General features: G+C 42.1%; 2 protein-coding genes across 2 annotated transcripts; both read left to right on the top strand.

Annotated features, from left to right (window-relative positions):
* Nucleotides 1–7,955: 7,955 nt before the first annotated feature.
* Nucleotides 7,956–11,469, top strand: LOC136559717 (homeobox protein vent1-like). Its single transcript, XM_066555077.1, has 3 exons — nucleotides 7,956–10,404; nucleotides 10,582–10,793; nucleotides 10,909–11,469. Exons 1-3 carry the CDS (start codon nucleotides 10,179–10,181, stop codon nucleotides 11,218–11,220), a joined length of 750 nt encoding a protein of 249 aa, XP_066411174.1. The 5' UTR covers nucleotides 7,956–10,178; the 3' UTR covers nucleotides 11,221–11,469.
* Nucleotides 11,470–19,628: 8,159 nt separating this feature from the next.
* On the top strand, nucleotides 19,629–21,246 carry LOC136559711 (homeobox protein vent1-like). Its single transcript, XM_066555069.1, has 3 exons — nucleotides 19,629–19,968; nucleotides 20,139–20,377; nucleotides 20,887–21,246. Exons 1-3 carry the CDS (start codon nucleotides 19,629–19,631, stop codon nucleotides 21,244–21,246), a joined length of 939 nt encoding a protein of 312 aa, XP_066411166.1.
* The last annotated feature ends 29,610 nt before the right edge of the window (nucleotides 21,247–50,856 follow it).

The following is a 50,856-nucleotide window of genomic DNA, read 5'->3' as shown; positions in this document are numbered from 1 at the left end:
ACAACAACAACAGCAGCACAAATATTAATAGCTAATGAAAAGATTTCACATTTTGAATTCCTACTTTAAAATTCCTGCAGCAAGCAAGTTTAAAGAAACATTTAATGTGGCTGTTTTTAATCCATCAGTGAATGACAACAACTCTGCAAATTGATGCTTATTTGCTGTCATATGTGATAAAATTCATAAACAGTAACAGTAGTCAATTATTCACCTAAGTAGCAAAACTACAGGATAATCAGCTGCACAGTCATAGACTAGGATTGTTGGGTTTTCTGGGGAAAAGGGAAGAAGTTTGGGTTTTCTGGGAAAGAAGTGTCTTGATATCCCTTCAAGATATCTCCTAGTTCTCATTTTCTTGATGCAAGGAAGTGAAAGGGCAAGGGACTAGAAAATAAAAGGTGGAAAAGAGCAGATGATTCCTGAGATGAGAGTACAGATCCAGACATGAGCAGAGTAACTTTTCTCCGTGCAGGTGAACTACAGGTCAAAGGCTGGATAATTCTGTTAAAGACCATTGTTGGGAATAAAAAATCCCCCAAAATTAGTTCATTTAAATAAAAGATAATGGACTGAAACCTAGAGAAAGATGTGAAGAACACACTAGAGTGCCAAACAATTGTGTTGTGATGTTTAATCAACTAAGCTGATGAAATACTGAATATCCTAGGCTGCATCTGAAAAGTGTGAGGATGATCTCTTTGGAAATGTCACATCAAGACTCTCATTTATTGTTTCTCCAGACAAGGGGATGTGTTGAAGTACACTGTCCTCACATCCCTGCCCACACCACCTTCTTATCCCTCTGATGACAGCCTGGATATGACTTGCTCTGAGCCCAGCATGAGCACACTTCAGATATAGCTTTGTGTATACAAGCAAGTGCTGGAACCATAGGGAAGAATGTTATTGTTTAAGATTTTACAGTGTTTAATAGATAAACTGTTGAAAATCTGCATGTGGAAAGCAATCAAGATGAAAGTAACCATGGAACAACAGAGTACATGATTCAAAGGACAGAAAGAGATTAAAGAAGCAGAATAATAACACTGGACTTCAAAAAAGCAAAGTTCAACAAATTCAAGGAATTGAATTGAGATCCTGGGGAAGGAGTTAAAACACAAAGAAAAGTTCAAGAGAGCTGAGAGTTTCTAAGAAGAGTTTCTAAGGCTGTATTTAAGTATAACAACAGTCTATCCACATGCAAAGGAAAGAAAACTCAGAGAGCACTGTGGCTGCATTAGGGGCTCATCAATTACATGAAAAAAAAATCAAAAAAGAATACTGGGAAAAAACCAGAAACAAGACAGCTACATTATCAAGAGCAAATATAAAAGAACAGCACGGCAGGTTAGGAACAAAACTGGACAGACAAAAAATTTTTATCGGCAAGTGAAAAGCAAAACAGTAAAAATGGATTTTTAAATATCTTTCTATTATACAATAAGAGCTCTCTGCTTACCAGAAGAGGTAAGTATCAGATGGTACAAAAGCCTGGAGTGCTTGCTGTTCCACTGCCTCCCCTCTAAATAATGCCTGTCATAATCAAAGTTAACCAGGAATGCAGGTCAGAGGCTATCAAGCTAATTAGATGTATCATTGCATTAACTTCTGATTAAAGCTGTTTTATAATAATAAGAAGGAAAATTGAAATAATCTTGGAATTACAGTATTTTTGATTGAGGAAGAACAAGTGAGTTTGCAGAGAACCAGAAAATAATACTACTTTTTAAAAATGGACAAGACCACAGGAATGACTGGAAAGGCAAGGTAAAGAGAATGACAGAGAATCAGCCAGAAAGATTTTGGCACTAGAAGAGTTACTGAAAAAGCTGTCTGAAAATCTGCAAGCATAGAGACTAATTGAAAAGGCTGGCATGTTTTTGTCCATGAAGTAACTTTTAAATGACTTAATGGTCAAGGTAACTGTCCCAAGAGATAAAAACAGCATGTTGTACGTTGAAGTCAATGAATGCTTTGACAACAGCTCTTCCTGGCCTGATTATATATTTGGTTGCTCAGATTCAGATGATGGGCCTCTAAGGTGAATACACAAATGGTTAATACATAATTTCAAGGGGTAATTAACATGCTTGTTGAATTGTGAAGTGAATTGAGTGGGGTCAGGACTATGCAGATGTTATGAGTGAAAAGCAGGTGCAGATCCCTTGGGGACAAGACACAAAATAAGTGAGAGCTTTGGCTTTATCAAAAGTGTAGCGTTCCCACAGTGGGAATCCTGGAGCAGCAATCCAAAGAGGACCCAAGGCACTGGAGCCCTGCTCAGGAGTGAAGCTCCAGGGAAACTGCTGTGGGGGTGAGTAAAGAAATCTGTGCTAATTAACATTTCATACATATGCAATGTCCTGTTTTGCTCATTAGCTGCCCCGTGTAATGCAGGTGCTGCTGTTTGAATTCCAAGATCTGCAGATGGGCTTCACCTTGGCACCCCTGCAGATGGGGGGAAGCAAACTATTCTGCCTTACAGTAATGAGGTAAAACATGCTCGGTGCACAACACACCCAGGTGGTGAGAAGGGAACTGTCCCAGTCATAGTAACAAGAGAAGACCTGCTTGGGACTCTGCATACTCTGATGAGGGAGGCAAACTATCCAGGATTACCATAAGGCAGTCTTCTCCCAGCCTACACTGTATGGAACGTGTAGGAATGTCTGTGAATTTTACTGCTGACATAAAAGGTGGGATGGAAAGCAGACTTACACAACATACAAGCTTAGAACTCACAAGAACTCTCAATTGTTATCACGTGATAACAGCTTAAATTTCAGCTTCAGTTCTTATAGTTTTGAAGGGTAAATATTAAATGAAAAATAATTACAGAGCTTCAGTAAAAATCTCTGGGGACCATAACAAATCACAAGCTGAATATGAATCCATGTGTACAGTCTGTAAAAAGAAAAGAAGAAGGTGGGGGGAGTAGACCTGAGGTGTACAAGACAGAAGGTAAACATTTTGCTCTGTTTGGCAATAGAGAAGCATCAGCAGGAATACTTTGCCATTTGGGCACTGCAGCTAGGGCACATACAGCCAAAATGAGAGAGAGTAGAGGACCACAGTAAGTATATGTTTAGAATCATAGACTGAGAAAGACCAAAAGAATTGGACTTACATAGACAAGATTGGATTGAGCAAACCTATGAATGTGAAATGTTGCTGTAAAAAATTTTAGTAGCTGCAGGGGTTTTTGAGGGGTTTTTTTTGTGTGTGTTTTGTGAAACTTAAGCACTTGATTTTGAAACACGGCTGATTTTTTTTCAGTTTTTACATTGGAAAGCTTCCTGTGAAGCACTGGAATAGGTTACTCATCTCTAACACACCTCTGAGATCTGCTTTCCTGTGAATTTTTAAGAACAAGTGAGATAAAACTCTGTCATAAGTGCCCAGGCCTCCTTGTTCCTGTGAAGGAAGGGACTCAGTAGAGATCTTCAGTAAAGTAAATTGGGCATTAATTCAAATACTTACCTGCAATCAGGGAATTATATTAATTTTATTATTAATTTAATTGTATTCCAGTCAGTTCAATTTTCAGGGGTTTATTTGCATTCTTCCACTGATACATACAAAAAGTAGGTGATGCTGTGGGATGAGTTGCTGGAACTGATGTCAGAGATGTTCTAGAGGGATGCTGAATTTCCTTTCTATACCTATACTAATGCAGTGGAGAAGTGACTTGATGCTAAAAGCAGCAGCAGGGGCAGTAGAGGCCGAGCCTGCCATGCACTATCCGTGTGCTGGGTGAGTCCTCTCAGCTGCCAGGACCTGAGTGACCATCCCGGGAGTGTTCCTGGGTACATGTAGCACTCAGGGACATGCTTCAGTGGTGAGCTTGGATTAAGGGCTGGACTCGATGGTCTTAGAGGTTTTCTCCAACCTGAAAGATTCCCTGATTCTATCACTGCCTCAGCTGAACTTCTAGCACTTCCCTTTCCTTTCTGTAGCAGTTTTCTGGCTGTGAGGTCTCTCCATGACCAGGAGATGGCACACGAGGCCCTCTGCAGTGTTTTAGATGTTGCTGCTGCACCGGGAGCAAAGGGAGACCGAAAACCGATCGGCTGTTCAGATGTCTGCCTATTAGAAACATGCAAACACGAAATTGCAGGGTTTTTTTAAATATTCTATTTGTAAAATGAACATGTATTTATAGTCAGCGTTCAGCTGTTCCGTTCAGTCTTTTAGAAACATGCACACACATCGTCATAGTCTTAAATGCTGTTTACCTTCTATCCATGTGTAATACATTCATTTCTGTAAAACCTGGCACAAGAATTACACTGCACTGTCTGAAGGAAACGTAGACATCGAATTGCAGGTTACAGGGCAGTGTTAAGCATCTTAACCCAACTATATCTCTGTCCTCACCCACTGAGCCCAGCTTTTCCCTTATCAGTAAACCAAGGGAATGTCAGGTATAAGTGAAGGCAGACATACAATGTCATTTATGCTCTGTTGCTACAGTTACATATCATGCCAAAATTCTTCTCTTCTTCAGGCAATAGTAACATTTGCAGGATACCTGATGGAAGTGACTGGAATAAGGGAAATAGGAAGAAATGGTGTATAGTGGGGAATACAGATGAAGAGGAGAAATAACAAAAAATGTGAAATGGAGAAGAGCCTTGAAGTCAGTAAAAAAAAAAAAAAGATAAAAGTTATTTCCATTTAATTTGAATAGACTGGTTTTGGAGCAATACATGGGCTTGATTTATTTTAGGTGTAAGTTAGAGGGGAAGGAAGAGACAGTAAAACATTTACACTGCTGAGACCAACACATTTCAAAGCAGCATTGTATGGCACAGACCAGGATGGGCACAGAGCTGATAGATGTCCCAGGGCTGCCAGCTGTGGTAGATCATTCCCCTGCTGGCTGACTCATCATACTCAAATGCTAACTCTGGAACCAAGGGAGAAAATTATTCATTCTTTAATAGCTGAAATTGAAAAGTTACTTTCAAGAATAACAGATGCTTTGGTCAGTATAATTTCTTTCATTTCTTTCTGAATTTCTTTAGAAAGTATTTGTGGGAAATACGAATACAATTGAAAATTTCTGATTTAATGCACTCTTTTATGTTGCTAAATGTAACTTTAGAAGTAAACATCGTGAGAAAAGAAATATCTTTCAGCAAAGACTGACAAAGAAAAAGGCCCTGATGTAAAATGTGAAGTTAGCCTCTCTGTTAGTTTTGAAAAGATTGCAAGGTGTCTAAGTGTGTCTAATTGTTTTTAAAGTCTAATTTCTAAACTAAAGTGAATTAAACCAACTTCAGATTTCTGAGCAGTTTCATTTGAGCAGTGTCCATAGAGATCTCCCTCTGGCAATATGATAGCAATGAGTGCTGAAGTAGGATTTACATTGCTGAAATTTGGATGGTTTTCCAGCTAGAATGGTTTTTCTAATAATAAATAAACAAAAGACCTTACTTCTGTAACAAGAGCAGTACATGTTCTAAATGTGGTCCTGCTTCATACTGAATTTGACTTGTTTTTAATAAGCTTAAATTTGGGTAAGGAGCCACTAAAACAAGTGTTTTCTCTATTAATATTTGCAGCATGTCTCTGCAGAATATATGTATATTTTTAAAACATTTCACTGATTCTTTTTAGCTGCTGGTGGCAGCCTTGTGTTAAGGAGCCATGGGAGCTCTTGGCATTTTAAGTGCTGTGTTGATTTAGATCAATTCCAAACATGACGAGACATTAAATTTTCATCTGTGCATTGTCAGTATATTTATACCAGGCCCTCATGGTATTTATGCACATATGGTCTTTAAATGCCTCGTGGAAAAGTAGCTCTTATTTTGTCAAAGAGGAAAGATAATTATAATAATTGATAATTAAGTGATTAGTTGGAAGCCATTTGTAATGCTTTTAAGTCCTAAATAGTGATTACTCAGAAATGGAATGTTTGGATAACATCATGCATAGCAGATGCCAGCAGCCCTCGTTTCCTTGGATGGTCTTCATTGGAAATCTGCATGTCCTCAGGTGAACACACAGCCCGGTGTGGCATGAACAGCCTGGCTTTTACTCTTTGACTTGCATCACCTCCTAGCTACTCCTAAGAACCACAAATTCCCTCTGCTCTGGTCTCACAGGACCCTCCCATGGGAAAGGGTCCCCTGCTGGTACAAAATGACAGTCCCTTCCTGAGCCCTTGTGTACCCACGGCAGCAAGGCCAAGCGCTGGCAGCTCTCCCTGGTCCCGGAGGGGAACTGAGGTCCTCACACCCTCAGCTGCTCCCTTCAGTTCCTCCAAGCTCCAATGGCGAGGGCACATCTCAGCACAATCCTGGCCCCTCCATAGTTCCAGTAGTGAGGGCACATCTCAGCACAATCCTGCCCCCCTGCAGGGCTCTGAGCTGGCTTACTGGGGCACAGCTGAGCTTTGAGCTGCAAGATGTGGAGCCACAATTAATTCTCAAAGGCTGAGATGTAATCCCAAAGTATTTCTAATTATTATCAATTATCCAATATTTCTAAATATTATCAACTGTCTCAAGGCAGCCAAGTAGGAAGTTCTGCAGAACCTCCTCAACATGAGACCAGTGTTGTGTGTGAAGATTTTTGCAAAGCTGAAGGGGAAGATACTGCCTCCCCAGAGAAGGCAGCTGTGTATTCTGCAAACATCTGCATAGAGTATTGCCATTATCAATGGTAATGGATCTCCAGACTCCTGCTAGTGGCAATCGTGTTGGTATGTCTGAGCTCTTTGTCTCTGCCCCCCTGTAGCAGCAGAGTAAAAGCTGCTGTCTGTCCCTGTCCCTGCCCTACTCTGACAAATTTCATTAGCACGAGCAGGTTTGCATCCCATTGGTAATATCACTTGATTTCAAACATGGTATTTCTGAATAACAGTTTAGCAGGAGATTTTCAAACAAGCATTTAATGAATAATGAATAGAGAAAGAAGGCAGCTTAAGAATATTAGATAAAATTAAACTAGCAGGTGTTAAATATTGTAGCAGTCATTACATTCAGCAGTCATCTGCTACCTGTCCAGGAGACTTACACACTCTATGTGTAATGGAAATGAGATTTGGTTTAATCTTGTCACACCATGATCAATTTGTGTCTCTGGGAGCTCAGCATTTGACACCATCTTTCTGCAGTGCCATTTGCTTCAATGCAATGCAATTAATAAACCAGCAGTGTATAAAGATGTAATTTGCAGCTCAGATGGTAAAAAGTCTTCAAATCAGTAAAGGCAGATGTATCAGTGGATGATAAAACTCAATATTTTCTATTTTTAGACCTCCATCATAGGTCATATATTCTTTTTGTCCTATATGACAGCTTGCCAAGGTCTATTTGTTGACATAAAGCTGGAAAAAGTAATGTCATAGAAATAGACTATTTCATATTTTTTAAAGTATTTGTATAGAGATATATCCGTTATATAGAAGAAAATAAGTAGCATACATTATACATAATATTCTGTAAGAACTAAGACTGGAAATAATTCTGAGCACATGGGATGTTTTTTTCTCATTGGGATGGGATTGTGCCCCATCTGTGGTGCAGAATGCTGTTACAGTGATCAGAAATACTTAAACTGAGAAGGAAGCTCACAGAAAAGTTACACTTTCTTTTTCTGATGTTCATGAGAATTAGTCCTTGAGAATGGCATTTTGCCTGGCTGCAGGGGAGGCTTGGCAAGACTCTGCAAGCTGCCAGTGGCACTGATATTCCCAGTTCTGACTGGAGAGCTTGCTGCCAGGCCACGTGTTAAATGCAGCTGAGTCAAGAGCCTTGTCCTTCAGCAATTCAGGGAACAGAGCACATTCCTGTCTGTCTCCTCTCCATCTCCTGCCTGCTTGGTCTGCTCTGTGAGATAGGTTGCCAACAGGACTGTCTAATGCTCAGAAGTTCTGTGATTTTAAAATTTATCCTCAGGTCTGTGGTGGAGGAAGTCTTCACATTTACCTAAAGAAAAGAATAATTAAGAACCTGAAATATTCAAGGGGGGGTAGGGGGATTGGTGGGGGTGTGTGTTATAAAACAGGAAATTTAAAAACAATTTTGTACTCTCTGCTCAAACAAACTTCTAAACTTTCCACTGTTAATTGGAAAATGCTTGGGAATGATAAATGGATGAGGATTCAAATAATTAGATATCAAACAATTAAAATTGTTTGGTAAAAAAAAACCAAATATATATATATATGTGTGTGTGTGTGTGTGTGTCTTTGTCTGTGTGAGTGAGTCTGACAGGCTTTGTCCATGCTAGAAATGTTTTGTGGACCTCTTCAGGTAGATATATGGGAGGCATTAATTCTTGAATGTTTATTTACACATTTTTACCATTTTTCCTCCAGGAAGCTTGTTTAGTGGCTCAAGCTGCAATGTCAGTCCCTACCTACACAGGCCAGAAACAAAGGGCTTCAGGAGGGCTCTGATCATGTATGGTTGTGGTTCTAGATCAGTTATTACACACCTTTAAATAAAGGTGACAATCGTGTTTCTATTTTTGTTCGGTTAGAGACAAACTCTTGAACAGTGTCATCACTGGTAGAGCAAAGTAGGACTCACACTATGCCATGAAAATAAACAATCAATGACAGACAGAGACTAGAAGTGGTTCACAAGTCATACTTGAATATTGTTCAGTGAAACAATTTTCTGGTGAACAAAAAACTGTAGGATTTCTTGATTAATGGACATAGCAACTGTATTTGGAGTGGAGGGGATGAAATATTTGGTTTAGGAAAAGATTGACAAATAGGATTTTAATGAAATTTCTACTGAAAGAAAAATATAGAAGAAAAATATGTATTTGTATAATATTAAAATTGAATACACTGGAAGATTTAGACATAAACTAAGTAGGAGGGTTTTCAGTCTTCCAACCTCTGCCTCACCAACAGTCTAAGAAAGAGTTGGAACTGTGGTTACAGTAATTGTTATCACAGAGAAAGTGAAGGCTGAGAAATGCAGCCAGAGTGGCAGGATAGCAGGTTGGCCAAGTCACAGGGCAGACAGACAGCAGAGCACTGGGTTTGTGTGCAGGTGGTGGGTGAGTGTAGAGCAGCAGGCAAGAACAAGGACAGATAAATGAGATGTGCAGTCATGATCTCTGGAGGCAGACTGATACCAAGCAGGGCTGTGATAGGAATTATCAACGCAGTGCAAGTCCCACTCTGTTCTTGCACAGGACAGGAGGGTGAAAAGGGGAGGGAATTCATGGCTACCCTGCGGTGAAAAACTGCCCATAAAGCACCAAGAGCCTTTTATCAATGTACAACAGAGGCTTTACTGCAGCAGCCAAGTGTTCCTGTGGCACACAAAACCCAAAGATGAACGGGAACGTTTCTGAAAGACACACGTAAGGTAGTAAAAAGAAAAAAGGTAAGATAGCAGAAAAATCTGGATGACCTGCATAGCTGCAAGAGATCTGGGAGGGAAGATATGACATGAATTCTGTAATTTCAAAACTCTCAGCAGAATGTGAATTCTAAGGCAATAATTGTCATTTTCTGACTCGTTAGTCCAGAAACCATACTTTTATATAAACGATCAGAAGCCTATTGATTCGTAGAATCCAATGACCTTGGCATTTACCCTTTTCTGTTTCACAACCTTCTCCTCCAAACTCCTCAGCCTGTGCCTGGTGAATATAACGTGATGCTGCAATCCCGGAGAACCCAGTGAGTGAGTTTCTCCACTTGCCTGGCTGAGGCTGTCTCGGGAACGCAATGCTGAGCCCCGAGAGGAGCAGGCTTGAGAAGAACAGTGGGCCTGGTGCTTGAAAAGGAATGGAAGAGCAACTCCGGGGAAGGGAGATCGGAAGTAGCAGCGTCCCTTCTCCCTGTAGCTGCCGGGGATGCTGTGCTCCCCCGGGGGTACATTCCCCAGCGCCGTTTGAGGCTGCTCAGCTCCATAAATGCCATTTGCATGGGGATAGGATGTAACAAGAGCTGTAAATCACTGACGGCGGAGTGAACTCCTCAGGGGCAGACACGGCGGAGCCGAGCCTCCGCGAGCTGGGCCAATGTGTGAACGACATCTTTTGTTGGGGGGCAGGTCTGATAGCAATTAGATGATACTTATCTGGCCCTTTGATGTGTATTTACACAAACAGCGTTTTCCTCCGGGAGTTGCGCTATAAAGGAGAGGTCCGTGCTCCGTGCCTCCTTTCCGGCATCTCCGAAACGAGGCACGATGACTAAGGCCCCTTTCTCCGTGGAATGGTTGTCCCAGAGCAGCCAAACTCTCAAGAGCCCCACCGAGGGCTCCCCACACCGGGCATCGTCCGCGGGCCACGGGCCCGGCTCCGGCTCCAGCCTCGGCCAGAGCGAGCGAAGCCCGGAGCAGCCGACGGGCCCGCGGGACGGGGACGGCACAGGCGGCCGGAGCAGGGACAGCGGGGCGGCCACTCCCGCCGCAGGTACCGCGGGACAGCCGGGGCTCCCGGGCGGGGCGCGGCGGGTCTGGGACACTCCCGGGCCTTCCCGGGAAGGCACCGCTGCGCGGCGGCTGCTCGGAGGCGGAGGGGGCGGCTGTTCCCCGCGCGGTGCCCGGGCCTGGCTGACCCTTTGCTCCTCCTCTCTGTCCCTGTGCCCAGGAGCAGGCGGGAGGCCGTCGGGAGCGGTGCCGGAAGAGGGTCCCGAGTGCGCGGGCCCCGAGGAGCCGTGCGGGCGCGGCGGGCGGCGGCTGCGCACGGCGTTCAGCGCGGAGCAGATCAGCACCCTGGAGAGCTCCTTCCAGCGGCAGCAGTACCTGGGCGCCGCCGAGCGCCGGCAGCTGGCGGGCAGGATGCGCCTCTCCGAGGTGCAGGTGAGCGGGGGCGCTGCGGCGGCGCGGGCCCGGGGAATGGCCCCGGCACGGCTCCAAACAACGAGATAATCAAGCCTCGGTGGCGTTGTAACCTCGTCTTTTCTCCTTCCCCCAGATCAAGACCTGGTTTCAGAACCGCCGGATGAAGCTCAAGCGGCAGCTGCAGGAGCTGAGGACGGAGCCCTTCTGCAGCCCCGCTCTCCCCTACGGACCTCAGGGCGCCGTGCTGCCCCTGCCGCTCTCATACGTGGCCCGGCCACCGCCTCTGACCCGGCAAGGAGCCGCCTCTGAGGGCTTCCCTTTGGCGGCCCTGCCCGCACCCGCCCTGGACCTCGGCAGGGCCTGCAGAGCACAGCCAGTCGGCTTTTGGGCAGCACCCTGCTTCGTGGGGTACCGGGACCCCAGGGCCTTCCTGCTGGGTGTCTGACCCTCTGATACCAACTAGGACTAAAGAGGATTTGCACTACTGACGGATATCTGGGCTGCTCTCGTCCATAACTGCTTGGTGGAGTTATGATGCAGCACCGGCCTAAATATTTACAAAGACATGCTGGACAATCTGAATCATGGACTTCAGGCCCTTGCATTTATAGGCAAATGTAAAATGTAAAATATAAACGGGGTGGGACAAACAATAATATAAATTGAATATTTTAATAAACCTAATTTTTTTCCAGCTTTCATGTGAGTTCCTTTGTCAAGAATTGTAGAGGTATTCATCCTGCCCCCAAAAAAAGCTCCTCTTCACTTAAAGAAACATAGACTCCTTCTTATCTAGATTTGTTCTGCCCCACCTGCAATTTATTCTGCCGCTGAATGCAAAAAAGTGTGAATTTCTCTCTGTCTTCTAAAGCCGGTATCCAGCCCTGTCATGGAACTGTGCTTTTAGCCAAATATGTGGATACACCTGTTACTTAATTCTGGGCTTGCTATAGTAACAGAACAGATGCTTTTAAAAAATTACTTTCTAAATAAGTACGATATTATATCTTCACGATTTTATGACCTGCCTCAGCAGATTAGTAACAACCTCTTACCTAAAACAGATCCTGGAAAGGATCTTTAAATTTCTTATCTACAAAACAGTATCTAGTCATCTTACATGCAGTTATCAGGGTACAATGGTGATGATCAAAAGAATTTTAACATTCCAAAGCTTGTTTTCCATAAGTGGTAGTAAAATTCCTTACCACTGTGCTATGCACTTTTAAAATTTGGATAATAATTTGGATAACATGGTCAAAATGGCCTGATTTCAGGCCAGAAAAGGGGCTCCGAGAAATGATCTTTGACTGTAAGTTGACATAAATCTTTCAAAGTCAATTGTCAACTAACATGAAAAGAGCAATAAAAATTTCCATGACTTTAGAGGTGATCTGGGGGGTTACCAGGATATTTCCGGCTCACTGGTAATTTCGACTCCTGTAATGAATGGTCTGAGGGTTCTTTGTCAGCCTCCTTGAATATCTTTTGTATACAGAGGCCAATCTCCCACCCGAGTGCCCTTGCCTGGTGAAAAGCAACATGATGTGCTGCTGTGGGCAGTGGGCTTTGCAGTAATCTCTGCAAGTCTTGATTTTTTTGTAATCTATGCTGTATTTTTCTAGTCTTTTGAGATAATAGTATTTGTTTGCAATTGCACAGATTGTGTGTCTCTAATGCAAGAGTTTCAGCTAAATTAAAAAGGGCTCAGGTGCTATCAATCTTGCTGAGATCTCAGGAACATTATGCAGTTATGGATTAAGGAAGTTTGTTGACATGTAAGTAAAATTCCCATTCGATGAAGGCTTATTGCTCAAAGTCAGGTATTACTAAACGGTAATATTGATTTGAAGAAATCTCTCTGACTCTTTCAAACATCATTAAGGAACTGGGGTGTCTCCCAGCTGTAATCATGAGTATTTTCCTCTGCTCTAAAGCAGTCATGTTTAAGATAACAAAACTGTCAAGGCCAATAAATGTACAACTTATTGTAAAAAGCATTAGACTTCATGTGGCTATTCTGTTTTCAAGGGACTAATGGTTGAAGGGTTAGGAGTTCCCCTTACAATCTTGTATGGCCACAGAGGAGAACCCCACCACTCCTCCAAATGCTCTGCTCAGCTCGTATGAAAGGAATAATGGTAATAACCCTTCCTGCTCTCAGAGGCCAGAGCGGCGGCATGGAACGCTCCCCGGGGGCACCGGGACTGCCCGCAGCGTTCCGGGAGCGCCCACCCCGGACCAAATGGGGGAGGTGAAAGGGAAGTGGGCACGGGCAGCGCCGCAGCTGGGCCCGGGGAAAGTGAGAGACAGATGGAAAGGCTCGGGTGGAGACAGGGAGAACAAAGCGCTCCCGCCTGCGGAGGGGAGCTGCTCCCTGGGAGGGGAACTGCGGGGATGGAGTTTCTGCAGGGGAGGAGGGTGTCATCGCCCCACCCACCCCAATGCTAAAAAGGGAGAGGCAGGAGCACTCCCTTATCGCGTCCCCATGTCCCCGGGGAGAAGTGATCTGGGGTGGCTCTGCCCAAGCCCCCATCCCCTGGGTCTGCCCTCCCTGCTCCCGGGCTCGTAACGCGGCCCCAGCCTGCCCTGCCCGCACCCGAGCTCGGCCCGGGCGGTGTCCGGAGCGGGGCAGCAGCTTCCCCTCCGTGCAGAGGTTTAGAGCCAGGCAGAGGCAGCCGGTGCTGCCGGGGACAGCACGCAGCGCTGCCGTCCTTGCCGTGATTTAAACCCGCGGGGTCTGTGGGGACCGCGCTGGGACAAGCAGGGCTGCGAGGCCGAGCGGCGCCAGCCCCGGGGCGGTCTCGGGGATGGAGCTCAGCGTGCCCGGGGGGGTGTGTGCGGCTCCCCATGCTCTGGCTGAGGCTGGCGGGTTTCGTGCTTGGGGTGAGCGCTGGTTAGCGGGACGAACGGGGCATCCCAGCTCCGGGCGCACGAGCTGCAGAGCGGCTGGCGAGACAGAAGCCGATCTCTGTTCGACAGGGTGCTAATGGTCACTTAACATAATGACTCCTTGGCCACAGGTATGTTCAGCAAGCACATGAAATACCTTGCCAGTGTTTTGGCAGGGCTAGCTTGCAAATAGTGTTCTGTTTCCCGGTAATTGCTGAAATGAACGCGAGAGGTGATGCTCCCTTGGCTGAGTCCCTAATAGCATCAGGTTCCTTTGAATGTCTACATGATCATTTCTCTCCCACCTGCAAAAATCAGCTTTCTCTGGAAGGCAACTACTACTTTCCAGTTGTCTAGAAAGCTTTATGTGAAGTAATTTCATTTTTGCTAAAGCCGTCCAACTCTGGCATTAAAATGTGATTGTACTTTTTCCCTTTGATCTGAGAGGAAGAAACTCGGACTTCATGCTTTATTCCTGCTTGTTTGAATTTCTCCTTCACTGTATTTTAGCCCTGTCAGCAGTAAACTAGCGTCAGTGACACCTGCACGGTACCAGCCGCTCGCAGGAGATGGCAGCGCCCCGGCCCCGCAGCCGAGCCCCGGGCAGCGCGGCGGGGAGCACCCGCCTTTGTGCCTTCAATCGCACCGCAAGGACCCAGCCCCGGAACGCTCTCCGGCAGCACAAAGCGCTGTGGGCAAGCGAGCTACAAATGGGAAGGGGGAAAAGAAAAAAAAAAAAGGCCAGTCGATTAGCTGGGGAGGAGTAATTTAATGCTCGTGGGGTGAAATTGTCGGAACCCCCCGGCCCGGCGGCTCTCGAGGAAGAGGCTGTATAATCTGGAAACTGGGCTCCCCGGGGAGGGAAAGGGGATGGGAGGGGAAAATTGCCAGAGCGCTAACTTCAAAGGCCTTCTCCCCTGCCGTGCGTGCGCGGAGGGGGAGAAACCTGATTGAATTAACACCGCGGGGCGGGGGAGCCGCCAGCAACCGCGCGCGGAACCGCCCGCCCCAATTTGGCTAAAGCAGCCATCAGGGGACTGGGAATAGGATCGGGGTGTATCACCCCCTGCAGCTCCTAGACATGGTGGAGCCACCCCAGGGACCTCTTTACAAACTAGGTGAAGTTATTCGGCGTTGTGTGCTAATCGAGAGAGATCTCGCACTGTTAGGCCATTACATCTAATTGCTGCCCATTATCTCTTTCTTTGATACTCAATTAGATGACAATTAACTGGATAAATCCCACCGAAATGGGAGGGGGGAGGAAAGAAAGAGGAGAGACTTGGTCTCGACATGTTCCTTGTGTAGATTTTACTACTTTTCTTTTATACTTGTGTCTTAAACTCTTAGACTTCGACCTAGTGTTATCCTCCAATAGTACCTGTTAGGGAGCTAATCCCAGCGTCTCTTCGGTATTCAGGTAGGCAAAGTGCTTTAATTCTTATTTCAGCCTCTAGTTATTCCGCCTGGGCAATTCTGAACAACTGTGAAGGTGTCACAAGTCCTGAGTCACTGGGGCAATGGCGGGCATAGAAATTCAAGTGTTAGTTTTGTTTGGAGCCAACTTGTACTTATCTCGGTGCTTTGTCCATTAGTTCTGCAAAGCACTCAGAAATATTTCCGATAAATCGTTTTTAATGCAAAGTTGCGTGTTTGCTCCCACAGCGGCTGAATGGGGATATCTGGGCTTGCAGCGTGAGTCGGCAGGGAAGAGGTGAAGCGCTGCGGGCTGAGTCAGTAGCATTTGTCATTTATTGTGTGTTAGCCTGCATTGTTCCCGTGGGCAAAGGAGCGGCGGGGTGATGGCACTGTTAGTGTTCACGGGTACTTCAAACAGAAAAGCATCTATTCCCAAACAATCGATCTCGTTGATGCCTAATTGACTATCTAATAGCACCTATCAGGACATCAAAGGAGACGCTGAATAACCAAGTTAGCATTTCCAAAGGGGAGCAGTGGAGGGTACAAACAGCCATCAGCTGTCCCACCGGCCGGGAGCCCAGCCCGGGCCCTGCGGGCCTGCCATTCCTGGGGCCCCTTCTGAAGGAGAGCACACTGTCCTGCCTCGCCTGCACTTCTAGCCGTGTTAAAACCCCCTTCCTTAAAACGAGTTTACTTGCCTCTGAAGGGCTGCTACATTTCCCCAGGCTCTCTCCTCCTGCCCATTTGTGCAGCTAACCATGGGGTTTTTTGTGGTGTTCCAATGTTAGAGTCTTTTTGGCTTGGGTTTGTTGGGGTTTTCGCTTTCTCATAGTGGAGTGGTTGGCATTGCACCCCCCATCATCTCCACTCCTCCAGTGTTGTCAATAATATATTGGAAAATCGGTGCTTTACATAAATATAATTAGAATCTGGCTATGATGGAGCCACTATCCCAGATCTGGTGGCCTAGTATATCAACTCTCAGTCTATGATAAATGCTATGATATTTTGGTTTGTATATTATTTTGGGGTTTTAGTTTGGGTTTGTTTTTTTGGGTTTTTTTCCCCATGGTCTACTTACAGATGTGGCTAGCAGGTAGAAAGATTGCCCAACTATGCAAGCAATTATTCCCCTTGAGAAGGACTATTTCTCTGTTGGCAAAATACGTCCACTTTTTCTTCATGTTTTCATGCAAAACCAACGTGATGGTCTGCTGAAGGTGGCCTTGGCTCACCAACAGCATTCCTGGGCAACAAAAGTGCTTCAGTATCTGGCAAAGCATGGGCAACTAGTGTCTTGCAGCCTGAACGATGGGCTGGACCTTCCTCAGGCAATACCTTCATGCTGTAGAGCTGCTGCAGTCCTGCCTGTTCCCATGGGTTTACATGCCACGTGTGCACAAAGCCCCAGATGAAATATTCCCAGGCATACCAGTGAGAGAAATCTACCATTTGTCGTTAGAAGCCTTGTCGAGCTGACATGGGAAGAGCACTCTGTCCTGACAGCCATATCTGTAATTATCACATCCTGGCACGACTCTCTGCATTGACATTCGGGGTATCATACCGAGTTACAAGAGTGCATAAGCTTTCAGTTCATTTCTTGAAGCAGCAAGTGTGTTTCTTATGGTTGTAAGGCTTACATACAAAGGCAGAGGAATAAATATTTTGAATTGTCATTTGGAGAAATGGGTCTACCATGTTCTTAATATAACACGTGTAAGAAAAATCCACCCATTTTTCAATATTATGCAATATCTGAACTTCTGAGTATACAGAATTCTCTGGGAAAATACATCATTTTGCCTAAGAATTTAGATTTTTTTTTCACCATGATCATATATAAGACCAGTTGAATGCTGTAAAAATTTCACATGACAGGAAAGAATTGAATGGAAGTAAATTTGTGTCTCACACTACTGCAAGGTGAGGGGAAGATTTAACTGCAGATGCAGCACTTCTGTCCACCCAGGGTCGTTAAAGTTTTCAAGTTTCTCAAGCTGCCACCTCTTTCTAATGGGAACTACAATAGCCACATAACACCTTCCACACTTTCCCCATCTGTTCCAGGGTTTTGTGGTCCACAGATGCAGCTACTTTCATCTGGAGTTGGGGGATCCTGGTGTTTGGTTTAAATATCCCGCTAAATAGGCAATTCAGATTGGCGTCTAATAAAAAGAAAATCAGTTTTCTTTGACTTTCAGCAAACTGTGTGACAGGTCAGCTGCTTCCCTGCATTCCCAGCTAAAGGAGAGGGAGGAAATGGCAGCAGCTCTTCAGGGTTAATAACAGTTTCCTTCTATAAGACACACATAATGTACCAGTGCAAATGTTGTTGTCTTTGGGCACAGCATCGTGTGGTCCTCGTGTGTCTGGTTCAATTTTGGCAGCTGGGGATGGTGTCTCTCCTACAGGGCAGTCCCTGGGTGTTTCTGTGTGCTCGGGTGAGGGGCCTGCAGGGCATGGGGGACCCAAGGCTGCCTGGCTTGGCACAGATTTCTTCTGCTGGAGAAACGGTGGGGGAGGCTGCCCTGCTGGAAGCAGAGTGCGTGCTGCTTGCTGGGTAGTGTGTGCTCTGCTTGGGAGCTCCTGAATACCAGTGGTTTTGGGTATTATGTCTAAACTTCTTTCTGGTGAGGTAGTCAGGCTCTGCAGATAGCACTCACTGCTTTACCAAGGACAATTTGCTGTGCCTGAGTTTCTATGTGGCAGAACATGAGTTTTTCTGCTTGGATTTGTCCACATAAGAGAATTCAGAAATTATTCAGAAATGGCTGTTCTGAAATAAGATCAGAGATAAGAAAGGGATGTGTTTGCTTCAGAAAAAGAGGGACCAAACACGAGTGGCATAGTTATTAAATCCTGAAGTTATTAAAATTAATGTGCAGGCTCTTTGCTCATTTGGGGAACAAAACCTATCCCTGCTTGACCGAAATGTGTCTAGGATTTAAAGGTTCGTGTTACAGTGGTTTTGGGTCAGTGGCACTCACAGGTGTGCGGTTCTGATCCAGGGTGGGATCCAGCTGTGTTCCACTGCTTGGTCATTTGCATTGGCTTGTGCATATCAGCCAAAATGACAGTCTAGTGCCAGCAGTAAGTGAAACTACTTTAATGGCTGTGCCCAGCACCCCTCAAAGAGCAGGGCGATCTCTCTGTCGGGGCTGTGCCCAGGCAACAACAGCCTTCCCCATCCCTGCCCGGAGGGGATGGTGTTGCAAGCAAAGCTTCAGGAGGCATCCAGCGCTTGGCCTCTGTGGGCTTGGTAAAGTGTTTGCATTGCTCGGGTGCCTGGGCTTTATCCCTCCCCCGGGGCGAGTGTGAGGGAGGGACAAGCCGACTTTGTGGGATCGGGAGGGGTTGATAACCCTCTACACATTCCCGCGACCACGAGTTACGGGAACACCTGAGACAATGAAAATTAATAGCACGAATATAAGGGTTTTTTTTCAAATGATTTTCATAATAAACTGGGGAGATGGTTTAGTTGGGGTTTGGTTGACTTCTCTTTTCCTTTCACGTTGCCCGTGTGTGTGGGAACATAGGTTATTGCTGTGTTTTAGAAAGAAACAAACTACTTCCCTGTTAGACCCGGGTTTATGGGCTCCACTTCTTCCGGTGATGCATCTGAACAGGAACTCTGAGGATTTTGGAATCGTCATTGAAGTTGAGGTCCTATCAGTGCATTTACCCAGTCAGTGAGATTGGCGCTTGCTTCCATTCTCCTTTAAGCGAGGGTTAGGATGTGAGTTATTGAAGTGTCGCTACTGCAGGCGAGCTCCTGATCGGTGTGGTATTTTTTACTGGCGTGACCAAAACCCCGGTGAAGCTGAACAAAAGAAGAACCTGGAGACGGGCTGAGATGCCCCTTTCCCCCAGCCAAGCGGTGCTGGGAGGTGTCTTGGTATCCTCCCTGCATTACAAGGGCACCGTCCTTCTCGGGAAGGGGCATACGGATTGCGGTAATATGAAGCTGATGAGGTGCGAACTCCGCTGCTCACTCAGCGCTTTGATCGCTAAACGATTGGGGCGATGGGCTGCGTTTTCTGGCTAGACAGACGGCGCCAAGTTCAAGCTGAGAGGGCCCGAGGCTCTGCTCACCCCCAGCCTGGCTCTGGCCGGGGGAGAAGGTGAGCCCCGTGGATAGGGACTTCTCGACACTGGCCCCCCGTGGCTTTTCCCAGGGAGGGAAAAGAACCGCGGAACTGGCAGGTTCTACCCAAAGTTCCTTATCCCTCATCCCTGTCCCGGCCCCGTGGGTGGGGGTCTCGGGGCTGGTTTCGGGCACCCCGTGGGGGACCCCGCGACTGAGAAGGGAGCGGTGGACCCGCGCTGGCACCGGCAGCCACGGTGGCTTTGGAGGCGCGTTTGCGGAGCTGGGGCTGCCCGTGCCCTGCCCTCCGGGGAGAGGGGCAGCTTTGCACTTCAAGGGGGTCTCCCCGGCCCTGCAGACACGCTGGAGCCAAGCGCTGTAGACATTTGCCAGACGTGTGAACTTTCCTCCTCTCTGGTAGCTGTTATCTCTGCCCGATTCCCACTTTGATGTGTGTTCGCACTTACAAACGACCCCTCCCGGCACGGAGCGCCCATATAAGAGCGGGGCCGCGGCCGAGGGTCGCCCAGCCCCTCTCAGCCATGGATCAGGTGAATCAGGTCCAGGTCCCTTCGGCAGAGACCAAGCCCGATGGGGTCAGGCCTCACATCTGCTGTGCGCCCCCTCCCCGCGCCCCCAGCTCGCTGGGCAGCTCCACGCTCCTGGTCAGAGCCAAGCCCCGCCGGAGCAGCCCCCGGCCGGGCCAGCCCGGCCACAGCGAGCCCTGCGCGGCCGAGCCGAGACGAGACCATCCCCGGGATGCCACCGAGCCCTGCCCGTCGGACACAGGTGCGTGAGGAGGCCGAGTGGGTGGGAGGCCGAGAGATGAGGGGAGCGGGCTGAGAACACGCCGGGATCCAAGCTCCCGCCGGTGCCACGGCCCGGCAGCGCTGAGGGGCGGCGGAGGCACTGTCCAAGCGGGGCAGAGGCCTCACCGCCGCTCCTCCTCCTCCCTGCAGCCCCCGACGGCGGCTGGCTCAGCGCCGACGACTCCTCGGGCTACGAGAGCGAGAGCGCGGGCGCGGAGCGCGGCGGGGCCGCGGCGGCGGGCGGGGGCCGCGGGCGGCAGCGGCGGGCGCGCACCGCCTTCACCTCGGAGCAGGTCTGCCGCCTGGAGAAAACCTTCCAGAGACAGAAGTACCTGGGCGCCACGGAGCGGAGGAAGCTGGCGGCTGCCTTGCAGCTCTCGGAGATCCAGGTTAGTCCTGCAGGAAGCGGATCCTTCCCGGCCCCGTTTGGCAGGAGCAGCCAGGGTCGGCGGTTCCACACCGGTCTTTCCTAAAATGAACAGACTCTTGAGTTTGGTAGGGGCTGTGGGATCCCTCGGGGAATAACGAGTTAGCACTCCTGGAAATTTGCGGCACTTTCTATCGGGAAGCCATCAGGGTCTTTCTTTTTTTTTTTCTCAGTGGGATAAACTGTCCTGAATATACGGCGATCTGCGTTTAGACCATGCAGAGCCCAAAACTGGTCTTAAAGACTCTAACTGATTATTGTAAAATCCCTGAACTCAGCCACTCTCTCCTCTACTTCCCGCAGATGTTCTGCCTTTTGCTAAGTAGGGCAAAAACATCAGTCCCGCTGTGTCAATTCCATCTGAAGCAAAAGGGCAAAAGTAGTTGAGATAGGCTGCTCATAGTTTGCACATTACTCTTAGGCAAAGTCCCTGATTGTCTCCTGCATCCCCCCCTTCTTTTTGTTACCTAGATTAAGACCTGGTTTCAGAACCGGAGGATGAAACTGAAGCGACAGATACAGGACCACCAGCACAGCCTCGTGTCCCCTTTTCCCTTCCACAGCTACGCCCCGGGGACCTCCCCAGCTCTGTTTCAGGATGGTCTCCACTACCCCTTTGCTGCCCAGCACCAGAGACTCCTGCCTTTCACCCCGATGCCTGCTGTGCAGTTCAGCTTCTCCTTTCCCAGATATGACGCATCGCAAAGCACCTACCACTTAATGGCAAATGAACTACCCTACTACCATCAACACCTTCTTCCTCATCCTTCTTTCCATCCGGTTATTCAGAACAAAATGGACAGGCAATGCCACCCAGTGTATGCATTATAGTGGTAAAGAAGTGTTTTATACTGTAATGTATTTCATGCTCAGAATCTCTTGCCTGACTTGAAAAAATGTCTTTATTAAATTAAATATGAACGTTAATAATTTTATATTTGATAATATTAAAATATTAATAATGCAGTCTAAAATGTTATGTAGATGGTTTTCATTGTACCCCCCATTTTTTTCATAAATGTGTTTTTATATATTAATAAAACTTGAACAGGGTTAAATGTGTCAACTCTATAAAAGATTGCACTTGTGCAGTGCAAACTGCAGTGGTCACTTGTCCTCCTGTGTAAAGGTTATGGATTTAATGGTTAAATACATTTTGTCTGACTTTCCTACTGTCCCACCGAGATTGTCTGTCTGTTGATGAGTGTTGGGTAGCCTGGACAGAGGCAACTGCACCAGTTGCCCTGCACCGTGCTTTGAGCTAAGTACATAATCCAGAGGAAGGATAAGTTGTCAGTGAATTTCTCCTCTGGATATAAATAAAATATTACAAGTCCAGTCCCATCTTCCATGTGAAGGCAGCAGAGGTAATAATATTTATTCAGTCAGCATGCCTTTAAAAAGGAATTAACAGATCAGGCCTGCATTATGGATTTTTAAAGTTTTACAATTGTTAAAGCATATGCTAGGCAAAAAAAATTGGGCATAATTGTGTCTGGTTCAAAGCCATATCATCTGATTGCGACTGTAACCTGAAAATTTGGCCCTTGTCTCACCACTAGAAAACAATTATAATTGCCTACTTGCCAATTTGCACTTCTTTAGACAATTTGATCTATTTCCTCTAAACATAAAGTTTTGCTTTAGTAATCCTGAAAGGTGTTGGGTTTTTTTAGTTCCTCCTGGGAGTGGTGTTCACTTCTAAAAGCGCTTTCTTAACACTTCTTAGTCTAGATTTTAATGAAGTTTCGTTAATTCACCTGTAAGGCCTTTTAATACATTAAATTTCCACCCTCCGCCCTCTAATTCAGTGAGTCATGAGTTTCGATGTATTAGCCTAGGGGGTTCTCACCTGTGAAAAAAATACTTGGAAGAGGTAAAGGGAATTTTCTGTGAAGTGCGTTCGAAGTGACCTAGAAATGCACAGGTCGTCCCTTCAGCTGCCTGGCTGTGTCACGGATCGGTGCTGCCCTGGTGGGGCACAGAGAAGGGGTGTGGTGGGGGAAATTCCTTCGAGTGTCTCCCAGCTTCCCTCCCTCCCTTTTGCCTACCAAACGCGATGGAGGGAGGTGCTGGGGGGGAGGGTACACGGACATGGATGGTGGAGGGAGAAGAAGGGAGAGGGAACGTGTGTCACAAAGCCTGCCGTGAATGCATGGCACAAAGCTGTGGCAGGCCCCTTTTTTCTGCCTTGTGTGCAGAGGGAGGGAGGGTTTGAGTTTCTTTCGTGGTGGTGGTGTTTGTTGTTTTTTTTTTTTAATTTTGTTTTGTGTTAATTCTTTCTCTCTTTACACCTTCAGAGTAGTCTAACCATCACCTAGCAAGCAAGTTAGATTGGTCTTGACTGGGGAAGAAGATGTAGTCACATCTCCTGCAGCTGCTTTATGCTGATGTAAGGTCTCTGGTTTCTCATTGTCTAAAGGCTTGGCTTTGCTACTTTCCATAAAACTTGCTTTGTGACTTTTAGGAACAGCCCTAAGTGTTCCCAAGATCAAGCCTTAACTTATTCTGCAGTTTAAAAATTAGGGAGGCTATCAAGTTACAGCTGCAACTTTTGGGAATAAAAAGTGAAATATTTTCTTTTTCAGTGTCCCAAGAGACCTGAATTGGTGAACAATTCGTTTTCATAATCAGATTTAAATTGCAAGTATGCTTGACATTGGCATCAACATGCATGCTTGCCTCTTAATTCCTTAGCTTTATCTCTCTTTTAATGCATAAATGCAACATGTCCATCACAAAACAGGTGAGACCACTTGAAGAATGGTGCAGAATATACACATAAAGGAGAATATTGGGGAAGTAGTTCAATTTTGTTCATAGCGTTTTTACCTTTGGTAACATTTTAATTTAAATGCACTTGGCTGTAGCTCACAAATGTTTCCTTAAAAACCCCCACTCAGGTAGAATGGACAATGTTTTTAACACCATTGCCTTTTAAATGACATAGTTACTACATTAATTTCAGTGTATACAGTACTCCACTTTTTTAGTGGATACTAAATCCCTACATGATTAGAGATTATTTTCTGAAAACTTTTAGGTAAGAAAATTTATATAGAAATTTCTATACAGCATGGTGACAACTGTAGAAATAAGATTTCATGTCCTTCACTTCCACTCTCAGTAAACCTTCTCTAATATGAATAAATTATTTTCTCCTCTAATCGAACTTTATGTAAAGAAAATAATTCAAGGAATCTTTATCTAATATAACAAAATAAATAGTTACTCTTAGAGATATTTTGCACTTTTTTGAGATTACAGATAATCGTTTACATTCTTAACAGGAGGGAAGATCTGGTTGGAATATCAGTCTTTTATGTTCAGTGGTTAGAGTCACTGCTGGAAGCACAGAAGAGTAACAAGATAATCCTGGCCCGGGAGGCAACAGTAAAGCTGGACTTGGCAAAACTGGCTGAAGAGACTGAGCTGGAACAGAAGGTAACAACAAAGCAGGGTTTGGCACAGCTGGGTGAAGGGAAGCAGCAGAGGTAGCAGAGACATTGACATCCACCCCATGAGGATAACTGGATGTAGCCGTGTCTGGGTAACAATGATAGGGCAAAAACAAGCCCGAGAAAAGAGCTTCAATCCTGGCATCTTGAGTCTGGCGTTTGAACTTCATACGACGATTCTGAAACCAGGTTTTTATCTGAGGATAGGAAAAAAGAGTCAAGAACCAAACCCCTTATCCCTTTTCCATATAGGCCCTTTTTCATGTAGCAATATGGAAAGGCAGACTTATTGTCAAAGTGACGGAATCCATTAACAGTGAAGGTGTAGGGCTAATAACGTTGGCCTATATTTAATGCAGAGGAATTGTCTTGGCATGATTCTGAATTGAACCGTGAACACTCCATGGTGCACGACAAGCCAATACCCAGATATGGACCAGGGCTGTAACACAAGACTCGTGCAGTGGGGATAAAAGGCCTGGGTAGGGATGGTTTGGTTAAAAAATCCTGCAATGCCCCAGTCCAATAGATACACAACCATACGAAAGAATTAGCCGGTAAACTGGGGTTCTGGAGATCACAAACGTACTTTTACCTCCAGTGAAGTTTCAGCTTTAGAACTTGCAGTCACCATTTTCCATTTGCCCCTCGTCCCTGGAGCACTCGGAGTTGAGCCGGGCGAGGCAGGGCTCTCAGTTTGCTCCAGCCCCGTTTGCTGCCAGCGGGGCGAGGCTGACGGGCGGCCCGGGCCGCCGCACCTGCAGGAGCTGTCACTGTCGCTGTCACCGCCGCGTCCCCCGGTGACCGCGAGGTGCCTCCCACCCCCATGTCCCGCTCGGGTGGAGGGCGAGGCGGCGCTCACCTGGCTCTGGGAGAGGTTCAGCGCGGCGGCCAAGCGCCGCTTCTCGCCGGCGCCGATGTAGCGCTGCTCGCGGAAGCTGCGCTCCAGCTCCCGCAGCTGCGCGGCCGAGAACTTGGTGCGGGGCCGCCCGGGCGCGGCTTCCACCGCCCCCGCTCCGTGCCCGGGGCGCTCCGCGGCCTCCCGCTCCCGGGGCGACTCTGCGGGGACAGATGGGGGCGTCAGAAGGGGGGACCCTTCGGGGGATCCTTCCCTCGGCGGGCCCCGGGCCCCGCGGGCGGTGACCGAAAGCGCCGCGCCCGCCGCTGCGCGGGGGGACCCGGTGGGCGCGGCCGGGACTCACCGGGCAGGTCCCGGGCTCCGCCGCGGCTGCTCTGGGCCAGCCACTCCACCGAGAAGGGCCCCTTGTCCATGTCCCCAGCCCTGCCGGCCCTTGCTGGAGCCTCCCCGGACGCCGGGGCAAACATTTAAAGAGCCGTCCCCGGCGTGGTTTGAAAAGGCCCAAAGCATCAAATGAGGGGGGGACAAAGGACCTCATTGAGAGGCGCTTTAATCTCCCCTTTCAGGTGATTGTTACATCCGCCTAATCTCCGAGCCCAGCAGTTTGCAGAACTCAAGGCTGCCTGACCTGGCGCCAAGTTCAGCGCGGAGTCGTCTCACCACGTAGGTGCTGGGAATTGCATCACGGCCTGCGCTTCTTCACGCTGCCCGAGCTGCCCTCGGCCCCCGTGATTTCCAGTCTCTATCTTCTGCTATGAAGGACGAGGATTCAGAAGGGACTGATAACAAAGAAGGACAAGGAGAAGCCTCTTTTATGAGTCTTATACCCAAATTTTGCCACTCTCTTGCCTGTTTGATGCAAGGCTCAAAAGAATCCCCTTGCATATCATCAGCAAAGGAAGTAGGGACGTGAGGTAGGAGCAAGTAGTCCTCGTCAGATAGAAATCTTGAAGAAATCTAGAAGAAACAGTGATACAATATCTTATCAATATGCCTGTGAGCAACTCAGTGCTCTATGCTAAGTCTCGGTGGGTAGAGGTTGTTTGAGTTTGGAGTTACTTGGAAAGTGTAGGGTTAACTATTTTTTGGTGCTGTCCATGAGGCAGAGTGCTGCAGTCAGGACTCTCATCTACCTCTGAAGTCTGAGATTTGTTGACTCCAGTTTATGTGGAATCAGAGATTTTAAGAAGTCTTCAGGGAGAGAATGGTTGAAACTAGAGGACAGACATCTGCATAGCAATTTGTTAGGTCATTTTAAGAAAACAGGGTGGGAAGTTTTGAATAATTTGAGTTCAAGCTTATGAATTTATTTAAGAATAAGATTAAGCAATGAGCAGTTATGTGTCAGGACAGGAAACACTGAGAAAAATACTAGTTCGCTTGAATTTATCTGTTCATGTCTTAAAACACCGTCTCCTTTCCCTGCATCCCAAGAAAGAAATGTGTGCATTTCAAAGTAAACAGTTCTGATGTTCTTATGAAGCAGATCAAAGAAGAGGAGTGTAAACTCTGTTCAGAGGCAGTCTGTTCAAGGATGATTCAGATAAGGGTGAGAAAAGAACCACTTTTACGGTCTGAAGTGGGCCTGGGATGGCACAGTCCTTATCCTCAGCAAACACGGGCTAACACATTTACAGGTTGTTTCAGTAAACAGTCACCGCTGCTTGAGTTTATACAGTCAGAGATAATGAAGCAGCTTCCACGCGGAGCGAACATGTTTGAGACAACGTGCTAATTCTTAAACTTCAAAGAAATTCATGTCACCTTTTACGAAGGGTGATGCGTTTATAGTGAGATGGCATAAGTAAGATAATGCTACACTCGCAGCTCTCTCTCTTCTTGGGTTTTCTATATATCTCAGGCAAGATTATTATTTCCTCCCACAAAACGTAATTTTGTTAGCTATGCTGAAGTATGACACACGTAAGAATTTTTTAAACTCTGATTTTGAATATTCTTCATATATACATTCATCTGCTTTTATAAAGACTTTTGCTCTTGTAGTAAAAAGAAAAAAACACCCACCATCTTGAATATCTACCTGAACAGTCTTGCTTTGTTTGCTTTGTTTTCTTTTGCTTGGTTTGGTTTTGTTGGGTTTTTTGTTTTGTTTTGTTTTTTAAATAAACATGACACTTTCAGTAGGTGACTACATATGCTTCCAGGTAAAGCAACGATTTGGCTGAGCTGTCACTTATGTTTTAAAGAAAAGCTCTTCTGACTAAGCTAACACAGACAACGGTTGCATTGTCTTCATGTGCTTCTGATTCTGCCCGCAGTAATTTACTGCTCTTAAAAGCAATTAAGATGCAAGCTGAAAGTTACAGCTTTTCGTTTTAGTAAAAAACAGTCCAAACCCACCAGCACCACCGCCCCACCCTCCTCTTAGTTTCTATAAAGTTATAGTAAAAATTATTGGGAAATGATTCAGTGTTCAGGACGATTTGTCTGAAAAGGACCATTCCAAATAATGGACCGTTATTTTTTAATTAACCTGTTTCCTAGTCCTATAACCCTGCAATTAATCCTGGAGAAAGTAAAGTTTGGTCTGGAAAAATGAGTAAGTACTAGACAGTCTCTGAAGTGAATCATTGTAATTTTAGTGTTACAGGTAAAATCTAACCAGAAGGATTAGCAAGATATGGTTCCTTTGTTATATTAATGTTTCTAGTTGTTGATTATTATTGTGCTTATTTTAATAGATGAACAAATGTCTTGAAACAATAAAGTTTTTACCACTATGATGGCAGTTTTTAAATTTGTGGTTTAGTGTTAATGAAACCTGTCGATTTGTGGGTATTTTGGTTTTTTATCCTGCAATCATTGATCATGTTATTATCTGACTTTATTGTAATAATCGATTGCACGATTTCAGGAGAAAAGCCCTAATTTCAAGAGACTCAGGAAGCTAATACAATATTTTATTTACCTCTAAGGAGAGCAGTCTTTCAGACAATGGTTCAGGTTGTGAGGCTTCCTTCCTACTTGTTTCATGAAGAAAACCATGTACAGGCATACAATGAAAGTGACTCTGGCTGCTGTTTTAGACACTGTCTCTTTTATTGTAAACAGAAGTAGATGACATAATGACTAAACTGTCCTGTGCTGGCATGTGACTGCACTAAAGATTATAGTGTTCTATTATGTTAGAAAACCAATATGCATTTTATTTTGTTTTTAAGGGGGTTTGATCTTGTTAGTGTGGTTATTTTCCCCTCTAAGATCTTTCTATTATGTTTCCTTTGGTTGATGCTTAAAATTTAGAGACTTGGGTTGTTGTGGTGTGTGACTGATTGATTTTGGGGAGGCAGTATCCTAATTAACGACAAGTTTTATTTTTGCCAATTGTCATTTGACCTGCAATGTTAGAACTAAACAGGAAGTTCAGCAAAACTAGAAGTATCAGTGGCTGTGAAGTGATAAACACTAGCAAAAATATGCTTGAAATACATTATTTTAAATTATGCTACTGTTCATGCCCGGAGTGTTATTGTGATGATTTACATAAGATACAGATCGCGGCTTGAGGCAAAGCTCCCGTTAAAAGGACTTTGATGGAGTGATTGGATGTCATAAGCGACCATCACCTGAGAGCAATTACAAGTCAAAAGGTAATTGTCGTGTGTTTCTGGTTAGCAATTAACATTCGTCAGAACCTGTGATGAAACATTTATCCCATTTTCCATTGATTATCAGCACTTTTTATGAACACGTGGGCTACAAAATCCATGATGACTCAAACTGTGAGTATAAATGGTAAGTTGTAAGTAAGTGTAGTGGAGGTGCCACTGATCCACAATTTAATGCTGAGATTTAATGACAGTTTTTCTTGACAGAGCCTTCAGTGAGAACATCTGGTGACACCTACAGCTGTGCTTTCTGTTGTATATTTAAGTGTCTTCTTGAAATAACTTTATGATGTGTCTCATAGTTGTTAATGTTTTAATCATTGTATCAATTGTTAAGATAATTTCCGGCGAAGCAACAATTAATCTTCTGGTGTTGGTTTTAGCACAGAAAATATTACTGCATAGATGTAGTAGGATTTGTCAGTATGTTAGCAATGAAAAACTCTGGAAACAGGTTGTTCAGTTATTTTGATAAATATTAAAGACATTAATCAGATAAAAACGTTACAAACGACATTAATTTCTATCTCATACAATGGACATGCCTATCTAAATGAAACACGTTGAATAGAACTGCCAGCTTTGCTGTTGGGAGGAATTGATTTACTCCTCTTGCTTCTGTCTTGCTGGCCATGCTTTTCCCCATGTGCTCTGAGTTTAGGTTATCCTCTGATCTGTCAGGGGGTCCATTTGGGTTTCTAAGCCAGCAGGAAACAGGGGAGAAAGAAAAAAAGAAAAAATAATGGCTTTTTTTAACAGTTTGGAGATACACCCATTTACTGAAAAGCTGGATGAGCTCTTTAACTTGCCCAGAGCAATGCTTGAAGCAGGAGGGGGAAGAAGAAGAACCAGGATGATTCACTCAGTAGTGAGTAGATTTGTTTCTTTATATGAGCAAATCCAGGTGTCTCTCCAGTCAGTGAGTCAGTATAATTCCTCACTTTCTCCAGATGGAGAGACTAAGGTAGAACAAGGTCAGAACTGGATTGATGTGCAGATGGAGATGTAACTCACTAGTAAATAAATACTGATTCTTGAATACAACTTCTACTTCCAGGGCTCCCTTTTTGCCGCCTTTTCTAGCAGTTTTCCCTGTGCTCCGGCGTGGCTCCCATGGTGTCCCAGCGCTGCTCCAGCCGGGGCTCGCTCCGTGGCCGCCCCGCTCCCGCTGCCCCGCCCGAGGCGCCGGGCAGGGCTCGGTCTCCGCTCGGGCAGCGCCGCCCGCCGGGGCGAGCCGCGGGTCCCCGGGCCGGGAAGGGCTTTCCTTCCTTGAATCAGCTATAGATAATGGACGTCATCTTCTCCCCTCGCTCCCTTTAATGCAAAACAATGCTTATTTTTTAGAATTAACATTCGAATACTGCTTAATCTTAATTTAACCCCCTCGACATATTATGCAGCATGGGAAAAAAAAGGCAGGGAGATTTTGTTAAAAACCTTGACCCATCTCCGTTTGCTGTGTCACTAGGCTTTATTCACTGTAATTTTTTTTCTTTTTTTCCTTGCTTCACTTGATCTCCAGCTTCTCTTACCTATAGCTGTGAGGCTTTGGTCCTGCAGAGTGGAGAAGGAGTATGGGGAAAAAAAGTAATAGTTTACTGGACTGAAAATTCAGTCCACATTGTAAGGCATTTTCTATAAACTAGATTTAAGTTTGAGTAATGCTAGTATGTTTTTACTTTTAAGCCCGTTCTAGTTTGTGTAAAACTACAAAGATTTCTTTTAAAAATAAATAAATAAATCCACAGCGTGGATGCATATCAAAGCTGACTATCAATAATGGTAAAAGCTACATTTTATTGACAGGAATAAACATTGTAACCCCAAGTTCTGAAAAGGGTTGTACTATTAAAATTAATAGCTTGCAGATAGGGAAGAGCTCAGGGAAAAAAAATCCCTAAAGGCCCCAAATTCTTCAATCCTGGCAATAGATGTTGTATTCCAATACACTCCATCCAGCCCTCCCGTTCCTCCACCTCTGCAGTCCCTGTGTGCCCGGCTTGGCCGCTCCGTGCCCGGGCGGTGTCAGCAGGGGGAGCGCGGGGGAAAGGATCGGGGCGATGCCTTCGGAACCTCAGCGCGTCCTCTCGGGGGCTGGGTGAAATCTGTCTGTCTGTCCGGGTACTGAGAGATGGAGAATTAGAGCTCATTAATTAAATTGATGTAACATTCATTTACTAGAGCAAGGAACCCCTGGGTTAGTCCCACATTGAGGTATTTGAAGCCAGATATTGAGTCGGGTTCTTTGTGTTTTCCTTTCTCTCTTTATGCTCATGTGCATGGTGTGTAAATTATCATTAAATTGCAGTTCTTTAGTGAAAAAACCCATGAAGTTAGCAAGGACTAATATCCAAAGTTGTTTTGGGGAATTTTTTTCCTGTTCACTGGTTCTGGTTTGCTTTTTGTTTTACCCCAAAGGCAAGAATTTTTCTTTTTCCTCTTTCTGTCTTTGGTAAGAATTAATTGAGGCTCAGAAAATTAGCCTGAATTGGTCCAAGGTAATCAGAAGGAGGAGAAAGGTATGACAGACTGCTCCTTCTCAGCATCAGTGAGCTGTTTAATCTGCTCAGGTTTTCAATTAGAACTGCATCTCTCTTGTTCACATGGAGTAGTGAAGCTGACCTATTGGCATCTAAAATAAAATAAAATAAAATTTCATGTGTATGCTGGAATAGTATTTGAAGATTTAGCTTCAATTTTAGTAACCAATGAATGTAGGTGTACATTGCTCCTCTTTGTGTTGGTTTTGTAGCAAAACCCCTCTATCTGGATGTACAGACCATGATTCCTTATTGCTTTTCCACTGTCACTTCTGGCAGTGCTGACAGGTGGTGCTTAGAGATGAATTACGTTTACAAGTGTCTTGTGAGTCTTTGAAATAGGCAGAGATGAAGATTTTTCTCTAGGACAAATCTCTCATGAGTATTTTGTGTTAGGCAAACTGGGTGCAGGGGAAGGGTAAAAATTTTTTTCTCACACTGCAGTTCCAAAGAGGTTCCTAACTGTCCTGCCAGCAGAAGCAACTTTTGCTTCTCTTCTTTTATTTCTTTTGTTATACTGATGCATCTGTGCCTGTTTGTGCAGGTACAAAAGGAATTAGATCAGGGTTGGTTCTCTGATCTAATTTAAAGACCAGATACAGTGAAGCAAAAGTAGGAATAGGGAGTCATGGGCACTGCAGGATGAGTCATGCATGCCCAATGTTTCCAAATATGAGGGCATGATTTCCAAAAAAAGACATCTTGTGTTCAATTTTTCCTGTTTCCCAGCAGTTACATGAGCAGTGATAAACAGAATGAGCAGCAGAAGTTTATTTGTGCAAAGGAACTTGGTTAAAGCTTTCACTGCCTGTTTAACTCAGTGTACAAACTGTGGTGCATTTGCTGAACAGTGCAACCCTTAATACTGATTTCCTTTGTATTGTAATGTTTTTTGCATTTTTCCAGCCCTTCATTTTACACCATTGAATATTTACTATTCAATAATGTGACACGGACCTCATTATGTTGTTTTCATCACATTGCTTTGTAGGTTCATCGTATCCTGATGCTTTCAGGAGGTGAAAAAGATATTTATAGCTAAAATTCTGTCTTTCTATTTAAACACTACAGAATAGGATCATCCTGTCCTTACATCCTAGGTTTATTATTCCCACTTAAATATAAGTTCCCACATAATTATTTTTTTATGATGATTAGAGTGTATCTTGCACTATGCCAAAGAACAAAGGGGGAAGCTCTCTCCACCCACACTTTAACCACGTCTTTTACTCTCCTTTCAGCCTTGTTCATGAAGGTGTTAAAGCATAGGATTGTGGTTTGTGTTTGAAAGATTAAGCACGAGCTGGATAGAGGTAAAAAACCCCGTAAATTATCTGTGCTTCACTGTCCCATCACTGTCCCACCTCTCCTCCAGATTTGGTAGCTCAGGTCCCAGTACCTGTTTGGAGTTTTATCATCTATATGTCCTGTTGTTTCATCACTTCATGGACAATTACAGATGTTTGGAGTTTAAGAACCATTAGAGGCTATGTTATGGCCTGCCAAATTTTCACTTTAGGCATGTGGAATCAGTAACCAGTGGTGTTAGGAAGGAGACCTAGATTTGCTCTCCTTAAATTATTTTAAAAGCATTATGAAAATTCCAAAAAGCCCAATAACCCCAAATAATAAAAAAAACCAAAATCATATAAAAGAGGTGTTTGTTTATCAGTTCATGTTGTTCAGTTCAATCTTGCTACTTGCTCCACTGCTACTGTGATTGTTATGTTTGATATTTGGCCTGCTGTTGTTATAGATTTCACTCCTAATTCAAACACTTTATTTCCTGTTTTTGGTAATGGCTGAGATGACATTATTATTCCTATTAGCTTTGAATTTAAGCTCTGCATTCTGTGCCATGAGAAAAAAAAAATCAGTTGCAGTCCTGTTACATATGAATCTCAGATTTGTTATAGGCTAAGTTTTAAAAGAGATGTATTAAAGGTAAAATATATGCTTTTCTGGTGCAATTGCTTTTAAAATTTTATATTAATGTGAAATTTCTGTGAAATATGAGAAACTAAGTTATATGGGGGTTTGTCTCTTGTTTAGTTATATTTTTGTTTGTTTTGTATGTCTTTATCCACCGCTTGTGCAGCAATTCTGGCAGTTCCTTTTGACTTTAGTGACTATTAATAGGTTTTTTGGGTTTTTTTTATATTCAAAAAAACCCTTACAAGCTCTCTTTACCACAAGCTTTGATATGAAACTGGTGAATAAAGATGTGGTTGTGGATGTAAGTTTTATAATTGCTTTTGAATTTAATAAAACAGTGATATATAAATAGAATAGTCCTTTGACACTATTATATTAGATGAAAAGTAGCTTCTAAAACATTCATGTAATATTGAATAGTGTAGCATGACAATAACCACTGGGTAAAATGACTTGTAATCTAATGTTTTTAGCTCTTTCTGAGTTCACAGCTTTATAACACTTGTTAGAAACTGTGATGCAGTATAATACAAACTTTTGATCTGTGACTGAACCATTAGACATTTATTTGACATACATTATGTACAGTTACATTGTTTCATAACAGCAGAATTTTCCCCCCAGAGTTGATGTGACACATTGCTATTAGAGTAAATGAAAGTAATTTGACAGAAACATTAAAATTTTGTTTTTCTACCAAATGAAATGAGCAAAGAGAGCTTCTACTTCCACCTCCAAGACACCTGTGGGTAAAAGAAAGAAAAAAAATTAGTATGTTTTTAATCTGATTTACTATAAACTGAGTTTTACAAGAGAAGACTTCACAATTCCGCACATGCATGCATCATGTAAAAGGTACTTAGGATCTTAAAGGATAAAATGCTAAGAATAATTGATATCTTACAGACAACCCACTTAGGCAGCATTTGCATGGCTGGGCTTTACACCTGAGAGTCAGCATTACCTGGATTCGGTGACCGTGATCCCAGCACCTGTGTGACAGGGACAAAGACTGGCATTTTTGGCAGTTTGTGTGACTGCATTTTCATTATTTTCAGTTGGACTTATGGCAATAGGGACTATAGGGGTAGCTCCTTAGCAATGCATGTGCTTTACATTAGACCAATTGACATATTAAATAATGTAGTTGGAGAAATGCTTAAAATATTACTCTTGTAATAAATCAGGTTTTAAGAGGAAACAAAGATTTAGACGTTAGATCAGAGTAAATAGTGGCAGTATCTTTTTACACATGTTTTGAGGATAAATTGGGAGTTTCATAAATTTACCTTTCATTTCTTGGCCCATCTGTTTCCTCTGAACATTTCTGCTGCTGCCTTGGCGATGCTGCCTGAGATGAGGGGTGAAGTACCTCATTGCCCCATTTTCCCATGCCCTATACCTCTTTAGAAGCAACTCTCAAAGAAGTATATGCATAGGAAAAAGGAACAACGAGCCAGATCATGATCCACTCCACTTGCGGCAAGAGTACACCTGGAATATAAAAGTAGATGTTAGGGAGAATAAAAATAGTTTCTATTCCTTACACAGTACCATTTCTTTTGAACTATAAGGCTGCTAAGAAGTACTGCAGACTAAAAGAGAGGTTGAAATATGAGATAACCAACGTTAATGCATAGGATTCAACAGTATTTAGTATGTTTAAAATTCATCGGTGCATATTTCTCAAATACGTACAAGAAAGTGCAGGGTTCTCAGAAATAATGAAGTGTAGCTCTGCAGACTTGACCTGAAAATTAATTACAAGTTAGTAACAATATCCCCTTTTCAGTATATTGCACAAAACTTGATGCTTTTATATTTAAGACCTGAGAAATTACTTATTTGAATTACTGAACAAATGCAGGAGAGAAAGAAAGAAAAGTCTGTAAATTACAAAATATGGTAAGATCAGCCCTACAAGCAGCAATGAGACTTACCTGGTTCGCTGTCTGATGCCTGAAGTGCAATGACTTGGTTTTCATGAGAATTTATGCTTTGCTGAAGACCTTGAAGAAGAATGAACTATACAGTGTTACTGTTTTCTTAAGTGATAATCGCTTTGCCCCTTGCCAAGGTATTTGCTGCACCTGCATATTGGGTACACAAAAAGTGCTGCTGAAAACATGGGAAGTGTTGCTCCTAAGTTGGGGGAGTGCAATAGACAACAGAAGTGATAGGAATAATTAAAGTGATGTCTTGAATTGTGCGCTGAGAATGAGAATTTATCGTCTGTGTTTTCTTTCACATACATCAATGGTGTTTGGAAAGCGTAAATCTGCGAGAGGACCTTTTGTTCTCAAAGCCTGTGCTGTGTTTTCAGTCTAACTCACCCCCCTTTTCCCCAGCACACTATTTTGAGAATCTCTATCAATGTCCTTCAGCTGCAAATGCAACTTTACTGAGGAGATAGCAAGGTCTGTGTACAAGGCTTTCCTCTGCTTATCCAGGCACCAGTGAGGCTCCGTGCTGGATGCCAAGGCTGGGAAACATCTTTCACCATATTTATCCTATTTGCTAACAAATTAATTAACCATTTGCTTTCAAGTTGCTGTCTTTCTTTTAGGTCGTTTATTACACTATAAAACTGCATTTCATCTCCTATGAAATCTGGTTTATATATTAGAAGCCTGAAGTTACAGCTAAAATTGTTCCAAGTGGTTCAAATTAATTCAGAGACCAGCAGTGTCACAAGCAGTCACAATACTAATTGTTACATGCTGTTGTTTGTTCATAAGTTTGGACACTCCTGAAATGCACTGTGTGTTCTTTCAGTGTCAGAAAGTTTCAAAGTTTCTTCAATTCCCTAGTTTTCCTTTTCTAATCTCAGGTTCAGTTTGTTCTTTTCTGTCATAAGAAACAGTATTGCATTCTGATTTGTGTACAGTACCTTCAATTTTAAAAAAATCTGGATTTCAGTTTAGGATGAATGTTTCCCTAGCTTGATTCTTTAAGCTTTTCTTCAGGTTCTGTTCTTGTGAAACCATCCCAGATGTGATCTGAAGCAGGTACTTAGTTTTGTGATTTTCAATTCTGCTGGGCTTTCTCCTTCAGTCAGACAGCCATATCACCTAGAAAGAGAAAAATTGTATGGCACAAAACCAGAAAGTGTTCAAAACCAGCAAGTGTTCAGAGCTATGAACACTTTCTGTGAACACATTTCAACAGCTTTTGACATAATAGCTGTGCGAGGGGAATTGTCAGTTTTGGTTTTGCTGTGTGGTGTTCTAAGGGAGAGAGAAAAGGTTGTTTGGTTTTTGTTTGTGTTCCTGGGGGGTTGAACACTAAATTTCTGGATTGGCAGCTGGAATATAGATGCTCTTTAAGCTCTGGTCCTGGGTTCTAAGTAGGCCATCTAATGCCTTTAGATGGTGGGTGAAGCTCAGGTTAGGGGCTCTATCCACAGAAAACCACAATGAAATCTGGTGTGGGGTCTGAGGGCTCTGATCAGGATCCTCACTGAGAGTAATAAGATGGTTCACTTGTGTATGAAGGAGCAATCTCTTGCTTTTTGTGCTTTATATTTGCTATTATTTATTTGTGGATTTGGAAAGTACCTTGTACAGCTGATTTGTAATGTATCAGTCTTTCTTTAAAAGAAAAGTTTTGATTTGGATTTTGATTTGGATTGCAGAATTAAACCTTTATTAAACTGTGTTATATTCAGAAATAGAGCAGGCAACTTTGAAATTTTAGAAAAAAATATTAAAATAACACACCAGTCAATCTTTTGCCTTTGCTGTTGAATACAAAGTAGTTCCCTAATCCTTTTTAACCTCAAAGTGTTTTTTCTGAAATTTACTCCATTCAGGCACTCCTCTGAAAGCCACATAAAGTTGGTAGCTAGTGTAAAATAAATAGCTTGAAGCATTCAAGAACGGATGTTTCCAATATTTTGTGTCTTGTATGTGTAATTTGTTATCATAAATATTTAACAACCACTTCCTCTAAAAAGACTCGTGCAAGCTTCATGAGACTGATTTTGAACCATGACCAGAGAGGATAAAACAAAGTTTTCTTAAAAAGAAACACAAAACCAACAACTCAGGCCACCCCCCCCAACCCTCACCATCCCAGTGCACTTGTTATTAATTTACTGATTCCTGCCCTGGTGGGGAGAGAGAGTTTGGCATTTTTAAACTGATATTTAAAATCTTGTGGTCTAAGTAAAGAGCAGTCTTAATTGCATGTAGCTGCCAACTTTTGAGCACTCTGTTTGAACAGCCCCTTTTGAATGTTAAAAGCTATTTTAAACTGTTCCTCTAAAATATTTGTAACCTGTCCTTTCATGAAGGATTGTTGCAGAGCAGATGCAGCCAGATGGGAAAACTGGGCTGTAACACAGAGATGTGAGTGAAAGCTCTAGATTTATCTTCCATCAACGGCATGATTTGTAATATTTGAATTGTAGCTTTGAAAGAGAATAGGTTGGAATGCAGTTCATCTGAACTGTGTGACAGCTATATATATTTATATATAATGCTTTGGAAGTTTGATATAATAATGTTCTGCCCAAGTTCAGTTTATTTTGTGGATATAAAGTACTTCACTGTTTGGTGCATAAAGTCTTTGACGTTTAGCTTAAAAGTATGACCACTGCAAATTAATTTCAGGAAAATGTAGTGAATGCATAAAACCATCAGTGAGCCATCCTTGCAAAAAATGCCCATTTGCACAAAATCCATTTATAGAACATTATGTAAGCAGAAGAGAATGAGCATTCTTGTTTGCAAATGCCAAGATATGATTTTGTAACAAGATGCATTATTATATTTTATTTAATTTATGTTTTTTTAAATTAAATTGCTTTAAAGTGAAGATGCATTAAATGTGAGCAGATAGTTGAGGCATAAATTACAGAAACGATGCAACTGTCGGGAATGGTAACGTTCAAGCAGTTGGAAAGAAAGCTTGCATATTTTGTCTGAAAGAATGAAGCTGGCAAATATCTTAACTGCCAAAGGAACACAAGATACGGTAGCTGGCCTTCAAAAGTGTTTTTTCTAGGCTAAGTCATGTGAACACAGTTGTTTTTTGAAAACTGCAGGAAGCAGCTTATGAAAATCAACTGGAAAAAATTCATATTCAGAGACCTGATTCAGTGTCTGCTGAAGTCAGCAATAGAGTCCCAGCAAAAGCACTGGAACCTCAAAATCTTTGGGGTGTTTTTTCTCCTTTTGTTCTGAGGGGTATATGAAGTGCCACTATTTTAACACATCAAAGCTGAAACCCTGCTTAACTGTACAGAGGCACCAGAATTCCAACACAACTAGTAGAATTATTTGTTTTTTAAATTAAGATATTTGATTGAAGATATTTGGTTGATAATATTTAAGTTCCATTTGACCAACACAAACCTGTCTTGAAACTACCCTAAAAAGATTTTCCTATCCTTCAATTGTCTCTTGCTGTTCTTTTAAAGGAGGAAAAGCTCCTATTCTTTCCAATATTTGATTTGGGATCAATTTTTTCTTCCCTGTGAGTGTGGTTTTTACTCTTTTTTCTTCCTTCAAAGTACTGTTTAGCTATGTGCTTGTAGGGTGATCTCCTGGTAGATCTCAACCATGCAGAGTTACACTTCTCACTGATGCGATACCGAGTTGTCTTAAACTACAAATCACTCTAGGCTACCAAAAATAATTGGTTTCAGTTTTGCACACTAGGGCAGGCTAAATTTGAACCATTTCTGGTGTGCAGATGCTGTCCACTCTCTCCCTTCCAAGCAGTGTTTCTGAACTGTGATGCTCCATGATGCATCTGTGAAGTGATCCATCTCGGTGTGGGATAAAGGCTGCCAGATGCTTTTGCGCAGAGGTGTCTTCCCCAGGGTACCTGTGAGGAAACAGGCTGAACAGCTGAGTAGCTGGCAATTCCCTCCTGTCCTCAGCAGGACAAACAACTTGTTTCACAGCTCCCTGGAAAGGATTCTTGAGCTGATACCAATGTTATGGCTGGGGGGGATAAGCTGCCCCAAGCCTTTTAATCTCTGCCAGATACGTAGAGTATAATGAATGCTCCACAAAATGGCTTTGCATGTCTGGCTTCTGATATCCAAACTGTATATTCCTGTATGACCTGAGTGGATCACTCTAATTAATTCAGCAGTGCAGCATACTCTAAAATAATGTGTATTTTAAGTCCCTGCAGACAGAGTGACTTTAAGGAAAAAAAGTTGTGTTTAAAGTTGAGCATTGATGGAAGTATTTGAACCACTGTCACTTTGTTTTTCACTAGAAAAGAGCATGTAGAGAGCAGCTTTTAAAATTTTTCTCAGTGCTTGCAGGTGACCTTGCTGTCTTCATTCATTGTGCTTCATTAGTACACTAATTGAAGCACTGATGCATTCAGTATAATTCTGGGAATCCAGCATGTTCAAAGATAAACCTCTTGCTCATCTTTGTGGAAATATAGAGGAAGATATAGATAGAAGGTAGGGTAATGAAAGTAAATCCTTAATTGAGTTCTGAATCTTTCTAAAGGTTCTGTTTCTTGACATCGGCAGAGAAAAATCTTAATAGAGCACTGCTGCCTCTTTGCTTTTCCACTGAGTCTCAGCCACATGCCTCTGTTGCTAATTCTGTGCTGATTCTGGCTTTTGGTGTTCCTCTTCATAAGCTAGTTCAAGTCACTAGTTAGTTTTCAGTAGAGGATTAATTTAAAAAAAGGGTGGAAATAGATTCTTCGTTTTCATAAAAGCAAGAAAGTGAGATTTGCTGGCCTGTCTGCAGCACCACACATTCAAAATATAAAAAGCCAGAATTGCAGGAATTTTTCTGTGCCTTGTCTCAGAACGGTGTTACTGCTGTGTGCCATTTCCACACACCAGCTTTTGTCTTAAATTTAAAATTGATAAGGTTTTGTAAAAACAATGCATTTCAGATGTGGAAAAATACCTACCTGTTAATAAAATGTGAGGGTTTTTTTTCACCTGTAAATACATGTACTGGATCATAAGATTTCAAGTGCTTCAAGTATTTTCCTGGCTGATTAGCAAATGGAAGCAGCACTTCTGAACAATCTGTTAGCCTCAAGTGCAAAGTACCTCCTGCATCTCCTGTAGACTGATCCCCAGCTGATGTGAATGAGTAAAGATTTGTGGGGTGAAATTGTGTTGATTCACAGCAGCAGGCCTAAAAGTTTTTGTGCTGTTCATTGAACAAAAGTTCCTATTTTAGTTTTTAAGGACTTGCTCTTTAGTTTAAATCTGAATCTATTGGTTTTGTAAACAACTAAACTGACTGTAGCCAAAAGTTTCACAGGCCCTAAATTAAACAACTTTACCTGCTTACACTAAGGATAGTCTTATTTCAGTAGAATTACTAATGTGAGCAATACAAGGAATGGAACACTTTTTGAAGGATATGATCTGAAAAATAAAACTTTAACATTAATACAATTAATTTATATCTTAATGCTTGACATTGTGACCAAGAGATTTATACTTTTCCCCCATCTGTTATACAGCCACAGGAAGAAATACTTTTGATCAGGTTTAAGCAAATCCTCTTCAATTTTAATTACTCTGAAATAGAAATGGAGACAATAGAGCAGCTTTCCCTACAATGTTGTCACTGAAGGTATACAACATCCTCAGCAATCTCACTAACAAGAAACAGACAATGCTTTTTCGACATCCTTTGAAGTATCAATATTACTGTTAGAAATATAACAGACAAATTCAAACAGTGGCCTTGGCAAAATATGAAAACTTCATTTAGCATGGGTACAAGTTACTGATATCAAAGAAGTTGGGAAAAAAGTTAGTGAGGAGACAGAATTATCTGCTTACCCTGCCAGAGGGAGTAACAGCAAAATTAACCTTGAAAACTGTTTGGAGAGCATTCTTGTGAAAACAGTATGACACAATGTTGGATTTATGGATATGAAGAGGTCAACAGTTCTTAACTGACTGTGGGCAGTTACATTTTATTTACTGTGGTTTTGAAGTAATGTTACAGCAGACCCGCTTGTTCTAAAATTTCTGAGTACACCGTTTATTCATATTTACTGTAGTCTGATAGATTTGTTCAACTATTATATTGTTCACCTCTAAAAGCAAAGTTCCATTCAGGTATTTAATTTGAACATGACAAAAATACAGCATCCCAATCTTAGGCAATTCTTGCTTCAGGCTCAGTTTTGGATAATCAGTGAAATAAAATAACTAAGTGGAGTATAATAAAATTCATACCTATTCCATATATTTGAAGACCTTTTTTCCTGTGTGTAGCTGAAACCTGCTCCAAACCTATCAAACACATTCTGTTTATGGTGATTAGAATTTATATTTCAGGATGTGAGATTTTGTTAATATTATGTTCAGGTCATTAGGGAATACTGACTTGGACATATTTGCTGTAGACTCCTTGGTGGTTGTGACAAACAGTCTTCTACCCTGCTTTTTAAGAACGTTTTTTTTTAATGCCTGTTCTTTCAGAAAAAGCATGTTCTAGGACATAATTTTGGTGCAATCATGATATGTTTTCAGATCTTAGTTTAAATGTGGTTATGCAGTAATTTATGCATGCAGTCTCATGGAATAATGGTTATACTGCATCCAAAGCAGTGTGGGCAGCAGGGCCAGGGAGGGGATCCTGCCCCTCTGAGGGAATTCTGCTCTGCTCTGGTGAAACCCCAGCTGCAGTGCTGCATCAGCTCTGGGGTCCCAGCAAAGGAAGGACAGGGATCTGTCCAGAGGAGGCCACAAAGATGATGAGAGGAACATCTCTTCTAAGAGGAAAGACTGAGAAAGTTGGAATTGTTCAGCCTGGAGAAGAGAAGACTCCAGGGAAATCTTACAGTCTTTCAGTACTTGGAAGTGGCACCTACAAGAAAGATAAGGACAAACTTCTCAGCAGGACCTGTTGTGATAGAACAAGGGGTGATGGTTTTAAACTGAAGGGGTGTCATTTTAGACCAGACACAAGAAATGAGCATTTAACAATGAAGGTGTTAAGCCACTGTCCCAGGTTGCTTGGGGAGGTGGCAGATGGCCCATCCCTGGTGACATTCCAAGTCAGGTAGGATGGGGCTCTGAGCAACCTGCCCTGATTGAAGGTGCCTGCTCATGGCAGGGGATGTGGACAGGATGGCTTCACAAGGTCCCTTCCAGCTCAAACTGCTCTGTGGTTCTATGACTTAAAAAGCCTTTACTAGGAAAGAATCATAGTGAAGAGTGTGCAAGTAGAAAGAGAAAAAAAGGAAACAGAAAGCAAAGTGAAAATGTCTGGATTTTATATTTAACCAGGGGAGTATTAGATTAAATAGAAGGTACTTTATATTGTCATGAAGGGGACTGAAGATGTGAAATTAAAGGGAAATTTTTATTAATAACTGCATGTGAGTAAATGCATTTTATAAGGATTTTAATTTTCCTGATGCTTTGAGACATATACTCTGTCCCTTTGTATCAGCACAACCCCTACAGTGGCATGAGGTTAAAAATTTATTTTATTTAGGCTTTCAAGATTTGGTCTTGGTTTGCTGAAAATTTATAGAAAATTATATTCCAATTTAAAGATTTTCCTCACTTAATGAGAAAGTTGTGACAACTTCCCCTTTTGACAAGACAGGAAGCTGGCTTTGTACATGTGTAAATTTGATTACTTTACACAGGACATGTGAAAGAAAGTTATGTACTAAGGACAGATGGAAATGGATGGACATCAGGAAAAGGTTGTGGCTCTCTTGAAGGAAAACATATTTCTGGTGGATCTAATGAGGCCAAGACTTTGCCACAGGCATCCAAATAGATCTGTTCAGCTCTGATTTTACTGTCTTTCCTGTACTGGAACCTAAGCTTCTCCTGATACTTCTCTAGCTATACACACAGACAATTTTTAATTTTGCTTTGAGTGACTCCTCTAAGTACTGCTGGGTAATGGCTCATTTGTCCCAAAAGGTTCATCCAGTGCAGGATTGCACAATGGTCTATTCTTCTATCAATAAATGAATTGTAACAGACTTCTATACCTTTGTAGCAGAACTGTGAGCTCCTAAAACAAAGAAAGAAAACAAGAAAACTATTTCAGATTGTGAACAAACGTAATCCCTGTCTAGCAGTATCTCTAGCTGAGATTGTGCCCAAGCAGCCTCTCTACCATCTGCAACAACTTTGTTTTGAGAGAGACTGATAAATAGCAAAATGAAAAATATTTTCCTTTTGTGCAGTAAGCATTCATTCGTTAAAAGTGGTTTCAAATGATAGGTATTAATGCCAAGTTCTGAAGTACGTCAGGTGATGCAAGTGTGTCATGAACATATCAGAAAAACATCGAACATTATTTTGGCTACTGAAAGTAAGACAGAGTAACTATTGAAAAAAATATTCAAATGGTTTCCTGAATATAGGATTTTTTTCAGTCTATGCAGGGTTTAAAGATCTTTCAATATTTTATATCTTCGTTTTAAAAAATTTTTGTGTATGTTTTCATCAAATTTACTTTGAAAATGGTTTATTCACAGAAAATGACATTAATTTTTTAGTATGTGTGTGTGTGTCTTAAAAAATACACTAATAGAAACAAGAATTTGAAGCTTGTATATAAACTAGAACTTTGATAACTGATTTTTTCTTTATGGTGAAAAGTTTTCATTTTTTTTCAGAAAGGACTTATTACATGGAAAGTATTCACATAAAGAATATAAAAAGCTATTTACTTTATGCTCTTCCTTCCTGGCAATTGCAAAACACTTTTCAAATCAGGCTCTGAAATCAGGTGAAATCCAGGACCAAAAAATGACCAGAATTACTGTCTAAGAATTTCTCATTTAAATTGGACTATTAACATTTTTGTTTCCAAATCTAAAGCCAGAAAATTCATCTTGCCAGAAAATTCTAGTGACCAGAAAGTATAAGGAATACATTTGTATCTTCTTGTTAGAATGAATTTTCTGTGCAGATCCCTCAGTCTTTAGGGAAAAACTCCCTTGGGATTAGTCTGCTTTTTTCCCCTCATTTAAGATTTGGCTTAACACAGTTAAGTTCCTCACCCCTGTTATGACTACATTACAAAGTGTTCTGAAACTTATAAAGTATGATTTTTGCTTTGAAACAAAACACTGTAAATGAGAAGGAATTAATGGAACTGGAGGCAACAAGAAGCTTTAGAAGGTTTAATAGGAGGTGATCACTTAACAGGTTCTTACATTTTACCTCGTTACCTCTGCTGTTGATCCTACTAATTTTGTTTTACTGTAGTCTGCCTTTCAAAAGATTACCTCATTTTGACTGAAATGTCAAAAGATGGGACCCTTATTCTCCTTGCTAATCCCTCGTCCCTCTCCTCCAGCATGATAAATCACCTTACATTTCTTTTCCCACTTCTCACTGCTGGTTCTTGTTAGGCTATTCCTTAGGAATGAGATAATTCTCTATTATCTGGTGTTTTCTCCCCAGAAAGATACTTTGTATTTCTCTGTGAGACAGAAGCCCAAACAGCTGAGTTACAGCAAAAACAGGAGAAACCCTGTTTGTCTCTGGTAGCTGCAAAGCTGAATTGCAAACCACTATCAATATTTACTTTCAAACTTTTCAGCATAAAACTTGTTTTTTTTCTTTTCACAGTAGATTGCTTTTCATTGTAAACATGAAGATTTCAGTATTTTATCCTACTTCAGTAGTCAGAAGTTCAAATGTCTATTTCTGACATTGTCTTATGTGATGTATTTTTCCAGAAATGAATAGAAATGAAATTATGAATTCAGCAATGATTAAGGTATTAATTTTGAATACTCATTTCTTTTAACTACTGACAAGGAAGGAAAAATGGACACTTAAGGAAGGTGATAATGTATAGCTCTTTTTAAACAGTTATTTAGATAATAACTTATTTAAATATAGATAGAATATTCTCTGAGTGCTTTGGTCTTGATTTTCATTTGGTCCTTAACCTGGTTTCCAGTGTTGAGAAGGAGAGTTTGTGTGTGGTTAATTACAAAGGTAGTGATTTCATTATTCGGGTGAGTAATCTTCTGAGATTTTGATCCAGCCAGTTCATTTTCTATTTTTTCAGATGCAGTTTGCCAGGTGACCTTGCTCAGTGAAATAATTATTACCTGCTGCTTTCAGCCTTGTTTCATTTTGGTGTACAGCCATCTGAATTTTAAGAGAAAACTGCCTTTATGGATGTTAGCTGAATTAGCAGCTGTCCAGAAATTCTCAATGTCTTAGTTCACCTCAAAAAGAAACAGTAGATCAGAGGAAAAAAAAAAAGTAAACAAGAAAAACCTCCTGCTTTTGATTTTGCTCTTAGGAATATAGGCAGAGAAGTGATCAGTATTTCAAGGTGTGCTTCTCTTGTTGGAGCCCTTATGGCCACTGCAAGAGAGGAGGAGGCTGCTCTGCTGAACATACATTAATTGTTTAATTTTTTTTCACTTTTGCTTTTGCTGGAAATCATTTTTGGTGTAAAGTCTTCTTTACACCAAAATTCCTCACTTTAGTGGTTTGTGCTGCCCAGTAGTGTCTAACTGTACAAAGGAAATAGTTTAGCCATCCTATTCCAGGACAGGTTTGCATTAACATTGGAGGAGGCTGCACATAGAACTTGGACAGGCTCTGTCCTTGGACGTTTTTCAGTAACTAAAGGGATAAAACTCCAGGTAATTTCATCTGACCTCAAAGCTGACCTTGCTTTGGGCAGAAAGACCTGGCTACATCAGTTCCACCTGGCTGCTGATCTTTGTTGGAGTGGGTTTGGTGCATTTCATTGATATGGCAGTAACACTGGACTGCATCTGGAGGAATAAAAGGGCCCAACTCGAGATTGTTCCACCACCATGGTCCCAGCTGAGTTTGCCAAATCATTCTTAACTGCACAGTGAGAACTGGTAAAGGTTTGGAGGAGAGTGAGTTATGAATTGATGGTCACTGCAGAGCTGAAGTGTTTGGCCTGGTTCAATATCTGATTGCTGCATGTCCTCAGCCTTGTAGCTGAACAGTCAAACTGCAGCTCTGCTGTTGCAAGCTAAAAACATTTAATCCTTTTTCCTTCTGCAATTGCTGTGTATCTATTTGCTTTAAAAAATCATATTTATAACAACAAAAAACTTTCCATATACCTTGTGTGACTTCTTTTTCAATATATGAAGATACATAGCCAACTGTCTTAAGGCAAAATATTTATTGTGTTTAATTCATTTTTAATGAGATGTTATAAAAACTGTGATTGTAGTGGGTATGTTATTGCTGAATTTTATCATTTAATATGCTGTTATTTTATAATTTCCAGCCTATTGTCTTTATAGGGACATAGTTATAACAGATTTGCCTTTATTACAGCAAATAATGACTCAGTTTAATGAGATTATACTATTTTTAAACTTGACATTTAACTCAGCCTTGGTTTTTCAATTAATCACAATATGGTAATATTTTCCAGCTAAGTTTCTTCAATTATCATTAGAATTAAATAATTTTACATGCTGCTGACACCTACTATTGGAAAATTCAAGCTGTGAGCCTCAGATAATTTCCCAGTTGCAGGAAAAGTTAGAGGTAGGGTGGACTAATATTCCCCATTTACCTTCTAGTTGTCCTTCTATCAAATGATGGCCCAGTTCTATCTTCCAGCTGCCCTGTTCTGTTATTCTGTCCATAAATGAAGAAAGAAATTGAATGAAAAGTAAGAATACTGAGAGGAAAACAGGTTTTTCTAACTCTGAGGGAGACTGCAATTTAGTGGCCAGCTAAACCAGAATGATTGAGTAGCCTGGCTGTTTGAAGTGCCTTGATCAAACATCTCTTCCACTTTACTAGGTCAGGTTCAGCATGGCTTGCTTAATTTTTTTTTTGTTTGTTTGTTTTGTCTTTTAAGCAATGTAACCCAGTAAAGTATGTCAGTGACAATGAAAATATTAATGTTTTTTATTCATGACAGAACTCTGGTTGGGCAAGCACCAGAACTGAGACACAGGAGTGTACAGGTTCACAGGTGTCACTGTATAGGTGACACGGAGATGGAGGATTTGGAAGCACAGTTTGAGGAAAAAGCTGCACTGAGGACTGATGAAATGTAATGGCTCATTCTTGTGAGAATGGGTAAATTACTCCTCACCTTCGTGATTCCCCCTCACACAGCTCCAGCACTCAACTGGATAAATTGTTTCAATAATTTAAATCACAGACAAACTTTATTTCTTTGTTAGGCTCGTTTTCTTTTCTTTCAACGACTTGAATTGACTCAATTCAGGGCACGAAGGGTGGGAGAGTCAGAGTGGGAATGGAGAAAGAGCAGTTTAGAGTCCGAGGGAGGAGGAAGATCCCCCCCTTTTGGTCATGATGAATTCATAGATCCAATTCAAGACCTAACGTCAAACTATCCCATGCTGTTATTTTGTGCAACAGCCCAACAGTTGTTTTCAGAAAAAAAAAAGAATTATTATTTATTGTCTCTATTTTGTTTCGAAGTTAAATGCTGAGTGTCTGTATTCCCTGGACTAGTTCTGGATAACACTGATTTAATGGCCCTGGTCTGATCCATTTCACTGACTCTGACAGGTGACAGAATTCTCTGTAAGAGCATGGTTTCTGCTTTCTATCCCAACTTGCATTTCTGACACTGGCAGATTGCTTCCTTAAAAGATAATTTGCTGTGCACACTTTTCCATCACTTGAAGTCGTGTCTTGCACAAGTCATATTGTGACTCATAAAATACTGCAAATTAGAATTGTTAGTAGCCCATCAGTTTAGTCAGTTTAACCAGGAATGCGAGAAGTCATAAGTTTTCTAAAGAGTATAATCTGTGTATTTAATTAACAATGCTAAGGCACCTCTGATTTCAGAAGAAGCATTTTCTTTTAGTTTATTCAAGTGGTTAGAAATATGTATTTTGAATATCTCACTGTAATATGATAGAGTGTATATTTATTAATAGTATCTAAATCTGAAGAGATTCCAGGAAGAATTAAAATGCACTGTACAAAATACACTGTGTTCCCTTTTCTTTCCAATTTGCACAGTTAATTAGCAGAGGTGTATTTGCCTATTTGTATTGTTACAATGAGATTTATCCAGGTATCAAAAAGTTGAAAATCTAAGAATTAAGCCTTCTGGGATTTTGGAGATTATTTTATTTAAGTAATCTAAAACTGAGGTTGCTGCTATGTGTGACAATAGGATTACCTTTGTGCTAAATTAAATTACAGAGAGTTAAGTCTAAAATCAGAATTAGACATACATATTTGTTTCAACACAGAGAATTGAAAAATGCAGGAAGATATTTGGTATTTGGAAATATTAAAATAGAATATTCACCAGCTCACTCTGAGAATGGTAGTCAAAGTGTTTTTAATACAATTTTCTGCTAGAATAAAGGATTCAAGGATTACTTAATTTAAAGAATATCAACGTTCTTTAGAATATCAAAGCTAGGGAAGATACCAAGGAAAGACATCTAAATGAGTATAAAAACATTCCCTAGAGGCCTGTGGAAGTACTTGGAGAAACATCAACCTGTGAAGAAAAAGCAAATAGAGCTCACTGTGCCTAAACCCCCAGTGCTTGGTCTGTGGTGCAGACACCTCAAACAAGCTTGGAGAAAGTCCCAGGGTAGAATTGTGGGGGACAACTTTTCACCTGCAGTTCAATTAACAACCAAAACCAAGTTTGAGCATGATTGATGTGATAGTGCCAAGTATCAGATTTTGTACTCTTTTAATATTTCCAAATACCAAATGTCTTCCTGCGTTCTTCAATTCTCTGTGTTGAAACAAACATGTATGTTTAATTCTGATTTTAGACTTAACACTCTGAACAAAATAAAATTGACAATTTAACACAAAGGTAAGCCTATTGTCACACGTTAGTATTTTTTGTTCTATGTGTTAACTTGATTTGAGCTCAGCAGCACTAAGAATTGTCTTACCATTCAGGTGAGATAATCTAACTTAAAAAAAAATAAATTAAGTGCACATAGCTGTAGAAAATCACTAGGTAATTTGCTACCTAGGAAGTAAAACCATATGGTCATAAACCCCATCTGCCAATTTGAGATCCAGTGAATTTTGTAGAAAGATCAACCCTTATTTAAAGACCTCAAATCACAGACAAATAATAAGTGTTTAAAATAGGCAATTTACCTTCATGATTAAGACTGTGTGTCCTATTTGCATTTGAACTTCAGCCTTTGGTAATATCCAAGGAGTCAAATTAGGTAGGTAGGAGATTTGGGAAGTGATTACTCTTCAAACAAGATGGGACACTTTTTGGTGTTTGAAAAGGGGAAGAGGTTAACTCTCTTTACTTGACCCAAATTGTTTTAATAACTTATATGCATATAAATAATTATGAATAATTTATTAACAAACAATGCAGTAATAAAGAGCATGGCCATTTCAAAGGAAATTTGCTCAAAGAGAAGTTGAATACATTATAAACTCCCATGGTTCTGAAAAGTCTTCTTGGGCAAGTCTTAAAGTGCATTCTTATAGTGAAGACAGAAAAAACATCAACCTTCAAAACTGAATGTGCATAAAATTGCATGCCAGCATGGGGCATTACATTAGCAAATAAATGAAACATAGATTTTTAGAATATACCCTGCACATTTCCAAATACTTTTGATGGACTATAATTTCTAAGCGGGAAGTTTTGACTATTGTCAATTGTATCACTAGATGGCAGTAATAGCCAAGTGAAATGAAACCATGTAAAGAATCTCAGGGTTTTCTTTTGAATTCAATTTCTTAATATCAATTCTAGATTTAAATCCTTGGTATAGTTCTGTGTCCAAACCCAGGCCAGACATAAATTATGCCCTTTTAACAGGATGTGACAAATTATCATAAGATACTACAAAAGGCCATTTTCAATGCTTTCTAGAACTTTGGGGGTCCTAATAGAGTCTTCAAACTGTTCAGTTTTGTTGGTGTTTAAAGAAACACAACAACAAAAATACCCAGGACCCAGTGCCCAAAGTGGCTGCTTCTGAGGTATTAACACTGAGAGCCTAAAAGGCAGGAAATGAGCAAGTGAATATAAATTGTTGTAAGCCGGAGGCAGATGGAGTCCCAGAACCTTACTGGGAGACATGCAAATCAAAACATCTAAAATGGTGTCCATTTGTAGGATTTTGAAATTATTTTGGCTGTTCTCAGACAGCCAAGAAGACGCTCAATCTAAACCAACGACCTGATTTGTAACAAATTTGTAATTGTGTAGACTACAGGCTGGAGAATTCATAAAACAAATGCTTCATTCCTAGTCTCCCATAGAGCAGATCCTCTGTGTGCTCAGTCACACCCAGCATCTCAATTTTTGTGTTACTCACAATGATTCAACACTGACACAGCACCCCTTCTTCCCAGGTTCTATGCACAGTATCTCTGTGTGGGAGAGATGAAATAATATTGCCACTTTCCTTTCCATATGTACTTGAATAGCAGTGAACATAAGAGTTAGCTTTGGCCTCTCTGGCTTGTATCTGAATTGTGCATTCTTCCACCAGCAGCAGTTGGAGTGGAACCAGCCAGCCCCAGCACAGGGAGTGGGATCAGCCCTGGAATGTCAGAGAGCAGCTGTTCTGCTGCCTCTGGTGTCTGCACCACGGGCAGATAAGGGAGAGCTGTAGAGGAGCCGAGCAGCACAGGGCTGAGATTCAGTCCCAAATAATCCTGGAGTCAGCAAAAATTCTGGGCTTTCCCCTGGGTTTTCTATTAACAACATACAGAGCTAAGAAAGATTTTTTTTCCCTTCTCTCCCACACCCCCTTAGAAGAAATCAGATATATATACACCAGTTAGCTCTGCAGTAAGGTGTTATGCTGACATTAAACTAAATTGCAGATTCTTTTACTGTTTCTGTCTTTTTCAATAAATTTAGTGGGAGGATGCAATTACTATTTATAATTATATTCATTAGTTTAGTTGTTCTCATTCTGAGAATTCTGTAATCAAACCAGATAGGTCTTTTGTATTTAGTGTCCATATTTAAAAATCATTATGGACATTAAAGTCAAAGAACATATGCTTCTTGACATATAGAAAAATCAGTTTATTTGGTCCATCTGAGTAGCTGTCC

This window comes from Molothrus aeneus, chromosome 8 (genome assembly GCF_037042795.1).
Source record: "Molothrus aeneus isolate 106 chromosome 8, BPBGC_Maene_1.0, whole genome shotgun sequence".
NCBI classification, from domain to species: domain Eukaryota; kingdom Metazoa; phylum Chordata; class Aves; order Passeriformes; family Icteridae; genus Molothrus; species Molothrus aeneus.
The sequence above is the reverse complement of the archived record's forward strand: the minus strand, read 5'-3'. Positions and strand labels throughout refer to the sequence as shown.

Excerpts from the sequence above, each read along its gene's own strand:
- LOC136559711 (XM_066555069.1), top strand. The coding sequence starts at position 19,629 with ATGTGTGTTCGCACTTACAAACGACCCCTCCCGGCACGGAGCGCCCAT. Across the intron at positions 19,969-20,138 it reads GCCCTGCCCGTCGGACACAG|CCCCCGACGGCGGCTGGCTC; the intron begins GTGCGTGAGGAG and ends TCCTCCCTGCAG. Across the intron at positions 20,378-20,886 it reads TGCAGCTCTCGGAGATCCAG|ATTAAGACCTGGTTTCAGAA; the intron begins GTTAGTCCTGCA and ends TTTGTTACCTAG.
- LOC136559717 (XM_066555077.1), top strand. The coding sequence starts at position 10,179 with ATGACTAAGGCCCCTTTCTCCGTGGAATGGTTGTCCCAGAGCAGCCAA. Across the intron at positions 10,405-10,581 it reads GGCGGCCACTCCCGCCGCAG|GAGCAGGCGGGAGGCCGTCG; the intron begins GTACCGCGGGAC and ends CCCTGTGCCCAG. Across the intron at positions 10,794-10,908 it reads TGCGCCTCTCCGAGGTGCAG|ATCAAGACCTGGTTTCAGAA; the intron begins GTGAGCGGGGGC and ends TCCTTCCCCCAG.